The sequence below is a fragment of the Gadus chalcogrammus genome, chromosome 20, assembly GCF_026213295.1.
Source record: "Gadus chalcogrammus isolate NIFS_2021 chromosome 20, NIFS_Gcha_1.0, whole genome shotgun sequence".
Classification (NCBI taxonomy): Eukaryota; Metazoa; Chordata; class Actinopteri; order Gadiformes; family Gadidae; genus Gadus; species Gadus chalcogrammus.
In genome coordinates this window covers 19704479-19776322 of record NC_079431.1, presented here as the reverse complement: position 1 = coordinate 19776322, position 71844 = coordinate 19704479, and the positions used below count along the sequence as shown (strand labels likewise).

Genomic DNA, 71844 nt, shown 5'->3' with positions numbered 1-71844 from the left:
ACCATTTCGCGTGCATATGATACGCAAAACCCAGCATTAACTACTGTGGAGGGCGGATACGTCCATTTCGCGTGCATATGATACGCAAAACCCAGCATTAACTGAATGGGAAATTCAATATTTTAGGACAGATTCACCATTAAACGTGTTTCTAATGACATTTCTAGCGAGAAATGTACTTTTCCCTTGAATAATCTTCAGTCAGTGAATGTGTATGATCTTTATTAATCTTTATTATCTGAATGGGAAATGCAATATTTTAGGACCGATTCACCGTTAAACGTGTTTCTAATAACATTTCTAGCGAGAAATATACTTTTTACTTGCATAATCTTCAGTCAGTGATTGTGTCTGATCTTTAGTTTTATAGTTATTAAGAAGATTTTATCGGCTCGCTCGCATGTTTCAACAACGCCAGGTTGTTAGGGACGCTGCTTTCGCTAAACTAGCAACTCACGTGTTTCCGGCTGCGTTTGTGTTATTAAACCGTTACGTAACTTTTAATGATATCATCTTGTTAGAAACACGTATATCTGAGAGCCAACCCAGTCGCAAAAAGCATACGTTGACAGTGTACGTTTTCGTGAACACTGGATTACGTCGCATTTCAACATAAAATAGCGTGTTATACACACACACACACACGCACACACACACACACACACACACACACACACACACACACACACACACACACACACACACACACACACACACACACACACACACACACACACACACACACACACACACACACACACACACTCTCTCTCTCTCTCTCTCTCTCTCTCTCTCTCTCTCTCACACACACACACACACACACACACACACACACACACACACACACACACACACACACACACACACACACACACACACACACACACACACACACACACACACACACACAGCTAAATAAATAAATAAATACTAAGGCAGAATAAAGAATAAATTAATTCATTATCATTCAACTTCAACACGTGTTATTACAGTATAGTGGTGGAGGGATGACGTATGTTGGCCAACCCGGAAGTGAGCGTCGCCCTGGGTTCCCTTGACAAACAGCAAACGGGTTTTTCCATTTGATTTTGGATTATTGCAGAAAAATTAGCATCTTTGAAGCACCTCCTCAAAAACTGAAAATACATCTAGTGTACACTAGATGTACAACCCTACTGTCCACAAGCATCACCCCCCCCCCTCCCCATATGGATTTGGAGAATTGTTGCCACGTCCCAGTGGGGGAGGTATCATATATATGAAAGAGGGCATTCAATTACTACAATGATCAATTAGGAGGCCGAAGCCTTAAAGGAAGTGATGCAATAGGTGACTGGGTCGACAACATTTAAGTAAGCTTTACTTTGAGGTCTCTTACATATATCAAAGGGGGTCTCAAAGGACGCATACGCTTCAACCTGTGGCTCCAGCCCTACAGGAAATGACTCAGCAAGTGCTCCATCTCGTTGCACCTGCACCCAGCGGCTCGCTTGCAAGATTTTGGCCTGAAGTTCTTCCCAGACCTACACCCTAGCCATCCAACACGCATATCTGAGAATCAGGCTTCTCTTTAATAATGACAAAAAGTTATTAGAGAAATACACATTAACTTTTTGTTATCTCATAAGCGGCGTGGTGCCGGCTCCTTTTGACCTTTTGACCCCAGACTTCAAAAACGTGGCCACAGGCCAGCTGTGTCTACACACCTTAAGCCACAAATGTACACCTCCATCCCACAAAAAATGGGGACTAGAAACTAGCCTCTGTCTTATGTACATTTACTGTACTGTTGGAGGTCACGCCCCTTTTCCGGCCTTTTCGAGATAGCTAGGGATGCTAAAATGTTTACACACATTTCCCGGGGCCCTGAGAACGACATATCCGAGATTTGGAGTTCTAGCCCTTAGAGAAAAAAAGTTTCCCCAAATGGACTGTCATTTGGACAAAGCCCCTCAGAAGTGTTACCTGCAAGACCTAATGGTTCAGAATGTGGTGGAAAAACTGTTTTTGAGATAGGAAGGTCCTACCGCCCTGACATTTGAATACCTTATTCTAAGGCCTAACTGGGACCCCCGCACCGAAACTTGGCCCGGTCGGACCCCGAGGGCAGGAAGGGGTGGCCCTTCCTGCCCGAAACTTGGCCCAGTCGGACCCCGAGTGCAGGAAGGGGGGGCATGGACTTTCATAATCCTCGCTCGACTGTAAAGGATGTTTGGTCGGATGTTATGACGAAGAATCATAATGTGAATGGGAATATTCTATAAATGTCTTGATATCATCTTTCGTCTCAACACTTCTGCTGCAGCCGCTTAAAGTCTCACTCCGAGAACCTTAAAATATGAATCAATCCATTACAAGTATAAAAATATCTTCCCGGTAGCGTAACGGTGCAAACAAGGTGTCCTTTGACATCTACGTTTCGAGGCGATTGCAACAGTGCCACACATGATCATATTTGAATATGTTTCGGGGTAGTAATTAGCTGTCGATTTTGGAGGCCTTTATCAATAATGACCAGCTATAGATTTGCTTCCCGATGGCTATTTTTGACAAATTACATGTTATTTAGCATCTACACGTTAAGCTGAGTCCAATGAGATCAAGCTCGCCCTCTTGCTACACCGAGATCATGTCCTAGACCTAAGTGTACCATGTAAAATACATGTTACCATTTTCTAGAGTGTCATGCTTGGTGTCATTGGACTCAGCTCAACGTGTAGATGCTAAATAACATGTCATTTGTCACAAATTTCTATCGGGAAGCAAATCAATAGCTGCTCATTATTGATTAAGGCCTCCAATTTCGACAGGTAATTACTACCATTAAACATGTTCGAATATGCTCATGTGTGGCACCGTTGCAACCGCCTGGAAGCGTAGATGTTGAAGGACACCTTGTTCGCTCTCTTACGCCACCGGGAAGATATTTAAATGCTTCTGATTGACTAATGAATTGATTCAGCTATTCCCCCAGAAGTCTGGGGTCAAAAGGTCAAAAGGAGCCGGCACCACGCCGCTTATGAGACAAAAGTTCATGTGTATTTCTCTCATTCATTTTTGTCATTATTAAAGAGAGGCCTGATTCTCAGATATGCAGGTTGGATGGCTACGGTGTAGGTCTGGGAATAACTTCAGCCCAAAATCTTGCAAGCGAGCCGCTGGGTGCAGGTGCAACGAGATGGAGCACTTGCTGAGTCATTTCCTGTAGGGCTGGAGCCACAGGTTGAAGCGTATGCGTCCTTTGAGACACCCTTTGATATATAAGAGACATCAAAGTAAAGCTTACTTAAATGTTGTCGACCCAGTCACCTATTGCATCACTTCCTTTAGGGCTTCGGCCTCCTAATTGATCATTGTAGTATAATTGAATGCCCTCTTTCATATATATGATACCTCCACCACTGGGACGTGGAAACAATTCTCCAAATCCATATGGGGAGGGGGGGGTGATGCTTGTGGACAGTAGGGTTGTACACTAGACATAAATAGGAAGAAAACTCAGAAGGAATGACCTCTCATAAATATTTATTTGATAAATTGTTTCAAATAACCCTGCCTCGTTAAATCAATGAGCTTGGTGTTTTGCTTTCAAAAATAGGTTATAGAAGAAGTCTAAACTGCAGAAAATAAAAACATCCAAGCTGCCTTTTAAGGATACCTTGGAATATCTGTCTATTTTTTAACCATCTGACCCTAGTTTACGACAAAAACAACACAATTTACGGCAGCTCATTTGCTGCGTGGTTTTTAGAGCCATGTAAGGATTAGAGGGGCTGGTCGATAACAACCACCATAGCAACCATGACGGTCAAGTGAATGGATGCAGCCCCGTTGAAAAAAATAGAATACCACCCTCAGGAGATTAATGATATTTAAATGATTATGACCATGAAGTCTTTATTTGCATGGGTTTACATTTCGTTCTGTGTAGCATGGAAAAATCGGAGAAACACTCCCATTCGGAATGCATTGGTTTACATTTCTTTCTTTGGAGCACAGTCATTTTTATTTATTTTCAGTTTTTGAGGAGGTGCTTCAAAGATGCTAATTTTTCTGCAATAATCCAAAATCAAATGGAAAAACCCGTTGGCTTTTTGTCAAGGGAACCCAGGGCGACGCTCACTTCCGGGTTGGCCAACATACGTCATCCCTCCACCACTATACTGTAATAACACATGTTGAAGTTGAATGATAATGAATTAATTTATTCTTTATTCTGCCTTAGTATTTATTTATTTATTTATTTAGCAGTTTGTGTGTGTGTGTGTGTGTGTGTGTGTGTGTGTGTGTGTGTGTGTGTGTGTGTGTGTGTGTGTGTGTGTGTGTGTGTGTGTGTGTGTGTGTGTGTGTGTGTGTGTGTGTGTGTGTGTATAACACGCTATTTTATGTTGAAATGCGACGTAATCCAATGTTCACGAAAACGTACACTGTCAACGTATGCTTTTTGCGACTGGGTTGGCTCTCAGATATGCGTGTTTCTAACAAGATGATATCATTAAAAGTTACGTAACGGTTTAATAACACAAACGCAGCCGGAAACACGTGAGTTGCTAGTTTAGCGAAAGCAGCGTCCCTAACAACCTGACGTTGTTGAAACATGCGAGCGAGCCGATAAAATCTTCCTAATAACTATAAAACTAAAGATCAGACACAATCACTGACTGAAGATTATGCAAGTAAAAAGTATATTTCTCGCTAGAAATGTTATTAGAAACACGTTTAACGGTGAATCGGTCCTAAAATATTGCATTTCCCATTCAGATAATAAAGATTAATAAAGATCATACACATTCACTGACTGAAGATTATTCAAGGAAAAAGTACATTTCTCGCTAGAAATGTCATTAGAAACACGTTTAATGGTGAATCTGTCCTAAAATATTGCATTTCCCATTCAGTTAATGCTGGGTTTTGCGTATCATATGCACGCGAAATGGACGTATCCGCCCTCCACAGTAGTTAATGCTGGGTTTTGCGTATCATATGCACGCGAAATGGTCATTTGGCGTATGTACTGCAAGCATTTTGAAAGTGTCAAACCGTGCGATCTGTACGCATATTGGTGAGACTGGGTTGGCTATAGCTAGGACAACGCATAATGCATCCTGGAATGAGTGAAGCTTGCCTGCTGACACGTTAAAATGACTGTCACAACTGCCATGAGCAAAACCATTTGTACATAGTGTAGGCTACAGTATAGGCCTATTCGATATTGAATGAAGTAGGTTACTTTACACTCCCTGTCACTGTACAGAGTAGACAATATGATTTGCTTGTACAGCACCTTAAAAAACTCGTTTTTTAATGTTTTTCACTATTCATAGGCACACCCAGCCTCGCTTTCAATATAACACGCACTCGCATTCTGTAAACACCATCAGTAAATAATAATATGAAAACAATATAAAATATCTTTCAACAAGAAAAAAATATTTGTTTACTTTAAATGGATAAAGGTCAACAAATGCGCAATTTTCAGCTGTCAGAAATGTGTTGTGATCACTTGTATTCCTCATAGCTCTCAGGCTGTGAGGAAATCAGCAGCCAGCGATCTCAGGTCAGCTCTGCATGTATTAACTGTGGCTAAACATCAACTGCACTGAAGTCATCATAACTTCATAACTTCTCATTTTCAAATGATTATGAATACTATTATTGTTATTTGAAGCCGTGTCAGTCTTGACTGTGGGTGGTCTTGTCCTCTGTGTCTGCTAGTGTCTATAATACAGTAATATTTTTGTCGACATTATCAAATGGAAGAACTTTTATTATGAAGAGCACAGGGCAATGAAGCGCGCTAGCCAATAAGAGGACCCGCCCACCGGCGGAAACCAGATATTGAGTGGTATATTCGTTTCGCTCAGTAAGAACCAAAAAACGAATAAACGAACTGAAATTTACATTTTCGTTTTCTTGTCAAAACGAAAAAACGAAAAAACGGCCTGTTTTCTGGTTTCTGCTTGCGTCAATTATTCCCAGAAAACAGAGTAACAAGACGTACCTTGCTCTTAAACAAAGGATGTGGCTGTTTTTCAAGATGTTTTTTTGTCATATTCACAAGAATAAAAGCAATGCGATGCTTGAGTCTCAGGCTCCCTTCAACAATGCAATAATACAAAACAATACAATTTATAAGAGAAAAATAAGAAAAGTAACCTGGGACCTAAATAAACACACAAAGAGTGCAAAGACAGTGCATTTACAGTGCTTCATTGTATATTATGAAGGTTGCAACAAAGGCTAATTGTATGAATTGAATAGGTTTCCACTTTCAGAACAATTCACAAATGTTTCCCTTTTCTCCACTAAAAATGAGTATACGGAGTCTATGTGTTGGAGGAAGTAACATGACTCGTATAGCCTACGATATCAAATAGGCCTATTACATCATTTTTATATAGGCTATATATTTTTTATTTATTTTCTGGAAACTTTTCAAGCCCCTGTTCCCCGGTGCCCGGAGTCGGACCCTCTCCGGTCCGGCTACGGTCCAGACTCCAGTCCAAGGACTGGGGGTTGGGGATCGCTGTTCTAGAGTTTGAAGGCCTATCTGGGTTTTATTTATCTCATGGCCACAGCTGGTGGGCGTGGCTTCAGGATATATAACAACTTTCAAACCCTTGTCTAGTCAATGCAACATGGTCCGGACGCATGACATGTGAAACACCACTACTTCAAAGATATCAGAACGCAATTTTAACATCGCATAAGGTAGGCCTACGGTTTCTTCTTGTTCTATGCAATGTGGATTTCTAACGATAGGCCTATGTTATGGAAGAGGGTGTTTTGTTGTGTCGGCTTGGACCTTCCCCCGAGCAGAGGACAAGCAGGCTTTAGGTTCCGATTTATGGGGAAACCTTTTGGTTCCTGTTCTGATCCAAGCCTACTCCGCGTTTTTGGAGTGTGCTGATATAGCGAATTAGAGATTTTAGGTTTTTATTATATTTGTGCAACAAATGTAATGGTTTTGTTTACCGATCTAATGGGTGCAATTTTAATGGTGGGCTTGTCAATGTGAACGTCTCTGTTCGTTTAGATGTCTATAAATGTTGTAAAATAATGCTTTTAACTACAGTTAATGTGGAATTATTTGAATTGCTATTATTTCATAGAAACAGTACAATTTATTTTATGCCTACTGTCTCACATTTTATTACATTTTTTACTTCACCTAGAACAGTTGTTCCCAATGACCCCTTTGGTAAAAATGCTGTGTTTGTATACAGTCTGCGGTTTTGCTTTACCATTCACTACAATACACACGATTCTCTCTTCCGTCCCATATCTTTACCCTGCAGTAACCTGCACTGACCTCGACCGTGTCTTCGTGGAGACGCTCTGTCCATCATGTCTGTGGGGGGGATGAGAGCCCCCCTGGTTGTGGAGTCCGGATCCGAGGAGGAGGAGGTGGAGGTGGAGGTCCTCCACAGCGAGGAGGAGCTCAGGCTCAGTGTCCACCCTGCGGTGGGCGTCCTGGGCTCCGGAGATTTCTCCCGCTCTCTCTGCACCAGGCTGCTGGCCTCCGGTCACCGTGCGCTGGTGGGCAGCCGGGACCCCTCCCGTCTCCCCAGGGGCCTCTTCCCCGAGGGGACGGAGCTGGGGTCGCAGATGGAGGCGGCGCTGGGTGCGGAGAGGGTGGTCTTCGTGGCTCTGTTTCCTGAGCACTACCCCAGCCTGGTGGGCCTGAGGGAGGCTCTGGCCGGGAAGGTGCTGGTGGACGTCAGCAACGCGGACAGGCTGGGCCGCGGTGCGGGGGGGTCCAACGCCCACAGGCTGGCCCGGCTGTTCCCCCAGAGCCACGTGGTGAAGGGCTTCAACGGGGTCTCCGCCTGGAGTCTCCAGACCGGGGCCCATGATGGCAGCAGGCAGGTAGGGGCCACACAATACTTAATACTATTCAATGTGTGGATATCATTGGGATTTGATACATTTTTTATCAATCAATTGGAAATCTTTTTATAATTTCTTGAATATTGTTTTATAATAACTTGTCTCAATACTAATGGATGATCTACAAAAACTGCAATGGTTTTAGTTCAAATCAGTCAGCAGCACACAAGGGAATAATTAGTTAATTATTGTGATGCTATTGAATCATGTCTGCAAAAAGGAATCATTTGAGGGTGTTATAATGATAGGATATGATATAAGTTGTTGGTACAATGTAAGTGTAAAATGAGCATGCTCAGGTATGTAGGGAATATGTGATTGTTTAATGATTTGGATAATTATACCATGCATCAATATTTGCTTAGTTTCTACTTTCATTGGTAATTAGTATTTATTGAAATACTTTGAACCGTTCATAGACATCATAAAGTACGTGTCAGGAGGACGTCAGCTGATTTCAGGTGATCTTTGACCAGAAGAGCATAGTAGTACTGCTCAACTGGTGAGAAGGAAATACTAAGGTAAAAGCTGTTGGGTACGATTCTAGAGATGGAAAGACAGATGGCACAAAAGAGAAGTTCAGACGTGATTTTGAAGCTAAACCAAACCTCTCTCTCTGCAATTGGGAAATGCTTCATTTCAAGCCCCTGTGATAGGCAGGCACGATGGATTGACCCAAACAGGGAAGAGATGCCCTGATGGGTCGGAAATTAGCCAAGAGCGGTCCTAAATGTAAATTGGCTCATTAAGGGCAGGCACCTCCAGACATCACAGCCCATTTAAGCTTACTGATGGTTGTGCCATATCTAACCAATTTCGCTCAGAAATGGCTGCTTCTTATTTTTTTCACGTGAAATGTGTCAAATTATTTGTTTAGAAACTTTAAAATTGGACTACAAGTTCATTGCGAGGAATGTTTCAGATATAGCCTAGGTAGCACCTGCAACTAGCGTTTCGTAATACCAATTTGTACCTCAAGAGGTCAGGGTCAATGCAGTGTCTGGCCTGCCATCAAGGGGGTTGAAGTAGCACTGCCCAGGGAACATATTCTAACCTCAGAGAAAAGATATTATAGAAATAGAAGCAAAATAAACTTGACAATGGCTTTGTTTTCCACTGCTGGAGAATGCTCTTGGCCAGTGAAGGGACCCTCAATAACCCTAACACACATTGCTTCCTTTAGACTGGTAATTAAACAGCTTTTAATGCTAACATTGTATACGTTGTGATGGCTAATACAGGTAGTTACTTATATTACGGTGGTCATATTTTTTGCTTAGCGTTTGTTGGTTCAGACAACTTAGAATGCAATAGGGATGGACACCAAAACCTTCTGGTTATATGCTGCCCCCTATTTGTTTGTCCCACATTGACCCTTTTTAACATTTAAAAATAAATAAACTACACCCACTTTATACTTCATTCATTTTAGTATAAGATAATATAAACAGATGGGTTGACAATAATGTGTTGCACCTTGATTAAGGTTACTAGGATTTATTTCTACTTATTTAGGTTAGGGGTTGGCTGCGTTCCAAAGTCTGATGGACTCGAGCCGCTTGTAAAACACGCCTAGTCCTGACTGCTCTCAAACCCTGACCCTCTCTCCCCCCTCCTCACCGCACTGCTCTGAGACCCAGACCCTCTCTCTCCCCTCCTCACCGCACTGCTATGAGACCCTGACCCTCCCCCCCTCCTTATGCCCCGCCCCCTGCCAGGTGCTGATCTGCGGTGACGGCCCTGACTCCAAGGCGGGGGTGGTGCAGCTGGCCCACCGCATGGGCTTCAGCCCCCTGGACATGGGCTGCCTGGGGGCCGCGGGGGCGCTCGAGGAGGCCCCCCTGCGCGCCTTCCCCTCGTGGCGGGGGCCGGTCCTCACCACCCTCCTCCTCTTCCTCTTCCTGTACGGCTACGGCTCTATGAAGTACGTGCTCTTCCCGTACCTGGCGTCTGGCCAGAACCACTTCTATCAGCTGCCCCTGGAGACCGTCAACCAGACGCTGCCGGCCGTCGCCATGGTGACCCTGGCGCTGGTCTACCTGCCAGGTAGATCCCCCACTGCTGTCCCCTGCTGTGTTATTCCCTCGGGGAGGAAGGACCTGTCAGGTGTTGATTCCCATGATGCATTGTTGTCCGATCCTGCCTCAGACTTTATCTACATCAAAACCCTTACATTAACTTAGGTTATACCTAGACATTCACATGAAAGTGTGACAACCTCACGGTCTCGTTTGACTTACATCAACACAACATGGAAAGGACTTAAATTAGCCGTGAAGTGGAGACATGCAGGTTTCCGGGAGGGGGGGGTGGGGGGGAGTACACAAGTGGCACATTCTGAAAGCCAGGTTGTCTCAGTTGCTCAACCCACTGCACTAATGATGTGGGCTCCTAAAAAGACCTCCGACCTCAGAACCTTGGAAGACACTTGGACGACTTGAGTTCAGGGCTCCCTTCTGTAACATCATTCAATGAAGTGAAATTACCTTCTCAAAGATCTGACGCTCTTGTCCCCAGGTTTGCTGGCTGCAGGCCTTCAGCTGAGGAGGGGAACCAAGTATAGGAGGTTTCCCAGCTGGCTGGACTGCTGGCTGGGCAGCCGCAAGCAGCTGGGCCTGCTAAGCTTTCTGTGTGCGGGGCTGCATGGTATCTACAGTATGTGTCTCTCCATACGCAGGGCTGCCCAGTACAACCTCCTCAACGCAGCCTACAGACAGGTGTGTGTTGGTGTGTGTGTGCACACATGTCCTCCATAGGGCTTTTGTATATCTTCAGTGTGACACCTATCTCTGACGTCCTCTCTGGACAGCGCTGCATTATTCACAAGTAACACTAGAGATCCTCACATTATGTAATACTCAGATTATCAGGAGAGGACTGCTTGTTCATGTTGTAAATGCTCAATGAATAAATAAAGAAACTAATAATGTCCTTACAGGTATCAGTATTGGCTGCAATCCACTATGCATCTTACAATACTTTTTGTATTTACCTTAACTCTTTGTACTTCCCTCGTTGGTTGGTTTGTTAACTGGTGGGTTTGTGGTTCTGCTTCTTTAGGTGAGGGCAGAGATTCCTAACTCCTGGGTGGAGGAGAAAGTGTGGCGGTCAGACCTTTACTTGTCAAGTGGAATTCTGGGATTTGGAGTTCTCTGTGTGTTGGCCCTTACCTCTCTTCCCTCAGTGGGAAACACCTTAAACTGGAGGGAGTTCACGTTTGTCCAGGTCAGAACAAAGCCTGATTATATAAACCATATATAAACTAATACATTATGTGTAACGTAAGAAAAGGATTGTGACGAGGCCAGCTAAACAATATAATGTGATTTGGGAACATAGGTAATTTCAATAAATGTTCACAGTGGCGGGCATGTATGCAGCTTAGACCATTCATTTAAACATTCCCTCATAGGTCGATTTTTTTATGAGGGAATTTGACTTCTCTACTTAATTCAGCGTGTGTGTGTGTGTGTGTGTGTGTGTGTGTGTGTGTGTGTGTGTGTGTGTGTGTGTGTGTGTGTGTGTGTGTGTGTGTGTGTGTGTGTGTGTGTGTGTGTGTGTGTGTGTGTGTGTGTGTGTAGTCGGGCATGGGCTACGCAGCGCTGACGCTGACCGTGATGCACACGCTCTTCTTCGGCTGGGACATGGCCTTCTCCCCGGGCTCGTACTCCTTCTACCTCCCCCCCATGTTTGTCCTGGCCCTGGTGCTGCCCTGCGTGGTGCTAGTGGGCAGGCTGCTGCTCGCCCTGCCCTGCCTCGCCTGCAGGCTGACAATGATCCGCCGCGGCTGGGAGACCAAGAGGCCCCGGACAGACCAGGAAGTAGGGATAACCAATGGGGTTGTGGCAGACGGCTGAGGAACCAGGATGTGAGAAAATGTGTGATGCCACAGGACTGTGGATGGATTCAGCTGATGATGAACATGGATGTCTCTTTTTAGTTGTCTTTCTGACGGTACGACTGCTGACTGAAAGATGCATTTTAGACCACATTTTGTTTCATTCTGTGAAAAACTTTTTAGATATTCAACTTTGAGTTGGAAAGACTTGTAATATGAATGACAATATTAATAGCCTTCGTCGGTCAAAGAGACCATTCAATGGTGTACAGTCCAGAGGTGTGGACTTTTTAATATTTGGATATAAATACATTAGAATCATTAAAGAAGATGGTTCATTGGTGGTGCCTTCGATCTATCTAAATAATTGTGGGTCGTCAGTCACACACAATACATGCAATAGGTACATTATATTTTATTTGGAGTTGATTACAGAAGACTACAGGGATAACTTGTGACATAAAACTAGAAACATGGCCAAGTTATTGTATGCTGCATTGAAGATATGTCAAATGGCCTTCAGATTCACTTACATCTGTGAATAAAAAATATAAATATGTCATAAATATATGGCCTGTTAATCTTTGAGTCTGTACAGGGGATTAAGGGCTATATAAATCAAATGTAATTGAACTCATTGGCACTGGATGAATCCTTAGGATGGCATTTGGTCCTTCAGGTTTGATGAAATAGTGCAATACTAATAAAGCCACATGCTTTATAGGACAGGGATAGTTTAAAATGTTAAGGTCCCAATGTGTGGGATGAATGTCTTTTAGTATTCAAATAAGTCAATAACGGTGTTCTGTGCACTCCTAACTGGCTGTGTTTGTGTCTCACACACAAGGGGCTGTGTGTGTAGCGTGAGTGGGAGGGGATTTGGAGGGTCGTTAGTAAGATTCTCATCAACAAAGGGCTAGCCAGCATTTTTTGTTGTAGGATAAGTTATAGGTGATTTCCTCCTTTTCCTTTTCATAACATTTTTGAAATCACTATCGATCAGCATTGACTACAAATATGAACAGGTCATTTTAAGCTCCATACCTTGATGAACAGGTGATTTCCATTTCCGCTGCCAGGTCTGAAATGTGTATTTTAAATATGTGATCTCAGGACCAAACAATCTCTTAAAGAACCCTAATAATGTTGGTTGCAAAAATGTACTTGTCTACTTAAAAGTCCTCTTCAAGAGTGTTGTTCTTGATTCAGATGTGGCTGTTAGAAGTTACTGTCACAACGGGAGAGTACAAAAAATGAGATGTCTTCTCCATTTTTCAAGGAAGTGGTTTATCACCACTGTCACATGCCAGCCTCCTGCTATGGTGAGTGATGAGGGGGACTAATGGAACCACCAGTGGTGAGGCATATTTTACTGCATGGTCTAAGAGGTCTCCTTGATGAGATGCTACACCACCATCAGGACGACGCTGGGTTCACCCCGTTCTCTATCAGGTCCTCATGGACCAGACCTGATGGATACACAGGCGAATGTTTAACACTACACCACACACTTGCTGCCTTTACCTGTATAATACTTACATGATGCTATTTTTCAACAATATATGCCAAAATAATGGCATAGACAGCCATCCCTGCCCTGTTGGGGTCTCATCCACTGCTCCCCGCTGTCAATCATGAACTATCGCATTTTATCCTGTTTCGTCACAATATATTTTGTTTACACATGCAAAATGCTTTACAATTAGTTTCAGGTTGCCTTCAGCGCCATTGGACAAGCAACAGGAATGTTTGAGACAATTACAATTGTCTATTTACCATTCATACTGTAATGTTTATCCTTATACACATGTTTATACTAATGGAGTGACTGCACTGTTTATCCTGTGAAATAGCAAATATATATCACTGAAGCAACACATTTGTACCCTGACTACTTATTTCAGGATTGCTATAATCATCCCAATTTTGGTTGGGGCAGAAACCTACTCAGTCACTGAAATAAGACTCCAATCTGGCCCATCAGCTTTATTCATCTTTAGATAATGTCAACGCATAACAGAAGAATATGAAATTGTAATCAAAAAAGTAATGCAGCAATCATAGTATACTACTTATTGAAAAGCTGTGATATTTAGGAGCCTTCTGCTGCATTTCCTGACTACGAAAGCATCGATCAAACTTAATACTCAACACAGGTGAACCTTTATTTTAAACAAATAAACCGTCCACACATCTTCAAAACACTAAATGGTGCCCAAAATGAAACCTTTCTGGTCTCTATTTGAAGGTTTATCTCGAAAGCTGCAGCATCAGTCCGTGTAGCGTGTTCCATTGAGCTTGTTGGTACGTTTCACACATTTTTCAGTGCAGCACGCTGTACGTTTCCCTGTTTGGCATGTGCTGTCATCACCACACAGTCTCAGGATTGGCCTTAAAAAGGCCATAGTCTTTTCCACTGAAGAAAGCCATCTCCGTTTCATTAGCTGTAACAACACAACGGTATAAACTTACAACTGAAATCAACTCCATAGGTACAACGGAAAAATATCGTAATGTATGATATTTATATATGAATGAAAATAATGTGACATATGAAACATTTACTATCAATGGATGCTGGCTGCACTACCGTTATATCACTGACTATAACAACAGGTGTCTGCACATCCTGATGTTATCTCGCTTCGACCGACTTCACACTCGGCGGGTGATTGAAGTGCAGCGAGAACTTGTTTGGATGAGTGGTTCTCGAGGAAACGGCAACAACTGGCCCATACCGAAGAGGTATTGCACCCAGGAAAGTGCTGTATCGTTGAATGCTGCGAGCAGCAGTGAAAGGCTAAGCCGTCGGCTGGTTCCCAAAAGGAGGGTTTTGAACGGGCTGCACTATTAGTAATAAATTTGTGAATTGTTATACATGAGGTGGTGATAAATAAAGACAACGTTGAGGTATTGGCCAGTATGTCCTCCTCACCTACTCCAGCAGCTGCCAGAGTCAGTCCTGGACGAAGGATGAGTGTATCGTCGTCCTCCAAGCTCATCACCAACTCGTTGGTCTGGAAGTACAATATTCCTTTATTCCTTTTGCATTGGTTTGTTTCTTTCAAATTGTGGAGTCTCATTTTTCACGTAGGAATTATTATATTCTTGTATAGCAGATTTATTTTGCTTAAAAATGAGATAATTTTGCTACAAAAGAAAAGTGCTGACTAATTATAAATTATTTAATTTGTTCTTTCACTGGCATTTGGTTGGTATTTACGCCACAGTATGGGTCTCTGTTCCCGAATCCCTCCAGGGCAACACCCCCTTTAGCCCCTCTACTATGGCCCCTGGTACACCCTCTCCCTGGCCCCTCTACCGTGGCCCCTGGTACACCCTGGCCCTGGCCCCCCCTCTCCCTGGCCCACCCTCTCCCTGGCCCCTCTACTGTGGCCTAGGGGTGGAGAAAATAATCGATTCTTCGATGCATCGCGATTCTCTCTAGAACGATTCCGTCTCGAAGCAGATAAATTAATAATCTGATAAAAAAAACAAAAACTTTTAATTTGCTGTTCGCCAGAGGGATAATTTTAGTAATTTTAAAATTATTTAATTAATCTTCAGTGTGTATTGGCCAATCTGATTTGTCTTGACACGATTGCGATTCAGCCTACGCATAGCATGCGTGCAAACTCACAGCCAGACACAAGAACTCCTTCTAATTCAAGAGCAGCTTTTTCTTTAATGACATAGAAAATAAAGATTAAAAAGAAAAGAAAACTGAAGCCTATTTTTTACATGCATCCATATTGTGTTGTAATGCAACCTGCATTGATTATTGCATTGTTCATAGATAGTCATATTTGTGAAAAAAGGTTTTTCTCTAATAAAATATTAGATAAGTTAATTAATACATCTGTTGATGTCTTTAATGATCATCACAAAATTAGGAAGTGATTAGCAAACTCAGATGTATATATATCTTTTTGAAAATCACGCATGGAAATGTAGTACATTTCCATTCGTGATTTAAAAAAATAAAATAAAATAAATATATATGCAACCATTTTTTATGTACATTGTACATTAAATCGTTTTAGAATCGAATCGTTTACCTCATAATCGGAATCGAATCATTAGGTGCCAAGCGATTCCCACCCCTACTGTTGCCCCTGGTACACCCTCTCCCTAGCCCCTCTACTGTGGCACCTGGTACACCCTCTCCCTGGTCCCTGGTTTACCCTCTCCCTGGTCCCTGGTACACCCTCTCCCTGGTCCCTCGTACACCCTATCCCTGGTCCCTGGTACACCCTCTCCCTGGTACACCCTCTCCCTTGCCCCTAGAACACCCTCTCCTGCAGAGCCCTATACCTTGGCTCCATGCGCTTGGTGAATGATCTTCAGTGTGTCTAGAAATGCAGCAAGAAAGGAACAAAGGTGTGTTAGGTCCAAAACATAAGATACAAGAAATGTTTCCACCGTCATTATATTTATATATGATGTTTTTGATATAGCATTTTCAAAAACATTTATTTTTGAAGTAGCTTTTGTGCAGCTGAAATTGAATGGCCAATAATTGAACATGATACTTAATAGACCAATTTCACAGAGGTGATCATAGGACAAACACAGGTGTCGCTCATAACACTAATTATGGTTCCCTGCATAAAGTAGCAGGATGTGGAATACGTTGTCCCATCTGCTATGACTTGTAGAACGCCCTCACCAAGCCGGCAAACTTTGACAGAATCAAACATGCATTCATTCATATTCCAAGTGCAATGTTAACTCTAGAGACTGACCTCAGGTTCACTCAGTTATTTCACTCTGTTACAGTATTGTTTTACCAGAATAATCTGTTATATAGACGGTTAGATGTCTCTAACTATTCAACCGTGAAGAACGACTTTTCCAAGACCAACACAAAGTGTCCTGTCCACCAGAAGAACCAACACTCAATAATAATGAACTGTCCACGAGAAGGACCAACACTCAATAATAACGGTGTCCTGTCCACTGGCTGTGGAACTGTGACAGTACAGAGTCCCCTAGCTCAGTTGGCTTGGGAATTGGTGAAGGTACGGGCTGGTTGGTGTTTTGCCAAACTATGCTCCCTAGTCCCCATCAAATCGTGACGGTGCTACCTAGTGTTCAGCGCATGCCGACAATATTGATCTGTGGTGTAATATTGGTGTAAATTACACATAGTGTACCCCTGAAATCTCCAATAAAAACGTTATAATACAATATCAAAATATGCTCCCCATATTCTTACAGTGTACATGAAGTGAGTATTGGTGTAAAATAATGTGAAAGATTCTGTAGTGGCAGGTAGGTAGGTATGATTCGATAGGCTCTGTTCTGCCAATGAATGCTCCCTTGTCTATTGAATCAAGCTACCCTATCAAGAAATGCTGCCTTATGTGTTTGGTAGCGTTTTTGATCTGTAGACCAATTGCCTCTATCAAATGATGCTCCCACTACAGAATCACATTATTTTATACAACTACCCACCCAATGTACACTGCAAGAATATGGGGAGTATATTTTGATGCTGTATTATAATGTCTTCATTGAAGATTTCAGGGGTACAGTGTGTGCATTTTACACCACGGATTAGTAGATGGCAGAACACGGGTGATAGATGGCAGAACACAGATGTTCTCCATTTGTAGAATATATCAGTTATAAGATGTGATTTATTGACATCACCATTGATCAGCATTGACTACAGATATATCGCAGAGTTACGTATGTAACTCCGGTTCTATGAATCCTGGATGACTGCCAGAGGCGGTGCATTAAGCACTGGATTTATCCGTCTTGCGCATGCGCAGTTCGAGTACCTATACCAACAAGATCACATGTGACCCTCATGACACCGGATGGGCTATGTAGCCCGGTGTCGACAGAGGATCTGTTCCCAGAATCTTCTCACGAACCACGAGACCTCTGAGTGACCTGTAACTCTGGCGGTCATCCAGGATTCATAGAACCGGAGTTACATACGTAACTCTACGTTCTATTTCGTCCTTACTGACCGCCAGAGGCGGTGCATTAAGCACTGGATGGCCAATACCAACAACGTCACGAAGAATCAAAGCGCTCACCCTACTGACCAGAGACAGCAGAGCTTGGCCTCAGAACCATGCCCATTGGATGGGGAGTGGCAACGTTGACCCGGTAGAACCTGGAGAATGTGCTAGGCGACGCTCATGACGCCGCGGCACAGATGGTCCCCAGGGGCACCTCTCTCAGGGCAGCCCATGATGTTGAGACGCTCCTGGTTGAGTGACACCTCACCCTGGATGGCGGGGGGCGGCCACTGGCCCCGTAGGCGTGCGTTATGGTCTCCACAATCCAGTGGGACAGCCTCTGCTTAGTTAAAGCACGACCCCTGTTAGGGCCACCATGGCAAACAAAAAGCTGCTCCGACTGGCGAATACCGACGGTAGCAGAAATATAAGCCGTAAGGGCCCACACCGGGCACAGCAGCTCAGACCCACCCACCCCAGATGGGGGGTTAAAGTGTGCTAACTGGATGGGCTGGTTAAGGTGATTGCGAGGAAGCACCTTTGGCAGGAACGCAACATTCGGCCATAGAGTGACACCCGAGCCATCAGAGTTCCACCTCAGGCATGTATCACTCACTGATAGGGCATGCAACTCCCCGACCCGCTTGGCAGAAGTTATGGCGAGTAAAAAGGCAGCCTTCATGGACAGCCACTTCAACCCCCCTTGACCCAAAGCCTCGAAGGGAGGCGATGACAAGGCTTCCAGCACCAGCGGCAGGTCCCATGCTGGAGACTAGGGCTGAACGATTTCAGGAAAAGATTGCATTGAGATTTTTCTGGCAGATATTGCGATTTCAAGCTTCAGTGCAATATTCATTATGTACAGTAATAGTTACAAACATGACATCATACCATTAAAACATTACATGCCATTACTCTAATGTAAGAATGAAAACTAAAGTTAAGAATTTATTTTTATTTATTTATTAAGAAACATAAATGTAAACTGAAGTCCTTGACCAATTGCAGTTGTTACAAATGAACTAAAAGAGCCATCTTTGACTGTCTTAACTTAGAAAAGTACTACTACTTTTTAAGACAGTCAAAGATGGCTCTTTTAGTTAATTCGTGCATTAGAGTATAACAACAAAGGGAGAGACGTCGGAGAACCCAACGCAGTCTATTCATAATATTGTAATGACCACGGAAGAGGCAGTGAATGAAGTATTGAATAGACAGATTTATTAGATTGGCCTACCTAATAAACCGTTGGAACACACAAGACCGGAAACGTAGCAACTCCGGTAAACAAACCCCGAGAAGACCAATCCCTATGAGAGCTCCCCGCGCTACGGCCGTCCGGCGGTGCACAGAGCTTTTGGCCGTGATATTATATATACAAATATTATATTACGATTATATAGAGCTCCGGGAGTCGCAAACGGCAACATTCACTTTCTCCTCCATGCTGCAGTTCACCCCGGACTGAACTGCACTGAGTTTGACGGTTGAACGCTGATTGGCTGTTACGTTACACATGTGACTCAGTGGCCACGCTGTTGAACGCATGTTAACCATTGCAACGCCGGTAAACAAACCCCTCGAAGAGAGCTCCCAGCCCTACGGCCATCCGGAGGCTCACTCAGCTTTTGGCCATGATATTATATATAAAATTATTATTCGCATCTCTACGTTGACGCGTGAATGCACAGTAAAACCGAAAAAAACGTGTGTTTGGCGATCCCGAGATCGCGTTGTCTGAAATTGTGATTTCGATCAGAAAACGATAAATCGTTCAGCCCTACTGGAGACCTCATGGCTGTAGGGGAACGCAGCCTCAAAGCCCCTCTAAGAAAGAGGGACACTAACCTGTGGCATCCTACCGTGGCGCTGTCAACCCTATCGTGTAGGGAGGAGATAGCAGCGACATAGACCCTCAAGGTAGAGTGCGACCGGCCACTATCCAGGAGGAACGGCAGAAATTCCAGCACGGTGGTCACAGCGCAGTGCACTGGATCCACGGCCCTAGCTGCACTCCATTTGTTTCTGTACTGCAACCTGGTCCACGGTGCCCTGGCACTCATGACAGTACCCCTGACAGCCGCAGTGCACTCCCTCAGCAGTGGGTTGGGCCCTGCATTGGCCAAGCCCAGAGCTGTAGGCGAGAGGGGTCGGGATGCCAGACCCCCTGACCCCCCAGCTGGGACAGGAGATCCCTCCTGTCGGGGAGGCGCCATGGCGAGCTGCAGCAGAGCCTGAGCAGCAGTGGATACCAGAGCTTCCCCGGCCAAAAGGGGGCCACCAGAAGGAGCCGGTGGCCCTGCAAAAGGACCCTCTGGAGTGTCGGTAGAACCAGAGGCAATGGTTGGGTACGCATAGAGAGGCCTGTCCGGCCAATCGTGCGCCAGCGCGTCCTGCCCTAAAGGGCTGGACGCTTCTGCCCAGGAGAACCAGAGGGGGCAATGCGCCGACTCCTCCGAGGCAAAGAGGTCCACCTCTGCCCTGCCGAAGAGGCCCCACATTGACTCCACCACCTCGGGGTGAAGCTGCCATTCCCCCGGTGGAGGCTTCCGTCGGGAGAGGAAGTCTGCCGCCCGATTCTGGGCCCCCGGCAAATAGACTGCCCGCAGGCTGGCCAGACGGGGAGAAGCCCAAGTCAACAGGCTTTGGGATACCCGGAGAAGCCGTGCCGACCTGGTGCCCCCCTGGTGGTTCACCTGGGAAACCGTGGCCATGTTGTCCGACCAGACCAGGACATGCCGGCCTGTCAAATGGGGCAGAAAGCTGGCCAGTGCCAGCTGCACAGCCCGGAGTTCCAGCACATTGATGTGTTGTGCAACATCCCGGCCAGACCACCGTCCCTGCGCAGTCCTGCCCTGCCACACTGCGCCCCATCCCGAGAGGCGTCGGTTGTCACCAATTCCCGGCGTCCCGGAATTGCGCCCATGGGCACGCCTGCCTCCAGATACGCTCTCTCTCTCTCTCTCTCGATGGAGCCAGAGAGACGAAACACTGCAGGGTGACCTTGACCCTCCTCTGCCTGTGCCACTTGGCTGCAGGCAGAGGAGGCTGTTCAGCCACATTTGGAGTGGAGGATGTCGTTCACTTGTCGAGGTAAAAGGTAGGCCTTCATGGCGCCCGAGTCCAGGACCAACCCCAGATAGGTAACCGTTGGGAAGGGTCCAGGCAACTCTTCGATCGGTTCACGAAAGTTATCAGCGGGCTGCTGGGCGGGCCGCCGAGACCTACGGAGGCCCTCATCTCGCACTGGGTAAGAGCGTGGCTGGGAGCGGCCCAGGGGGGCAGCCGGGGGGGCTCTAGGCCTGCCAGGAGCGGACACACTCCGACAGCTGCAGGTTGGTTTGCCTAGCTTGGGCAGCTCGCTCCAGCGTCTCCAGGGCAGCTGATCCAAACAGCTCCCCCGGTACCACTGGCACGGCTCTGAGGGCCTTCCTGCATGCCTCCGTCAGGGGCGACTGAGCCAACCAAACCTGGCGGCGAGTCTGGACCAGGGTGGACATAACACGCCCCAATTCCCTGGACATGAGGGCAAAGGCCTGTAGGGACACATCGCTCAGGTCCTGCGTAGACGGCTCAATTGCAGCTTGTTGCAGCGAAGTCGAGAGCGCCAGCATTAGGTGGGAGAGGGAGTTGCCAATCCGCCCCATACGCGCTGCTGCGTCGTAGGCCTTCGAGAGCAGGTCGTCTGTGACCCTGCACTAGGGCCGAGGACACCTGGCATCCAGCCGCAAAGCCTGATCTGGGGTTAAAATGAGGGAGGCAATGGCGGGCTTAACGGGTGGCATGCGACCCAGCCCATACTGCGCTGGATGAGGGACAGGGGAGAGCCTTGGCATCCTTCCAGCAGACGTGTAGCTCCTTTAAGTACTCCTCCGAAGGAGGGACAGAGAAAGGGGCTGTGGCAGGGCTGCACCCGAAAAAGGCGCTAGGCTGAGCCAAGTCTGCCTGAGGAGCATCGAACCCCAGGCGAGCCAGGGCCATACGGATGACGCCCCCCATGGGGTTACCCTCTGTGCTGTGCCCAGAGCTCTGAGCAGAGGAGAGGGAGGCCTCCCCAAAAGTGTTCGAGGCTTCCGCCCCCGTGACACCCTCACTGAAGAGATTAGCTGATGCCGCCAGCGACAGGACATCGTCCGTGCTCGGCACATCCCCCAAGGAAGGGTCAGGCTGGATGCCAGCCACCGCGCCACCCGCCCCAGGTTGCAGGGTCAGGAGGAGTTCCTGTATCCTCACCATGTCGGACGACAAGCGATTCACCTTGGATGCTAGCTCGTCCCTAGCGCTTTTCCTGGGGGGGGGGCACTGCTCTACCCCGACGCCAAGAACAGCCGGGCTGAGCCGAAGGAAGTGGCGCCATTGATGGAAGGTCGACGGCTGTCGGATGTTCCACCGCTGCGAGCCTAACCAGCCTGAGTGCCAAGGGCATGAAGCCGCAGTTCATACAGGCCCTCTCGGTAAGGCCCTCCCTCAAATGCTCGAAGCCGAGGCAAGAGGGGCAGCGATCATGGCCATCGTCAGGCTCAAGGAGGGCCACACAGGCGCCACACACCTGAGCCATCAGCAGAACACTGGGAGAGGGAGCACTGCTTTCACCAGTAAGCTACTAACTCGAAAAGAGAACAACACAGTGTTACTGGGAGAGGACGCGAGAGCGCAGTCTTCGCCAGCAAGTGACTGAAAAGAAATACACAAGTGTTACAGGGAGAGGGCGCGAGGGCGCTTCCTTCACCGGTAAGTGACTGAAAATAAATACACAGTGTTACAGGGAGAGGACGCGAGGGCGCTTCCTTCACCGGTAAGTGACTGAAAATAAATACACAGTGTTACAGGGAGAGGACGCGAGAATGCTGCATTCACCGGTAAGTGACTGAAAAGAAATCCCCAACAGTGTTCGAGGGAGAGGGCGCGAGAGCGCTGCCTTCACCGGTAAGTGACCGAAAGAAATCCCCAACAGTTTTACAGGGAGAGGACGCGAGAACGCTGCCTTCACCGGTAAGTGACCGAAAGAAATACGCAAAAGTGTTACAGGGAGAGGACGCGAGAACGCTGCCTTCACCGGTAAGTGACTGAACGAAATATATATATTTTTTTAACAAAAGTGTTACTAAACAAAACTTGGAAGCTTCTACTCAAGGGAAGCCCTTTCCGCGCTGGACAGACAAACAGCCCCTGGAGGACTTTTTTTTCAAGAAAGTGTTACCAAACAAATGTGAACTGGTAACCCAGAACACAGCCGAGCTGTTTCTATCAGGGAAGCTATCAAGTAGCAGCTACAAACGCTGGAAGGGAGCGGACACGCTGCCTCACCCACAAGGTAGGTTAGCGCTGTACAGTGTAGCCAGTAGTGAAAATAATCACAGCAGTGTTGCCGGGAGAGGACGCGAGAGCGCTGCCTTCACCGGTGAGTGACTGAACGAAATATATATATTTTTTTAACAAAAGTGTTACTAAACAAAACTTGGACGCTTCTACTCAAGGGAAGCCCTTTCCGCGCTGGACAGACAAACAGCCCCTGGAGGTCGAGTTCACCCGTTGCTCCGACCCTTGGTCGCGAGGCTGCACAGTCTGGAGCACGATCCTTACAAAAAAGCGAATACGCTATCCGCAAGTGGTACTACTACATGCGTCTTTGCGAGAAGATGAAAGGAACAGATCCTCTGTCGACACCGGGCTATATAGCCCATCCGGTGTCACGAGACCTTGTTGGTATAGGTACTCCAACTGCGCATGCGCGAGAAGGATAAATCCAGTGCTTAATGCACCGCCTCTGGTGGTCAGTAAGGATGAAATAGAACCAGATAGTTACATGACACATTGCACATATTACTATTCATTCTAATATTGAATTTACTTGCAGTAACATGAGTGACTGCATGTTATTCAAGATAAACTCACCATATCCAAACTTCTTAAAGGGAGGTGGGAGACCTGCTCTGGTGGCCACATCTGGGGGAAGACACAGTTAGTGACATTTATGGATTTGATATTCGATACTTCAGACTTATATTTGAGCGTACATTCACTCTGTGCAGGAGCCAATTCCATTGTTTTCATTCTTGCCACTTCAGGGTAAGTTGTCCTTAAAAGTAAAGGATTTGAGGCCTTAGGGGTGGTTTGGGCTGGAAAAGCAGTCTTTAGACCTTGCTTGTCTTGCATATCTTGCACGTCTTGACCCGTCTTATGTTTTAATTTAACAATAATCTTTACTTTGAATACGTGTTTGAATGAGGATCGAATCGGACTCATACATAAATTAAGACACATTCTCTTGAATCTCATCTGGACATTCTGTTTTTTTGCAAGACATCGCGTCTACTAAAGTATAAACCCGCCCAAGATGGATCTACACAAGAAGAACAATGGACATCGTAGTCACGTATATACAATGGAGCACACACTCACCTGTTCGGACATAGTTGATGAAGTCCTCTACGTTCTGCTCTAGATCGACTCCACGGAACACCACAGGTTTGAAGTTCCTGTGCTCAAAGGACCTCACCAACCGCACGGTCACCACCACTTCACCGGCCATAATGTTTGAACTCAAATGTAGACTTTTTCCTTATGATAAATTGCCTGCCTAACTGTATAATGTTCAGACCAGGCTTTTTCATATCACATTCGCTAAATGTTTGACGGTGTCGGTGTGACGTCGCTGCATGTTTTCTTCTTCCTCTTCTTCTTGGGGTTTTACGGCGGTTGACATCCACAACTTGGTGCATTACCGCCCTCTTCTGATCCAGTTAATGAATCAAAACAAAAATATCCAAACACTCACTCATTCACACCTTCTTTCTACTCTATATCCTATCATATAACCCTGTTTCTCTCAAAAAGCCAAACAATACTTTTATACAATTCCTCTTCATTAATCTTAAAATATTTTCCAAAGTATACTCCTGCATACCCAATTCTCTCAATTGATTTTTCATACTTTCCCTCTCCATCCCATAACCACTACAGTTCATTAAAACATGTTCCACTGTCTCCTCTACCTGGCACCCCTCACATAATCCAGTGGGGTGTTTTCCTATCAAATTCATTGTTTTATTTAGTGCACTGTGCCCCAACCCAGAGCCCCTTATCAAAGCTGCATGTTTTCGTTCAGCTTCCGGTGTTTTAACAGACCAGAGCAGTCGACCACAGTGTTGCCAGATTGGGCTAGATTTCCCTCCACATCTGGCAACCTGGCAACACGGGTCGCCCTCCGAGTCAGACCTGACGTGTAGAGCACCGAGACACACGTCTCTGTAGTGTAGACATGCCTTAAACTAAATATAAACTAGGCTACGCATTGGATATTTTAGCAAAATGTATTTCAAAAAATATATTCTAATCAAATATAAAATGATCTAAATTCCATTATTATGATTAATTGTATTTATTTGAGTTTAGTTTAGATATTTATTTCATATTGGGCCTTGCAAAAAAAAACGATGCAAATTAGCCATGGGATGTAACAAGCTCTCTGATCCGCTGCGTGGACCATAATAAAGTCTGCCGCCGGTCAGTGTTTTAACTCTGACCGCACGGCATAGCCGTGCGTGTGCGCGTGTCGGCTCATTAGCATATTTACCGTAGCGGCCCGTACCGTAGCAGCAACCCTCTCCCAAGTGGCCAAATTGGCCTGGCCTGGCCAGACTTGCCACACTCACACTGGCAGATTTGAGCACGGTTAGGTGTGAAAACGGCCACGGCAATGGCCAGATGGCCTAGTATGAGTGCACCACCAAGAAGATAAGTTATATGCCAGCCGCATTTAAACAGTGTTTAGGCAGGTGCGGCTCTCTAGCCAATCAGAGAGCTTGTTACATCCCATGGCTAATTTGGGGTCCAAGCCAACAGGTTGATCCCTATTGTTTTTGTAAGGATTATTAGGGGTCCAAGCCAACAGGTTGGATCCCTATTGTTTTTGTAGTGTTTTTTTTTTATACTTCCCGCCTTGAAAGTGGGACCACAGCCCAAACCGTAAATGATGCACACACGCCAATTGCATGACTAGATCCAGGTCCGACACCGCTACTCAGATAACAAAATCCAGACACGCCGGTCCCTAGGTGGCGCTATACCAAGGAATACGCGTTTGGGGCTATAACTCCCACACCGAATAAGTGTATAAGTCCAAAACGTTATACACACAGATTCACTGGAGTCTGCTGCATCTTTTGGCATAGGCCACGCCCATTTGCGTCTATAATTATTATTTTTTATTATACTTCCTTCCCTAAAACTGCATGGGCCCACAGCCCAAACCGTAAATGGTGCGGACACGCCAATTGCATGACTAGATTCAGGTCCGTGAGGTCTACGCAGACGACAAAATCCAGACTCGCCGGTCACTAGGTGGCGCTATACCAAGGAAAATCTTCGCCAGAAGGGGGCGCCATAAACGAGGGAATATGTTCTGAAAACGCGTTTGTGAAACAAGTTATTTATTTATCTTTTTAAACTGCATTTTCAAATATATTTTTCAATTGCATCATTTATTTATGAATTCATTAATGAATTTTTAAATAATGTACTCATTGACTGTTTTAAGTTGTTTTTGTAAATCCCATTTTAATTTTAGCTACTTATTGATGGATTAATATTTCATTTGTAAATAATTTTTGTTATTCCTCTTTTTATTGCCCATTAAAATATCAAATAATGATTTTCTATTTCTTTATAACTATTTCCGTGACACTTGTGGTCCTCCATAGGTATGGACTTATATGTCTGAATAAAGATAGATGGATAAAAACGTTATTAATTCATTTAATTTTTTTAATAATATAACATACAAAGAATATATAAGAGATATTCCCATGGCGGTTGGCCCACTACCCCTTGCCCCAGTACCCCTTGCCCCCATCCCAGTTTCCAAACCAAGGGATTTGATTGGTTTCTGCTCTCACTTATCCGCCAATGGGCCGCGTGAGCCTTCAAGGAAACATCATTGTCAGCCAATTTCCGCGTTCCCATTCCCAGGTTCTTCAAACCGAGCTGATAAAGGTTGCAGAAAGTAGTGCGTTATTTCACAACAGTGGTCTGCCTTTGTAGTAGAAAGTGATCTTCCTCATTTCAAACGGTTCTGCAATGGCTGATATCAAGGTGTGTATCATTTTAATATTACGAATATTAATAGAAACTGTTAGTATTTATTTCCAGCACACTGCTTACGTTATGTAGTCCGGCGTTGATCCGAACCAGGCCGTGACGGCCTGTCCGCCGCGTCCTCTCCGCCACCTCAGGCAGTCACGGTCCGGAGCGATCAGGTTTCCCGGGTGTCCCTGTCTCTCCACTCGTAGGGGTTGATTAGTAACGTTCAACTTTGGATCAGCCTGGTGTCATCCCGGAATGAGTTGACTTAATCATTTCAAGAGGCTGGCACATTTCAGTGCGGGGTTTCCTTCTGACATCAGGCATCGTTTGGTGTGGAGGACTTTGTACCCTGGTGTAAGGGTCCTCCTTTTGTATTCCTTAGTGTTATTACGGGCCAACTGCACAGTGTGCGGGCCCACTATTGTAATGTCAGTGCATTTATTAATATTCCTCCAAAAAACACATACCCAGCCAAAACCTCTCCGTCGATTTGTATGCAACGGTCCACTCCTGGGTAACTTCCGACTGCAATAGAATAGTTACACTGATCGGCCCAATGGTGACGTTATAATCTTCTGAACTGCTAACTTTGAACATGCTTATCTCCTGACCCACTAAACCTCCATTCGAGGAAACTTTGCACACACATGTATCCCCTCATGATGAACCTATTACTTCCGCCTGGAAAGCGGTTGTAAAAATCACTAAACAGTAAAAACCACAAGGATTCTAGGTTGTTTTACTCAATAAAAATCATTTCTAAGATACCATCTATGGACCAATGTTTTCCATCTATCTCGTAAGTCCGCCCCTTCCGGGAGACCCCCATGGGACCTCTGGGCTAGGAAAATTAGAATGGTTTCAATGGAGAGAAAGTAATTATTTTCTGGTCCCAGTCTTTATATGCCCTGGATTACACAAATGTTGTTTGTGGATTTAAGTTATAATTTTTCATGCAAAGAAAACAAAAAAAACTCCCACAGTCCAAAACGTTATACACACATATTCACTGGAGTCTGCTGCATCTTTTGGCATAGGCCACGCCCATTTGCGTCTTTAATTATTATTTTTATTATACTTCCTTCCCTAAAACTGGGCCCTTAGCCCAAACCATAAATGGTGCGGACACGCCAATTGCATGACTAGATTCAGGTGCGTGAGGTCTACGCAGACGACAAAATCCAGACACGCCGGATTTTCAAGTTGAAATAGCCTACGTCTATTTGAATGAGGCCGTGGTAATCAAATGGGTGTGGCTAGTGACTTAAGGAATAGAGCTCGTAAGTCCGCCCCTTCCGGGAGACCCCCATGGGACCTCTGGGCTAGGAAAATTAGAATGGTTTCAGGAGAGAAAGTAATTATTTTCTGGTCCCAGTCTTTATATGCCCTGGATTACACATATGTTGTTTGTGGATTTAAGTTATAATTTTTCATGCAAAGAAAACAAAAAAAACTCCCACAGTCCAAAACGTTATACACACAGATTCACTGGAGTCTGCTGCATCTTTTGGCATAGGCCACGCCCATTTGCATCTATAATTATTATTTTTTATTATACTTCCTTCCCTAAAACTGGGCCCACAGCCCAAACCGTAAATGGTGCGGACACACCAATTGCATGACTAGATTCAGGTCTGTGAGGTCTACGCAGACGACAAAATCCAGACACGCCGGATTTTCAAGTTGAAATAGCCTACGTTTATTTGAATGAGGCCGTGGTAATCAAATGGGTGTGGCTAGTGACTTAAGGAATAGAGCTCGTAAGTCCGCCCCTTCCGGGAGACCCCCATGGGACCTCTGGGCTAGGAAAATTAGAATGGTTTCAATGGAGAGAAAGTAATTATTTTCTGGTCCCAGTCTTTATATGCCCTGGATTGCACATATGTTGTTTGTGGATTTAAGTTATATTTTTTCATGCAAAGAAAACAAAAAAACTTTGCGAAGAAGTTTGATAATGTTAGGTTTTGTGTGAGGCCGTTTTGTGAACTACAGCCTCTCGCTGCTTTCGACGCAAATGATATACGTCACCACCACTCTATTACAGACATGGTGACCTCTCTGCTCCACTTCACCGCTTTTTTCCAAGGGGAGGATAACAGCATCGAAAGAGGTGAAAACCATTGTAAGTCAGGGCATGTGTAGATTTTCAGTTAAATGCCGATGCGGAGATTGTAGTCTTTCTCATTGTGTTTTTTTTCTACAGCCTTTAACTGCACAATAAATTATCAAACTCTACGTGAAAAATTATTATTTGGACCCACACAAAACATATGTGTATTCCGAGGCATTTAATGACTGGTATCAGAAAATAATACATTTCTTTCCCATTCTAATTTTCCTCGACCAGAGGTCCGATGAGGGGTCTACCAGAAGGGGCGTATTTACGAGCTCTATAGTACCTAGACAGTGTTAAATTTGGAGCGGGACTAATTAGGGACTGTTGGGATGAAACTTTGTAGACAATCTTTTTTCCTCATGATGAACAGATGTTCCTAAGGAGCCAATAACTTGTAACCACATGGCCCAGGATGGCCAACTGTACCTACCTTTAGGTGGCTGTTCTTTAGGCGGGGCAATGATCACCAAACCTGATGTACTTAAAGAAATATAGGGCAAGATAACCTAAAGGTACCTAAAGCCACACAGTTAATAGGTAGGCCCATAGGGAAGAAGCATTGCTCATGCATGTCCATGTGGTGCGGTGGTAGAGGGGGGATACATGACCCTAGGGTTGGGACATTTCAGACATCTGAAATGCATGTTTCCACTGTTTGTCTTAAAGACAAGTTTGATGATGATTTTGAGATGTTTACGTCCAGTAAACCTGCCTAAATGGCATACCTATAAAATTTTACTATATTTACCAAGCTTCTTCGTATTGCCTACAAGTATGGAAGACTCCTCCTTCAAATATAGCCTGATCTTTGAGGGGGTTTAGTGATGGTTAACCTGTGTGCATGGATGGTTCACTGCACAACATGTGTGCTGCAACTATATCTATGTTGGATGTTTGAGATTTGCAACGTCCTTTAGCTCAGTTAAGTGTAAAAATGAAAATCTTTATCAAAGACATCTTACGTATTATTCAGTCATGGTACAGTCGACGGAGAAACATAAGTATGTTTGACACTTTGACACATTAATAGTGACCTATTAATGACGAGATTTCAATAAAGAAGGAAAGTTATACAATGTAGGCAAAGATAGTTCTTCCTCTTCTTGATACTTGATTGCCACCGTTTAATTTGAATTCTGCTCCTTTGTCTTTTCACTTCCTCTCTGCCCTAGTTGGCACGTGGTGGTACCGACCAACCACAAGCTGAGGGGCTTCTGGTTTGCCAAAGACTCTGAGCTAATCACTAGCCTCTTTGTGCGGTTGTGAAATCCGTCAGAGGTACTCTATTGCAGCTTTTCTGCACCAAGTACTGGAAACACATAGGGACATTCCGGCCACCTCAGGTGGCCTTGTCGCGATGGAATTAACTAGCTTGTAGTCCAAGACCAAATGGGTCTTACTATAACCAATGTAACACACACACACACACCTCCTAACCCGATGTCTGCAGCCTTATCTGTAGGTTTCCCTAAGATGCTGAACCCCTACCTGCTCCATGATGACATCTGAGTTCACTGTACGCTGCTCTGGAGGATCTGTAAATATTAGTACATTAATAAAGTTGGTCTGTTTTCCTCACTGTTGCTTCAGGCTCAGTTTGATGCCGCTGCCGCCGAGGTGAAGCAGCTGAAGAGCAAACCAGAAGATGCAGAGATGCTGAAGATCTACGCCCTCTTCAAGCAGGCCTCCATGGGGGACAACAGCACGGGTATAAACATGCACGCACGCAAACAGTACAATGTTTGTTTGTAGTGGTCCGTAACCAACTATTTGTTTTTTTGAATATTCAGGATTCAAGATAATTTATTGTCATTTCAGCCATATACACATTATACAGTGAAATGAAATAGCGTTTCCCAAGAACATAAGGTGCAACATAGAGCGACAATAATAACATCATCAACAACAACAACCACATGCTACATACAACTGCAAACCAGTAAAGTGACTGTGTGGAATTTGTAGTGCGGGAATATACATATAAATATGACTGTGTCTGAGTAGTGCGGGAATATAAATATGAATATAATAAATATGAATATAAAACAATAGTGCAATAGTGCATAAACCAAGGATATGCAGCAATAGTTTAGTCTAGAGATGCACCGATTGCAAAATTCTTGGCCGATACCGATTTCCGGTTTTTAAGGAGGTCTGACCTGCCAAAACCGTTTTTTCCGATACCGATTTTCTAAGAAATAATTATAATCATATAATATGTTGATAGGTTTTCAATGTAGTGAGTCCCCGGGACCCACAGGTGGCGAGTTGGGTGGGTCCCTGAGAAATTCAATGGGTCCCGACTCCCCAGTTTAAAAAATGTGTTTCTTTTTTATTATTATTCTATTTCTTAAATGAAATTAATAGTGTTAAACTCAATACATGAAATTGTCATCTGAAAAGCGCAGCCATTTGTATGTGGTGAGCCACTGCTTCAGAAAAGTTCGCTTTTTTTGGGAGGAACATGTAGAAGGTTGAGGCACTTCTTCTGCAGTGGGCTCATCAGGCTCAGTAGAGGGGGAGGCAGAAGTAGGGCAATGTTGAGGTACTCTCTCGAGGCTGATCAGAGTCAGGGAGGAGTGCAGAGGTAGTGGGGACAGAAAATGCAGCTGCAATAGTTTGCTGACCTGCAATAGGTTTAATCTTTTTCTTTGGTGGTATTTTTGCGTTCTCTCTTCTCTGCCTGTTTCTCGAGAAAAACGATCTCGTTGGAAGCGCGATGTACGCGCAGGCGCCGTTTGGGCATAACTATATGGCGGCTGCCGTTCAATATAGTTTTCATCACCACCACCGGATTATGTTTCATTTATTTCATTACAGCACGTCCCCTAAACGTTACAACATAATCGACACGAATGAGCACAGCATCGAGCAGTGGAAACGTGGGTTTATTTACTATGAAGTTCGTATTTTTAATTGTTGAAATGAAATCAGCGGTGACGAGCTAGTTGTTTTGGTAGCGGCTAAATTAGCATGTCGCGATACTTTGTACAGGGGATCACGTCTGCGCCGAGTAGATGCGCAGAGGGTTGAAACAGCGCTTGTCCGGACTGCTCACAAGAAGGTTTCTTTGGCCAGTTACTGTGATTAAACACGAGTTGTTTAATGTTCACAATGTATCGTTTTTCATGGGGAAAATTAGATGCGTCCCCGGGACGCATGGATAGTGAGTTTAGTGCGTCCTTTCAGATTTTAATGCGTCAGGGACGCAGGACGCGTACCTAGCAACATGATCCCCCACGGCTTATTTTTGACTTGCAAGCATTACAAACAGCGTGTTTTGGGTCGTCCTGGCACACAGTGAAATAAGTCCAAATCAGCGACATGTTTTCTTCCTGCGCTCTGGGCGCCTTGAGCTGTTACGCACCGCGCATGCGGGTGAGTTTGATCGGCCGAAAACCGGAAATTACGACAGTGACCGGCAGGTCACCGATTGTGGCCGATTGGATACAAAACCGGCTTTTTTAATCGGCGGCCGGTTGATCGGTGCATCTCTAGTTTAGTCCAATGGTATTAAAAGCCTAGTCCAGGGCTATTCAACCTCCTTAACAAGTGGGCCGAAAAGGAAAACCACTGGGTGTTCATGGGCCACACCGAGTAAAACTACGTGAATGAATCGCTACAAATAAATTGTACTTAAAGTAGTGTTAACTTAATATATATAGTGCTATTACATGGAATAAACTTGTCAGACGCATTCCTTCCTTCTTCACTTTTAATCGTATCATTATAAAAGATTTTGTTCTCACATATTTTGGACACGTATTTAGAATTCACCAAATTGTTTGAATCATCACAAAACAGAACTACTGTACATATGAGACATTTTGAGCCAGTGAGTCAGTGAGAAAGATTGCACTGCCTTGTTTGCCTAGTTGTTTGCCTAGTTTGGCTCATCCTGAGACACTCATGCAGCTTCTTATAGGTCATGGAGCACCGTGCCCTTGTTCTGATGGCATTCATATGAGAAAAGCTAGACTCACACGTATCGGTTGAGCTAAAAATGGTCAGAATAAGGAATGCCAGTTCCTGATTGTGGGGTACTGATACTGGCTAGTATCACCGGCTACACACAGAAACCTGTTTGCATGCAACTATGTTTCTCCTTTATTTTATTTATTTTTTGCATGCAACCACTTGCGGGCCAGAAAAAAATTAAGAGGTGCCGCATTTGGCCCACGGGCCGCTAGTTGAATAGGCCTGGCCTAGTATAACAGTAAGATATTTTGTTCTCAAATATATTTTTTATTATTTCCATTCATGTGATTATTTAGATAGATAGATAGTACAAAAACATTGTTTCATAATTCAACTTGGCATGCTTTTACATTTGGAGTGTTCAGTTGATCTCGATCTAATCTAGATTCAGATTACTATCAGCATAAGGCTTGAATGAATACAGCGGTCTTTGTGTATGCATTTCATGGTTTCCTGTTGGAAATGTTTTGGTGCTTCATGTCTGCTTTTGACACCTCGCTACGAAGAAAATAAATGAAGAAAAAATAAATTTCCAGGTGGTTCCCATGAAAATGTCTATATCCGGTCAATGCTGCATCTCTGGGTGCAGATTTCAGTCCAAGCAGCACAATGGAATAATCTCCAGGAACAAACCTTGTGTTGCTGGTTACCCCAAAACGGGGTGGTCTGTTCGCTGCCTGGACAGAACACAATTATTTTATCTGGTAAATGTATCCATACACATTTTGTCTCTCCAGCTTTCCCCGGCATGTTTGACTTCACTGGAAAAGCCAAGTGGAACGCGTGGGATGCAGAGAAAGGTAAACGTTTGGTCCATTTGTCAGCGTGTTTGTGTATTTGTTTGGTGTGTGAGTTTAACCTTGTTCAGATATGGTAGCTGCTTCCTTCGAATAAGTTTCTAATCAGAATTGATTGGCTAAGTCCCGCCCTCCTCATGCTCACTCCAGACCATCGAAACGGAAACAGTTGAATGGGAGTCAACTGAACTAGATTGAAAAATATTGGATATGATCTGATTCCCAATGAAATGGTCCTGGCAGGGTTTGTCTAATGGCATTTTAATCAATAAAAAATGTCATGGGTCAACTTTCTACGTACAGAAAATGTAAGGACTGAAAAGACTTAGGCTAGTTATATATATTTCTACAACAAATAACACATGTCTTGTTTTTCAAAAGTATATTTTATTAAGACCAATCTTGAAATTCTGATCTGAAATCAATTTCTTTATGTATTTATTTTAAATAATATATTTACCTGTGTGTGTGTCTGTGTGTGTGTGTGTGTATATGTATGTATGTATGTGTATATATATATATATATATATATATATAATTTTTATTTATTTTTTTTTATTTTTTTATTTTTTTAAGGAATACAAATTTAAGGTAAACATTGCAACAGATTCAAAATAATAATTAAAAAAAAAATCCCCCGAAAACAAACAAAAAAAGCCCAAGGCCATGACGCAACACATAAATTAAGGCAGAATAAAAAATATAATTGAAATTTGTGCAACATTAACGACTCCATTTCCTGTTTCAGGAAGTATATTCAACAGAAATACGAATTTTACAATTTTACCTTTGGACTATGTCTTGTCAAACGGCTGAGTAGTTAATTAATCCTGGTTGTTTTTAACAGGAAAGAGCCAGGATGACGCAATGACTGAATACATCGCTAAGGTGGAGGAACTGAAGACCAAGTATGGAATCAAAAGTGAAGCATGAGCACAGATCGACTGGACTAATCTAGCTAGGTGATCTACACTCCTCAAAATGCCTTAAACCCTGAAGGAGGAGGTCCCTCTGCCAGTGGACTACTGCACTGCATGTGAGTGCCAAAAGGACCAACAGAAGTCTTGTAGAGATTTTGAGGAGGTAGAGAGAATAACAGATTAGGCTACTAGACTGAATCAGTTCTGACATCAAGTAACTGCATATCGTATCGAAATGACTTTTGCTTCTTGATGAAGGACCACCTGTAATAATATAAAGGCAGACTTCTTAACCAAAAGTTTCACTTGTTTTTGTGTTTGTGTACTTTTATTCTAAACGGGAACTGCAAAACATACCAGGACTGTGTTTGTGTAGGGAATTGACAAATGTTTGTGTTTCTTTCTGCTCTGGGGATTTGCATATAGTCTACACGATTTCAGTTTCTTCAACGGTTTGGCAGGTGGCCACAGCCGTCACATAACACTCGGTAAAGGTTAAGCATCCAAAAAGTAAAGTGGTTTCAATCTAGTTTAAATTTTCTTTAGTTGATATAAAGAACATTGTAGGCCTCTTATTTATTCCAAACTGTTCCATTTCTTCAGGTTGTTAGTAGGAAACACTTTCTCATCAAGTGAATTATCATCAAAACATTAATACAATTTATTAGACAATCAAAAAGAAGGAAGTGACAAAACACATTTGTTGAGCAACATGGTTTAGGTGATTAAATTCACTGAGGTGGCCAAGTGAAGCAGTGATTTTAAGTGAAGGCGAAGAATGCTCACCAAGCTGAGATATACAATTCTACTCAAACAACATTATTTAATGAGTACCAATGTACAGGCCTATCTGTAAAATAGATGGCACAATATAAATTGGTCTAATACAATAAATAAGGCAAAACTTTAACATCTGATTAAAAAAATAATTGACATCGTGGTACTTTGAAGATGTAGTTATAAATATTTGACTTGATGACTTGATAACTCTATTAGACACCCAAGGGTGTTTATGTACACCAGTTTCAATGCTTGTATGTTTTACACTTCTGTTAATGCATATATACACTTGGTTGAGTATTATATCAGCGAATACAAACATCACCATCCTTTTATTTGTTCCTGAACTGGGAGTAGCCACACATTGATCATGTGTGAAATATGTTCCCCTTTTATATCATGTGTATTCCCTCCCTCAGTGGGTGTATTTGTCAACAGTTCTTAAACCACCTTAAAATGTTCTAGTTCACCTGGATTTATGGATGAATTCTCCATAGAGCACATTTGCGAAGATCCACATCAAGACTGAGACACAACACAGATCTCCACAGAGCTGCCTGCATTTATACTGTCCCCCGAGTTAACATGTGGGCTCCACAAGGGGGCAGTAGAGCGTTTCCAACTGAAACTAGGTTGATAAGGCAATACAGCATGTGAAAAACATTGAAACAAGGAAAAGAAAATCATAACCATCTGAGATACTAAAGGTCAGCAAGCATCAGAAGGTGTGTGCCCAGGTCTCATTTCTCCCACCTGTCTACCCGGCACTTCTAAGCTCACCCCACGTGTCACTTTCCCCACCCTTGTTAAAGATCATATCGTTGACCTATTTTTCTCTGTCAATCTACCAGTACTCAAATTCCCCTCCAGTTCCATCCCCAACTTCTCGTCCACAACTCCTCAGAGAAATAACCTACTGATCACCAAGCGGAACGACTCAACAAGTAGCCATCCTTCACTGCCACCATGAAGCCTGTGAACTCCACCTCTCCACTTCCAAAGATGCCCCTGGAAAAAAAGGCAGACTTGGTGGTGGTTACACCACCAAGTCTGCCTTTTTTTCCACCATCATCAATGACATCAAGCCCAGAGCCTCTTTGTGAACAACCTCCTAAAGCCAGTGCCCACGCCCTCTCCAACCTCAACCTTGCAACAGCTTCCTTCAATACTTTGGTGATCACCACTATTAACAAATCACTGTCGTCTGTGTTAGAGACATCAGCCCCTCCTGTCTCTGTCCTCTCAATCTGGCCCGACCTCCTACCATTCCCCCCCATCGCCGCCTCCATCATTTATATACTCATCAGCTCTTACAAACCAGCTACATGCTCCCTTGACCAACTCCCCACCGCCCTGCTGTAGTCTTGCCTTCCTGTGCCCCTACCTCTCAAAACTTTTCAAATCCTCACTGTCCCATGGAGGTTGTAACGAATAGAGAGCTGAGCCGCAAGGCAAAGCTCTCGATCTACCGGTCGATCTTCGTTCCTATCCTCACCTATGGTCATGAGGGTTGGGTGATGACCGAAAGGACGAGATCGCGGGTACAAGCGGCCGAGATGAGTTTTCTCAGAAGGGTGGCTGGCGTCTCCCTTAGGGATAGGGTGAGAAGCTCAGCCATCCGTGAGGAACTCAGATTAGAGCCGCTGCTCCTTTACTTAGAAAGGAGTCAGCTGAGGTGGTTCGGGCATCTGGTAACGATGCCCACTGGGCGCCTCCCTTGGGAGGTGTTTCAGGCACGTCCAGTGGGAAGGAGACCTCGGGGAAGACCCAGGACTAGGTGGAGAGATTACATCTCAACACTGGCCTGGGAACGCCTCGGGATCCCCCCGTCAGAGCTGGTCAATGTGGCCCGGGAAAGGGATGTCTGGGGCCCCCTGCTTGAGCTGCTCCCCCCGCGACCCGACCCCGGATAAGCGGACGAAGTTGAGATGATGAGAGATGAGACTGTCCCATGGAATTGATTCCTCCGCCTTTTGACCTCTGGGATAGATTCACCCGCCCACCCACCCCCCTGTGTGTTTGTGCTTTCTGCCTGTTTTCTGCTTGAAAACCACCGCCACTCAGGGTAAAGCATCTTTGTTTTTAATAAAAGCATTATAAAGATCTAATTTATTATTATTATTAATTTAATTAAACAGGCGGCTGGACTGTTGTTACATGTAGAACGTGTGTGTGTGTGTGTGTGTGTGTGTGTGTGTGTGTGTGTGTGTGTGTGTGTGTGTGTGTGTGTGTGTGTGTGTGTGTGTGTGTGTGTGTGTGTGTGTGTGTGTGTGTGTGTGTGTGTGTGCGTGCGTGTGTGAGAGAGCGATAGAGAGCATGTCAGCGTGTGTGTGTGTGTTGGTCCATCACTTCTCCAGGCTTGGCGGGGGCGTGGTGGGTCCCCGTTGCAGCAGGGAGACGTTGGTGGTGGCCCCCCCACTCTGACTCATGGACCCCCGCTGCCTCTGCCCCTGGAGGCCCTGCATCAGCCTCCACCTTCCCCACCTCCGCCTCATCTCACTCTTCACCTGGGGGGGTGAGGGGCAATGGAAGAGGAGAAAAGGGGGAGGGAGAGGAAAGGATGGAAGAGAGGAGACAGGACAAGGGAGGATTAATGCGGTGGGGGGGAAAAGGGGGGAGGGTATGGGGGCAAAGAGGTTAGAGGGGGGCGATGGAGGATGGAATAGGAGAGAGATGGGGGGGGTGGAAGAGGAGAGCGGGGTGAGAAGAAGAAGGGGGAGGACAGAAGTAAGGAACGAGAGAAGTGACAGGATGGGTGAGGAGGAAAGTGTTAAAGTTTAGTGTGTACAATATACGGTGTGTATATAAATAATATATATATGTTTATTTGTTATAGATATGTTTTTTTATGTACCGTTTTTTGTATCTGGTACAACTGGAAACCATTTTTTGTGAAGATAAATATCTTACCTCCCCATTTAGGAAACAGTACAAAATGGCAACCACGAACCCCTGCAACATCAAACACAGAATCATGACGCACACTCATCTGTGGAACACATATTTCCAGGGAAACAATTTACTGTTTGGTATCTATTTGTGATGGTTGTGGAAAAATAATGTGAAGCCCTGCACTCGGAGGGCCGGGGGGGGGGGGGGGGGGGGGCTGTACCTGAGTTGAAGCGAAGGCTAACTCAATAAAGTTCCATATTTCCACCGACGTGTTGTTGACTTTATCCGGCACAAAGGCGAAGAGTATGTAGTGAAGACCAAACAGGGACACCAGCAGGAATGAGGACTTGGCAAGCTTCCTGTGGCCATAAAGAAAAGACAAGAGAACATGAGTTGCGAAGAATAGAATTTAATATACGGTAAAATGATGATACCACTTCAAGCCACTTAAGTTACTCATTAAGCTACATGCCATATTATCTCTTGTACAGTATAGTTGTTAAGGTGTTTCACTCCCCGCCCAAAGGCTCTGGGTTCGATGCCCAATATCCGCAAGCAACCTGTCTCAACTCCCTGAATATGAATATTATTTGAATAACCAGGCATGGTTAATCTTGCCCGATGAACTCACCTGTAATGGTTGAACTCATTGCCGGGCATGTCTTGTGTTCTCAGCTTGGCCACCAGTATTCTCATGATGCAGAGGAAGAACGACAAGTTCACCTGCAGAACACACAGAGTTGTTTTGGTTGATTGCATGGTTCCCAGGGTCTTAAACACGTCGCCGACCAGGCCATGAGTTCAATGGTTTTACGTCAGTGGGGTCAAAGGTCAAAGAGGTACTGACGATGATGAACAGCAGAACGGGAGCTCTGAGGATCCACCAGATCCACTCCACCCGCCGCGTCTCCCAGCACCTGCAGGGTCATCACACACACACACACACAAACACAACGGATGCACGCACACACACCCAGGTACACACACACATGGGGTGCTCTTAGACCATAAACTGCGGCAGACACAAGTCACAGGTACTTGATGGGGGGGGGTGGTGATGTGGGTTTGATTTGCTGAACACTGGGCACACGGCACAATGCAGCATGCGTCTGGACTTTCTTTTAGGAGATTGTTTTGAATATTTGTTGTTTTAAACCGGTTAACATCATAGCCCTTACTCTAAGATAATAAGCAAACACATTTAGAACTCAATCTCAACAGAGCATTTTCGCTTGCATTTTATAGCGACCACACTGTTTTCCTTGTTCAAGAGATTGATCCAAGAAATCACTGATTTCCAGACGGGAAACGACTCTGTGATCCCCAAAACGACCAAGGATTTATAAAAAAAGATATTGATGAAGTTCTATTGAAAGAAGAAGGTCTGTGTATTTCATGTCCTTTAACATCACTTGCTAGCAGACACACACATAGACCCTCATATGGACACTGATATCCCTCTGACTGTGCAGATGCGTTTCTGTTAACACTGACATTACATTGCTTCAACTTTAATCAGGGTGAAATGAAATGACCAAAAACACTAAGGCAGAGCAGAACTTCTTATTACTATTTGAATATAATCCGTACCCTTCGTCCTCAAAGTAACACCGGGAGCCACACCAGGCCACCAGCACCACCGCCGGAGCGCCTGCACAAACAAAATAACTTAGCACCGAAGCAGTAGAGTATCACTACAGCATAGTATCGTTAATGCAAACAGCACAACACAAGCAGTTATCAGTGAAGCACTAGAGTATCACTACAGTATAGTATGGTTAATACAAACAGCACAACACAAGCACTTATCACTGAAGCACTAGAATATCACTAAAGTATAGTTAGAATACAAACAGTACAGTATACAGAAGTATAATATCATATCTCAATAGTATAGTATATATTAGTGTCAAAATATAGCATAGCACAGTGTTGTGATGGTAAGAATAACAGGTATTGATGATTGCGCTATAACATTTGTTGATTATGGGCTCGGACTGTGTTTTCCCTGGGAGATGATAGCTGTAAATTCAGTTATAAAGCCCACGGATGCACTTGATTAAGTTTTATGATTAAACAATGGAATTAAGATACCTCAGTTCCGTAGAGATAGTGATGCATGGACGTATGCTCACTTCCCTAAAATATGCTGTAAATAAATAACCAGTAAAGCCTTCCGAGATAACATTGGTGGCTGTTAGTGTTTCTAACTGAAAGTTAAAATAATTTAGAAGTGACATGAATCAAATGCTACATCTATAGCTTTGCTTTACTGTTACAACATGAAGATATTAGGACGAGATGAAGGGATTTACAAATGAAGGATATCAGGACGATCAAAAGCAGAAATTGCAGGGAGAAGCAACTCTTTTGGCCCTCACTTCCCTTGAAGTGTTCCCCATTCCCAGGCGTTCTCATCTCATGAAGTAACAACTCGGATGGGCTGATTCAAAGAGAGAGAGACCGGGACTTTCGAGCATGGTTCGCAGGTAGCCATATTGGTTTCAGATACATGGGTTTAGCGGGATTAAGAGGTCCGAGAGATGTAAGGACTTCAGATAGACTGAGATCCATTTCCATTTCATGATTTGGATATTGCTTTGTCGTATTCTTCATCAGAAAACGTCGTATTTAATCTCTTCTTTGTTGTTCTTGTCATTTTCTTATTCCTCTCTGAACGGGTCGCTGTAGCCCAGCATAACGGTACAGTACATTAACCTCTCTCAGCCTAATAAAATGTAACATTTAGCTCTTGAAGTTCAAAGCTTTAGGTTTAGGTTTGATTATATCATAGATGAATGAGTTCTGATCAGGTTGACCCTTTGTTAGAAATGGAAATTCTACATTTAGGTCTGGGGTGCTTTATGTCAAAGTAAGGATCTGGGGGGAAAAGCAATGCATCATGGGAACACACACCGGTACCGCCCATCTAGTTGTCACACTACAGGAGAAAACTAGCTGGTGTTAGTGAGGGATCCTACCCCAGCCGAGGGCGATGTACCAGCCCAGGTGTCTGCGGCGGGAGAAGAGCGAGACGCTGACCAGGCTGTACAGGTAGTGTCCCTCGGCCAGCAGCCAGCTGTAGTTGGCCATGATGCTGTAGTTGGAGAGGGCTGTGGCAATCTTACAGCTCATCTGAGGGGGGCAACAGAGGAAACTAGAACCAGAGTAACACTAGGAACAGAATTGCTGTGCAATGAAATATACAAATAACTTGAATATAGGCACTGTTTTGCTACAAATATTCAGGAGGCAGGTAGAGTAGTCCAAAACTGTACATAAGTAAAAGTGTTGTTACTTTAATAAGTCAAGTAGATATTAAAGTAATCTTCCAAATAATGACTTGAGTAAGAGTATGAATATATCTAGTATCTTTAGTACTCAGTTTCTTCATACAATCTGATTTAGTGTTGAAATAAGAAGAGCAAGATGATTATAAAAATCGGAATGAATTAATAGTAATTTACATATTGTTCATCTTACTCAAGCAGTAAAAGGGGTTATATCATGCTTTTTTGACTTCCTCTTTGCTTTAGACTGTTATAGAACATATGTATAGAAGTCCCAGCGAGGAGGAGTATTCGTGCCCATGAGTACGCCCCTCAATAAGTGCCTGAAACAGCTCTTTTGCACTCAAACTTTACTTCCCTATCAGTGTGACGTCAGACTGCAGTGCAGTGGGCGCTGCTGAAGTGCAGAAGTCGCGTCTGTGAATTTGCAGACATGCGTGCTAGCGTTCGACCATCGCAACAGAGTGGGCGTGCTGACCAATCACAGCAGACTGGGCTACTCGGTAGGAGGCCTTAAAGCAACATGATACATATCCAAATTTTGCAGATATGAACGGTGTGTCAATAATAAGGGTCATTTTTCACATACAGGCATGTAACCCTTTTTCTGGTAGTAATTTTCGAATGTAATTAAGCTTGATATGGGATATTTTAGGGATATGAGATTGTTGGTGTTACCGGGTAAACGCCGCAGTGGAAGTGGTCCTGGGAGGTAAAGAGCAGCAGGTCTCTGACGAAGATAAGGGTGGAACGCAGGATGAAGGAGAGGAAGAGCTGGATGTGGACCAGGTTACGAGTGCAGTGAAGTCTCCTTTAGGGGAACGGGGACATATCACCACACATGACAATACTGGACACACCGATATCCTTACAAACAAGCACAATATACAAACATACATATGTTACGTTTAGGAAAGAGATAAGGAATGCTTGAGTTGAGTATAATGTTTGAAATTTTGAAGTTTAGGTACGGATTAGTTTTGCAGCAGAACTCTAATTTCTACATATTTATAATTGAATAGTTCATTTTTATTTATTTGAATTGTTCGTTTAAAATGACTCCTCACATATTGTTTAGGCTTCATTCTTAAATATCCCAAATGTTGTTCAAACTGACCTGAAGAGACAGAGAATCGTCACGGCAACGACCAGGGAGACGAGGGAAGCGGCATAGCCCACGGAGTACATGATCCTGACATACAGGAAGTACCGCGGCGACACCGCCGTCTGAGAGGACGACAGGAGAGCCAATCACAGCCTTAAGAACCTCTCATTCAGAGCAGGGACACACACAGCATCGGTTAACACACAACTGCATCGTCAGCCCAGTGCCTCTACAGTACACATGTCTGTACAATGTCTGTTTCCCTTGGGTCCTAATGCCTTCAGATGGATGGACATGAATCCACAACCTTCTGGTCAAACACCCCCCACTGTCAGCCGACCCTGTCTCAAGTGTGTGTCTGTATGTGTGTGTGTGTGTGTGTGTGTGTGTGTGTGTGTGTGTGTGTGTGTGTGTGTGTGTGTGTGTGTGTGTGTGTGTGTGTGTGTGTGTGTGTGTGTGTGTGTGTGTCTTGGACGCCACAAGGGTAAATGCCGAGAGGGGAGAGACTAGCAGCGGAGCTCGTTTTTACGTTTGCACTTGATAAAAAATATTGTGCATGGTGTGGGAAGGACACAGTGTTGGTCTGTGTTTATCTGTAGCATCAGGGCCTGCCAGGGAGACTGAGTGTTTTAATTGTGTTAGTGTGACTATGACCCGAGGGACAACAATATAAGAAGTAGCGCAAGAGAGACGAATGGACCCAGCGATGCATCAGAGAGGCAGAGGAAGGTTTCCTCATTGGAGAGAGAACAAGAGAGAGCCCAAGATGGAGAGTGGTATCGAGACAAACAGAGAATGAAAGGAAGGACGAAAGCACAACCCTGTTTAGGCATCCTCTAAATCTAGCGTACACTCCTCAGAGCAGGAAGCCACTCAACAGGGGCCTCTGTTGAAAAACAGACTGAGAATAACCAGAGGTCCTCCATCTTAAGATGTACACTTCTCCCCCTACCCCCCCCCCCTTCTCCTCCCTTACTCCTAACCCAACGCTTCTCCTCCTCATTCCTAAGCCGACCCCTTTTCTCCTAACTCCTAACCCATACCCATCTCCCCCTAACGCCTAGTGTCACAAATCAGACAACGGATGAATTGACTCTAAAGTCTGATAGAAGACTCAAATCTGGGTGAACGAGGTGTTTCACTCGCAATCACTTCAACAACCAATAATTTTGCTGGAGGTCTCGATCTTTAAGCTTGTGATTGGCTGAGCCTGACAGCGGACACAAACTCTGCTAGTCAGCTTTTCCCGGTGGGTAGACAATTTGAAACATCCTCTAGAGGATGCAGATGCTCTTCAAAAAAGTGTCAAGTTTCAAATCAACAATGTGTAGACAACCACTTTATAAATACACCCATAAAGTCCTCAACTGAACGTCTCATCCGCTTGGCAAATTACTTTCAGTGCAATAGAAAACCTTTGTAACAAAACCAGAAACTAGTCCAGGCTCTCGACAGTCCCTCCAAATAAGTCAGGATGGCATAATGAGAGAGCCGGGCATAAATACTGACGGTATGTTGTGCTCTCTCTCACACAGTTCGGGTCCTGACCTGTACGATGTCTTGTGATCGGTGATTTTGAGAAGGGCTGCTCGATTATGGAGAAAACCATAATCACGATTATTTTGGTCAATATTGAAATCACAATTATTCAAACAATTATTTTTGAGTTTGAAAACATGATGTTCTTATTCAGCATGTCTCTCCCAAAAAACACTTTGTAACAGAGAACAAATAATACAGAAAATGGTCAAAAAGAAAAATTTCAAATCTGAAATAATGTACAGATACGTATCCAGCTGTTCTGCTGCACTTTCTATGAAACATTTAATGAAAAAAAAAAACGAAAATTCGAGTATATTAGTTTTCTGATCATTTGACGCTAAAATCGAAATCGCGATCAAAATTTGATTAATCGCTCAGCCCTACCACAACCTCAAACCGTCCTCCATCTAACTGTTCCTAACTGTACCCTCCTCGTCAACTTCAACATGGACCCGACACAGCCCCGGACAGGTGAAGGCCCCAGGTGGTGCTTAGCATGGTAAGCTGGATTGTTCTCCCCGCTTACATCAATCTAATGCTGCGCGCAGCTGCTGTAAGCGACGTCACAGCCAGTGGGCTAGGCTGGGCAGAGTAGAGCACTCAGAGCTTCCCCCAAATTCATTCTCAACCTTGGCTGAGATAACCCCCATTAGTCTCGTTGTAGAAATACCAGAGACGAGAGTCCGACGTGTTATGCGCCATAACACCAAAAGCAGAACGGCTATCCAAGTAACAAGGAAGTGTACAACACTTGCGTTACAGTCCTGGAGCTCTATGTCTAAATAATATCATATAATGCATAGATATCTATATCATATAATACATATTATCACGGCCAAAAGCAGTGTGCGCCTCCAGACGATATTATGAATCACAAACGACTTTGTCGGGTTCTGCAACGTCTCTGGTTCTTCCACTTTCACATCAATCTGAAGTAGACTGAACCGCGCGCTGCCTGCTGCCGGCTGCCCGCTGCCGGGCGGTGGTGCTTCGCGGCGATGGTGCCTCGCGGCAACAGGCGGATTGTCGCAGTTCATGTACTTCAGCGAGTCAAAGCCAAAGTTCCTTTCCCCCAATTCCTTCTCAACCATGGCTCAGATAACCCCCACTACAATCTTGTTGTGGAAATACAAGAGACGTCAAAGAACCGACAAGAAACACAAGTTACAGTGTGTGTATTCACACACACACATGTGGCGCTCGCACGATCGTGTCTCATTGGCGGGCGGGCCAGGCAGAGTAAGGGGAGGAGCTTAGATGCTTAGTGACGACATACCTAAAGACATTCCAAATCAGCGCGCTTGAGCCTCAGTTTTTTCAAAGGCGAGCAGAACAGCTAGTGCTTGTTTTACACCAAACGCAAGTTTTAGCCACTGGGGGACCATAGGCAGGCTAAGGGGAACTCATATTTATGTTAGAAAACCTTATAAAGTGAGATTTTCATGTCATGGGACCTTTAAGGAATTGATTTGTCACTTGAGCTAGTTGTAAGATACCTAAATTTCTACCTTTAAAACTGTTTCCATGTCATCTCTGTAAAGGTTTGAGCACTAGTAGTACTATGTTTAGTAGTTGTGCTGTTCTGATGTTTATTTGGTGAAAGGGAGACCCCTAGTGGTCAGACTAGCAGTCTTGCCGTAGTTCGACGATGCATGGTGAAGCATCAGTCACGTATTTTTCTCTTTTGTATTGGTTGGCCAGAAAACACGTTTGCCTTTAAGTACATGTCATACAGTTATCTTGACATGGAATTAAGTTTGTTCAGAATGTATATTTTGATCCTTTATGCAAATCGCGAGCATCTTAATGTAATTTCCAATAGACGTTAGCCCTAAGCTAACGCATGTGTTAATGTTTGTTATGAAACGTTTTAAACAGACAATATATGAATATTGTTCTTGAACAACGTCTGTATGAGATACTGAAAAATGTATTTTGTATCTGTCCAGTTTTACAGTGCTTCCTAAGTAAAGTTTGGAAAGGAAACAAGCTGCTTCATTCTTTATGAGGGAAAACTGTTAGCTATCTGCCGAGCTGATGTACCAGGCTAGTTCGCGCCACACACACAAAGAAGCGGGGGCAGAATAGTAAAAAGGCAGCTCTTCCAACGGCCAGCGTTCGTCCGATCTGCAGGTAAAATACCATCTAACACAATCACCATGTCACTAAGAAGAAAAGAAGAGGATTGTGATGAACTAGAAACAAGATCACTCGTATCCAACTGCTCCAGAACCAGCAGAAAATCTGTAGCTAATTCTATGGCAGTGCAAGCACGGGCTAAAGCAGAAGCCGCACGTGCCGAGTTCGCATATGCTCGACAGGAGGCAGAGCTACTAAAACAGCAAGCCATTCTAAACGCCAGTCTGCATGAACTGAAATTAGAAAAGGCAGCGGCGGCTGCAAACGCTGAAGCTTTAATCTTAGAAGCAGCCGCTGAAGAATATGATTATGAACTGTCAAGCCCAATTAAAATGAGAGCAAATGAAAACACAGAACCTCTAACCCAAGTCGAAATGCACAATACAAATGCTGAAATGCAGACTCCTGTTACAAATCCAGGTCACCAGTCCTATCAGGGTGAAAAAGCAGCCTGCATGGTAAATACAGTCACAGTCTCACCATCGGATGCAAAGCCACAGAAAACTTCACATTCACCAGAGCGCCAGCCTACCATGGACAGCGGTGAAGCAAACAAATGTGAAATCCAGGGCCATGCACATCTGAGTGAAAGCAGTGACCATGAATTTATTGAGCTGCCTCAACCCCACACACTCACAGGAGAAGACACCTGGATCCCAAATCAGGCAACCAGCACTGCACAGAAAAAATCATACAGCTACAGAGGGCTCTCCTACAACCTGAAACCAACCAGTGATGATTTCCAACCTTCCCAGCCTTACCACACACAGTCATTCCCTATGTCCAACACAAGCTCATCCAGCGCTGTGGCTGCAACAGACCTAGGGAGGTACCTGTTGCGACGTGAGCTGGTGAGTTCGGGCCTGCTGAAGTTTGAGGACAAGCCAGAGAACTACTGGGCCTGTAAGGCATCTTTCAACAGCTCTACCGACGACCTAAAACTCTCTCCCAGAGAGGAGCTTGATCTGCTGTGCAAATGGCTGGGGCCTTCGTCGTCTGAGCAAGCTAAAAGAATCAGAGCGGTGCACATTCACAATCCACCTTCAGGCCTCAGGATGTTATGGCAAAGACTGGAAGATGTTTATGGCTCACCAGAGGTGATTGAAAACGCTCTTCTAGGAAAAGTTGAAGAATTTCCTAAAATCTCAGTCAAAGAAAACCACAAGCTAAGAGAACTGGGAGATATTCTCATGGAACTTGAAGCAGCCAGGGCAGATGGATACCTACCTGGTCTCGCATACCTCAACACCTCCCGTGGAGTAAACCCAATAGTCCAGAAACTCCCGTCCAACCTGCAAGAGAGGTGGATTACTGTAGGATCACGTTACAAGGATCAGCACAGAGTACCATATCCTCCTTTTTCAGTCTTTGTCAACTTTGTCTGTGAACAAGCAAAAACACGCAACGATCCTAGCTTTGCTAGCATAACAGAAGCATGGCGTGCAACAAAGTCAGAAAAGAGTGTTTTTCAGACGTCCAGTCATCACACGAGAACATCAGTTGCTGTGAGTAGGACTGAAATCTCAACAAGTGGCGACGATAACAACACAGCAGTCAGGAAACATGATGACCCAGACAAACAGTGTCCACTACATAACAAGCCTCATCCATTGAGAAAATGTCATAGCTTCAGAAACAAAACTGTGGAAGAAAGAAAAGCGTATCTGAAGGAGAAACACATCTGTTTCAAATGTTGCGCGTCGTCCACTCATGTTGCTAAGGACTGTGGGAAGCCTGTGCTGTGCCAGGAGTGCAACAGCGACAGACACCCAGCAGCGCTACATCCAGGTCCCGCTCCATGGAAAACCGAGGCCCATGTGAGTACCGTGGATCACAGCGGGGAGCGGCAGACGCTGGAAGCCATTCCGTCTGTGACGTCGAAATGCACGGAAATCTGTGGAAGTGTGAACACTTCAAAATCATGCTCCAAAATCTGTCTTGCATTAGTGTATCCTGCAGGTCAAAGACACCTAGCCATGAAGACCTACATTGTTCTTGATGAGCAGAGCAACAAGTCGCTAGGCAGAACAGAATTCTTTGAACACTTTGGAATACAAGGCACAGGAAAACAATACACTTTGAAGACGTGCTCAGGAGTGGTGGATACGGCCGGATGGCGAGCAAGCAACTTCATGGTGGAGTCATTAGACGGCAACATCCACATTCCCTTGCCTACGCTGATTGAGTGTGACATGCTGCCAGACGACAGGTCTGAAATACCGTCACCAGACGCAGCCAGACATTATTCTCACCTCAAACACTTGGCAGACAAAATCCCAGTCCTGGACCCAGAAGCGTCCATCCTCCTTCTCCTCGGAAGAGACCTAATTCAGGTGCACAAAGTGCGAGAACAATGTAACGGGCCACAAAAAGCACCGTTTGCCCAACGACTCGACCTGGGATGGGTGATAATCGGAGATGTGTGTCTGGGAAGAGCACACAAACCCACCACTGTCAGCATCTTCAGAACCAGTGTGCTGATAAGCGGGCGCCACTCCCTCCTCAGCCCATGCAACAGCAGCTTAACAGTCAGAGAGAAGATTGACAGTGCTGTGCCACCTCAGACCTCTCCATGCGTGTCTCCTGCAACCAAAGAAATAGACAGCCTGGGCAGAAACGTGTTTCAAAGAACACAGCGTGACGACCAAGTTGGCCTGTCCATCGAAGATGAGTTGTTTCTTGACCTCATGGATAAGGAAGTCTACATGAACAACGCAAACTGCTGGGTAGCACTGCTGCCATTCAGGCCAAATAGGCCGCGTCTGCCCACGTCTGCTGTCAACCGTCTTGCCTCCCTCCGTCGCATGCTGGAGAATAAAAGTGCCATGAAAGAACACTTCTTCAACTTCATGCAAGCCATGTTTGACACAGACCAAGCAGAGCCTGCTCCAGAGCTGAGGCCTCAACAAGGGTGCTGGTACCTACCAATATTCGGTGTTTATCACCCACAGAAAAAGGACCAGATACGGGTAGTGTTTGATTCCAGTGCGAAGCACGAAGGTACCTCCCTCAATGACGTCCTTCTCAGTGGGCCTGACATGAACAACACCTTACTGGGGGTCCTGATGCGCTTCCGCAGAGAGCCTGTAGCAGTAACAACCGATGTGCAACAGATGTTCTACTGCTTCATTGTCCAGAAAGAGCATCGAGATTTTCTGAGATTTTTGTGGTTTGAAGATAACAACCCAACCACACACATCACTGAGTACCGGATGAAGGTACATGTTTTCGGCAACTCTCCTTCCCCTGCGGTAGCCATCTACAGCCCGAGAAAAGCATCCCTGCATGGAGAAAAGGAACACGGCAGCGAAGCCAGACAGTTTGTCATGAGAAACTTCTATGTTGATGATGGGCTATCCTCATTCCCCACTGACGAAAAGGCCATTGCCGTCCTGCAAAGTACAAAAGAAATGTTAGCAGAGTCAAGCATTAAGCTACACAAAATAGCCTCTAACAGCCGCACTGTGATGGATGGAGAAGAAGACATTTACTAGAAGGGGAATCCTGTCTACTGCAAATGGGCTTTATGACCCCCTGGGCTACGTGGCACCTGTCACAATTCAAGGAAAGGCCTTAGTCAGGGAGCTGTCTGCCGAACAAGCTGAATGGGATGCTCCCCTGCCAGCGCTAAAAGAGGAACAGTGGAAAATGTGGACCGACTCACTCCGTGAGCTTGAGCAGCTTCAGATTGAAAGAACCTATGTGCCTGTTTCTTTGTGCTCCACCAAACATAGAGAACTCTGTGTCTTCTCTGATGCTTCCACTATGGCCATATCAGCAGTGGCCTATCTTAAAGCAACAGATGGAAATGGACAAACTCACATTGGATTCGTCATGGGCAAGTCAAAGCTGGCACCTCATCCTCCACACACTGTACCACGGCTCGAACTTTGTGGTGCTGTCTTGGCTGTTGAAATGGCGGAGTTAATCACAGAAGAACTCGACACAGACATCCACAAGGTCACATTCTACACAGACAGCCGAATCGTATTGGGCTACATCAACAACGATAACAGACGATTTTATGTATATGTAACCAACAGAGTCACTCGCATCAGGAAGTCCACAAGCCCTGAACAGTGGCACTTTGTCAGCACTGAACACAACCCTGCAGACCATGGAACTCGTTCAGTGCCAGCAGCCATGTTGAAAGACACCAACTGGCTCAAAGGTCCAGCTTTCTTAGCCAAAGACACCCCACAGCCAGAGGCATTAGAGCTAATTGACCCTGAAGCGGACATAGACATACGTCCACAGGTCCAAGCCTTCATAACCAAGGCCTTTGAATGTCAGCTGGGGTCAAACCGATTTGAACGCTTCTCCAGCTGGAAGTCACTCAGTCGAGCCGTTACCAAGCTCATACACAAGGCCAGGTCCTACACAAAGGACTCAATCAACAATATGAATGAGATGACACAAGCAAAACTAATAATCATCAGAAATGCTCAACACGATGTGTTTGCTGAGGAGATGAAATGCCTTTCCAGAGGTGAAGTTGTCCCAAAGTCCAGTCTTCTGAGGAAACTGAATCCAATTGTGGACGCAGACGGCCTGCTAAGAGTTGCAGGACGGATTCCTTTGGCCGACTTACCCGGCTTGACCCAGGCCCCCCGTTCACAAATGTAGGTGTTGATGTGTTCGGTCCATGGACCATAAGCACAAGGCGCACGCGAGGTGGCATAGCAGAAAATAAACGCTGGGCTGTCATCTTTACTTGCATGGTCACAAGAGCAGTACATATTGAAGTGCTAGAGTCTCTGTCCTCCTCAAGCTTTGTTAATGCACTAAGGAGATTCACAGCTGTCCGTGGTCCTGTCCGCCCGTTCCGTTCTGACAGAGGAACAAACTTCATAGGCGCATGCAAGGAACTGCAGATCAAATCTGGTGACCATGAACTGACTACTTACCTTAAAGACCAAAGCAGCACCTGGACCTTTAACCCGCCACACTCTTCCCATATGGGTGGAGTGTGGGAACGGATGATAGGCATTGCCCGCAGAATACTGGATGCACTGCTTTTAAAGACAAACACTGCCCGTCTGTCTCATGAAGTTTTGGTCACACTCATGTCTGAAGTCATGGCCATTATAAACGGCAGACCCCTTGTTCCAGTGTCATCTGATCCAGACATGCCTACAGTCCTTACACCTGCCATGCTGCTAACACAGAAAGTCAACCCAGTGCTGCCACCCACTGGAGAGTACGACCTTAAAGACTTATACATCAAGCAGTGGAAGCAGGTACAGGCGTTGGCCGACGCATTCTGGAAACGCTGGCGTCAAGAGTACTTGGTGTCACTCCAGCCAAGGAGAAAGTGGCACATAGACAAGCCAAACCTGAGCGAAGGAGATGTTGTGCTGCTCAACGATGCACAGGGCAAGTGGAATGAATGGCCTGTCGGAGTGGTGTTGAATGCCATTCCCAGCAAAGACTCTAAAGTTTGCAAAGTAGATGTGAGGGTGGTCAGACAGGGTACTCAACGGGTATATTCTAGACCAGTCTCTGAAGTTGTTCAACTTGTAAAAGGGGAATAGTGTCATAACGCATTATAACAAGCGGGGAGTGTGCTGTTCTGATGTTTATTTGGTGAAAGGGAGACACCTAGTGGTCAACTTTTAACGCAATGTTTTTGTACTAGCAGTCTTGCCGTAGTTCGACGATGCATGGTGAAGCAACAGTCACGTATTTTTCTCTTTTGTATTGGTTGGCCAGAAAACACGTTTGCCTGTAAGTACATGTCATACAGTTATCTTGACATGTAATTAAGTTCGCTCAGAATGTATATTTTGATCCTTTATGCGAATCTCGAGCATCTTAATGTAATTTCCAATAGACGTTAGCCCTAAGCTAAAGCCCTAAACGCATGTGTTAATGTTTGTTATGAAACGTTTTAAACAGACAATATATGAATATTGTTCTTGAACAACGTCTGTATGAGATACTGAAAGATGTATTTTGTATCTGTCCAGTTTTACAGTGCTTCCTAAGTAAAGTTTGGAAAGGAAACAAGCTGCTTCATTCTTTATGAGGGAAAACTGTTAGCTATCTGCCGAGCTGATGTACCAGGCTAGTTCGCGCCACACACACAAAGAAGCGGGGGCAGAATAGTAGTATTAGTAGAAACAGTAGTAGTTAAAGCGGTTGTAGGAGTAGAATGCGGCTCACCTCGATAGAGAAGCTTCCATTGAAGCCGTAGTCACACGCTATCTCGTGGGGGGGGTAGGATTCACTCCAGCCGGACTCCGTACAGTTCTTATAAACTCTCCCTGAGAGAGAGACACGGAGAGAGAGCCAAAGAGAGACAGCAAGACACAAACATACACACTCATACACACACACACACACACACACACACACACACACACACACACACACACACACACACACACACACACACACACACACGCACACACACACACGCACACAGACATGCTTTCAGTAAACAAACCACCAACATGCCGTGTATCCCGGATAAAGATACTACTAATGGAGCATGAATCTACAGCTACACCAATGGCAGAGATTAGGTTGACTTTAACTAAAGCCAGGCATTACTAGTTGAGCATAGGAATAACAGTTGGTCTGTAACACTCGAGTAGGCATTGCTCATCAATCACAGTATTCAAGTGGTACTGAGCCATAGGCATCGACTGTCAAACAGAGAAATACCGATATTACAGTGGGACTGAGCCTGTATAAACGAAAAAAGCCAGTATAAACAAAGTATTACAGTGAGATTGATACGCTAGAGCTAGACAATACTAAGTGATCAGAGTAATAGTGATATACAACGGGACTGAGTCAGGCATTAGTAATCAAACACAGTTAAAGGGGTAGTTCAGAATTTTGGACATAGGGCCTGATTCCCAATTTAGCAATGGTGTTCTTATCATTGGAGACCGTTTTCAACACATTTCATTCAGTCCTTCTAGTTGCAGAGTTCGCTCATGCTAGGCTAGCGCACAGCAACGGGCAATACTAGCCTGCTAATAAAACAATAGTCTTACCCACTACCCACTCCACAGTACACCCGAGGTAAATCAATTATAACGCCAGACCATAGATGTAAATGTCTGTGTTGACAGAATAATGTTAGAAATAAAACTAACCTTGCATCGCATGAATCATCGCATTTTGAGGGACTACTTTCTCAGCAGCAGCGGAATTTAATCTAAGTAGCCTATCAGTCAGCCGCTGCGGTAGCCTACTACTAGGCTATTTTTTTCACAAAAATCTGATTTCCGATTTAAATTTAAATTTCCTTTTATTATTTTGATTTCCCCCCTTGGGGTTTAAGTGCAATCAAGAACAACTAGCCAAAAAGGCGTTATGGCAGGCCCTGCCGTTGTAAACAGTGTAACATGTAACATAACATAAAATGTAAAAAATATGAAATATAAAATAAAATATTTCTGTAAACCTAAAATATTAATAATGATCAGAGGTAGTTCTGATAAAGTACCAACATAACATTCAAATTAAATCAGTGCATGAGAGCATAAGTAGATTTTTTAAGTTTGAACATGCGCTTCTTTAAACATTTTTAGCCAGGAGGACAAGCCTGTCTACGACCTCTGGCTTTAGAAAATGCCCGGTGGCATGTAACAATGCACCCCATACACTGAAAACCCTCTTTGAGGGTGCACTTGTTGCTGGGATTGAGAGGTATTCTTTTGCCAGGCCACTTAGCCTAGGAAAATTCGGTTGGTGGCCCCTCAAGAGGATTGGTGTCTGGGTCTACGTCAGGGGTCAATAAGTAGGATTTCAGCTCAGTCTCTATCTTTTCTTCCTCTGACTGGTTGGGAGATGACACTGCATTCTTTTTGAAGAAGGCTGCTAAAGTCATCTTCTTCTTGGGTGGAGGCTGTGCATCTTCTTGGCGCACCTGTACAGCCGTGCAAGGCTGCTGTGGTGTACAGTTGTTGGCAGGAGACATCAGCTCAGCAACAGCTCTTTTTTTGACCTGTTCCACATTGTCTGGGTCAATGTAGGTTGTGCGGAACCTTGGGTCAACCAGTGAGCCAAGATTTACCCTTTTGCAGGGTCGCTGTATTTGTCGTCACGGTACTGCATGATATTTCCTTTTATTGTTTTCGTGAGCTCTGTGTCTTCCTCTGGCTGTAGGAGACAAGTTTGGAACAGATGGACCACTGGTTTAATGTAGGAAACACTGGCATAAGACTCCCCGGAGAGTGCATCAGTGAATTCTTAGAGGGATTTAACTGTTTTATTTATCGACTCCAACACATCCAGATCTTGCAAAGTGGGCACAAGATGGCGACTTTTCTTGTCCGAACCCAGGACACGGACTAGAGCCTTCTCTTGTTCGAGAAATCTCTCTATCATTCTTTGGCGTGAACCCCATCTGGTCGGGGACTCTTATCAGCTGATGAGTGGGTAGACCAAGCTCTGCCTGTACTTCAGTCGTGTCTCTTCTTTTTTTCCAGCTGTAAGAAAAGGCAGAGACAGCCTTTTTGCATACCACGATGGCACGAACTAACCACTACATTCACAAACTTGTTGTCTTGCTACAATTTCTGAAAAGTATGAATGTACTTGCACAAAGGGCACAGACACACACACACACACACACACACACACACACACACACACACACACACACACACACACACACACACACACACACACACACACACACACACACACACACACACACAGCATGTACAACATTTTGTCAAAATATTGGCTTGATATAATGTATTAATTACATGATGCATTAATTGTCTTGAGAATGGAAAAAATATCACTGGATTCGTAGCCATTACTTAAACGTACCGATAGCATTGTGCAATCTGTGTCCAAAGCACTGGAGGTTGGGCCACGCATTGTCCTTCAGAGCTTTGATCATGTTGCTGCCGCTATCAGTAGTCATGCAAATGAGTCGGTTTTCAGCAAGGTACCATGAGTTTAGGGCATCTCTTTGCCCCTGGGCTATTTATCTCACCTGTGTGGTCCTCTGGAAAGTATGCCGTTTGAAGGCAGACGCTTCGCAGAGTCCAATTGTTATTGATATAGTGCACAGTAGCATCGTCCGACTTCCCCATAAATCTGTGGTGTCAGAATAAAAGGACACCTCTTCCTATATACGTAGCGATCGCATCAGTTATGGCTTTTCAGCGGGGAAAATTAAATTCCTATGGGATGCAATTGGCAAAGGTTTGTGTGACGGTGGTCTGTATTTTAGTGGCTGTGCGTGTGGTGCTTGTGGTGCCGCGGTCTCTCTAATTCCGCTGCGCGCAACATTTCTCACCTACGGCGGGATGTTTTTGCCTGAGGTGCTGCAGTAAATTCGTCATACTGCTGCCTTTGCTAGCAATAGACTTCGAACAGACTTTGCAGCAGGTTGCTGGCTGGTCTAAATCTGACCTCGCGAACGCAAACCAATTTCAAATAACGGATGACACCGTGCCTTTCTTAGGAACATATTCTTCCCGGCTCGCTGCCATGTTTGTGTATCACTTTGGTAAATGCGCACTCTGTGCGGGGGGAGGGCTGAGCCCATTCCGAACTACGGGAGAGGGAAGCGCTGGCGGATGTTGAAGAGAAAACCAATTTTCATTTAAACAAGTCGAGGTGAGCTACACACTCAAGTTAATCGATAAAATCTGTTTATCGCCCAGCCCTACCAACTACCAGGAATATATAACACTGCTGCTGAGACACAGCAAGTCCTTCAAAATGTAATGCAATGCAAGGTTGGTTTTATTTCTAACATTATTCTATCAACACAGACATTTACATTATAGTCTGGCGTTATTATTGATTTGCCTTGGGTGTACTGTGGAGTGGGTAAGACAGTTTTATTATCAGGCTAGTATTGCCCGTTGCCGTGCGTTAGCCTAGCACGAGCGAACTCTGCAACTAGAATGACTGAATGAAATGTGTTAAACTGTCTCCAATGATAAAGAACACCAAGGCTTGGGAATCAGGACCTATGTCCAAAATTCCAAATTTTGCCCTACCGCTCAGCTGTCCCCGTGTTGAAACTTTCGGCGGTAGCCGCCGCTTTGAAAACGCGTGGCCCTTCACACTAGTGAAGGGCCAGGCGCAGAACCCTCCGGCAGCGAGGCAGTTATAAGGGCTGTTGCCGCTTGGTGATGTGCAAGCAGCTTTACAGTGGGACTGAAACACTAGCCACCAGACATTATGTAGAGCTTGTATAAAGGTGTGACAGCTCCTTGACTGACCTGTGGTTTGCAGGAAGGTTGGGCAGGGGACAGACACCACCTCCCCCTCCACCGCATGGGGCCAGCAGCTCACATCGTCCCAGAGGCCCCTGCACTCTGGGGAGACAAACAACTCCATCAGAACAGCAACACACACACCCTCACTTAGACTTCAGTTACACTCATAGACAATTTATTGTATTTTGTAACCGCTACGCCCATTAAAAACCGCTGATACTTTAAATGGTTAGTTCAGGATTTGGGATTTTCTGCCTTTTGTGATGTCCCCGGAGTTAGACAAGAGCAGTAAGACCGCCCGTCTGTTGATTGGTTTGAGGGATCCCCCTGGACGTATCCACTACCAGTTAGCATTAGCATTGTCAGGGCATTAACTCCAAAAATCAATAAAGCCTCACGATTATTCAAACAATAATCTATTAATGTGTGCCAATCTAGAACAAAAAACATTAAAAAGGCAATTTCGAAAACTGAATACAGTTATTTAAAAAAATTACTACAGCATCATCTGGTCCCTGTGTCCCTGAGTGCTTGAGTTGTGTTGTTTCGTGGTGCCGGTTTCTCTATGCACAGCCAAGCAGAAGACCAAAGGGTGACTCGGAATGTAATACTGCTGCATTAGTTGCTTAACTGCTTCAGCTAGATCCTTGTTTTTGGAATTTGCCTTTTAACGTAGTTGAATACAGATATACATACAGCACATAGGTTTATTAAGGTTAGGGTTAGTTTGTTTACAGGCAAGTCTTGGCCTGTAAACAAAGGAGAATAAAATATATAGTGGTGAAGTTTACGCTGCACAGCTATAAGCCTTAAACATGATGCTGTGATGTGTCCATTTATGGCTGGAAATCCTCTCATTATTAATCCTCCACTCCTCTGTCTCCTCCACGTTTTAGACGGACATCTCCCTTTGGCCTCAGAACGGGCCTAGGGCTTGGTGGCCAAACTAGAAACCCAAGATTACTGGGGCCAGGTCGAGGTCGCCCTCCTGATGGTAGGATCACAGATAGGCCCAAAGAATAAACAGACTATCCATTGCCTGAACTGCAGCGCTGACAGGAGCACAGCTAGCCACCTTGCTCATGCTTACTCACACTCAACATCCACCAAGTCACCTTGTGGGAAAGACTCTGTTCCCACTCTGGCCAGTTGAAGGTGTTTTTGGGCACAAGGTTGGTGGAGATCCAGGAACTGATAGACACATTGAAAAACTAAAAACTGGCATTATGTGGATTTGCTAGAAACTCAGTTGAAGACATCGCGCCGGGTAAGAAGTTGTCTGACCTTTGTCTGCAGAGCCGCTGGTATCAAGACGCCGACTCCTCAACGGCAGAGGAGCCTAGTGCCCAGATACTCCATCAGCCTTTCACCTTAACAGTGAAGAGTTGATAAAAGCAACACTCTTACTGCTTACTCATGACTACAGACGCCAAACCAACAGCCATCAATTCTAGATCCCACACATCACAGGTACGTTGTAGAAAAAGCAGGCTGCACGCCAGTAGGCCACCACCAACGGCTAACTATCAGGAAGCCGAGACGAGCACCTACAGCAGTATGGAAGGACTGATTTGTCCCGAAGATCACCTGAATGACATCAAGCAATTTGAGTTTAGCAGTCTCCTACTGACTGTGGCATACGAGTTTGACAGAGCCACACGGCTTATCCGCATAAGAGGACGGCAACGTCGCAGTTACTAGCTAGAGCTTGAGTAAATACATCCTGTGCTGTTGGATCCACAGCACCCTATCACTCAGCGGATAAGTTGAGTGATAACCAATTCTAGCAACAAATCAAGTCCTGAAGGATATTTGCTCCTCCCCCCTTGATCCATCCTACGTTTAATCCTCCTATCATATGTTCAATTCAACATCTTTACATTTCCGGTTATCCTGAAACTGAAGCAGTAAATCAGTGGCTGCTTTACAACCGTGTGACCTTTGCTGTGACCAGACAAGAGACTTTATCACTTCAGTTCAGTTCAGCTCTTTTAGGTAGCGCCTGTGCTGCTGCCGTCACTTACAGAAGCTGCGCGCAAACATTAGATTGATGTGAGCGGTGAGGAAAAGGAAGCTAGCTATGCTTTCCACCACTTGGGGCCTCACTGTTCCAAACTGCAGGAAGTAGTTACAGAACCCAGGACCCCAGCGGGTAGTCGCAGAAGCCTGCAGAAAATACTGGATCCTGCATGGTAGGGAAGCAGTTTGCTGGGCCAAAGGGAGTGCATTAACTGCTGTAAATGGTTCCAAAAATGGCAGTCCTGGCCAAGCCAGAGTCTGCCTCCACAAAGAAAACCTTATACTCAGGTAGACTGCTTCAGCCCAGGTGACGATGGGTCATCGTAGACAGCCAAGGTGGGGCATAATATTCAAATGCATGATCCGGCAGGTGCATATCGACCTCCTGCCTTTGACAGACATGGACTCCTTCCTAATAGCACAAATTTGTTGCATGGAGGAAGAAACTCTTGGAACAGCTGTCAGATCAGTGCACTCATTTCCGCGGCAGGGAACTCAAGTTGAGAAAAGCCGTCCCTGCCCTACAGCCCGAGCTTATGGATCAACTGTAGAGGCAGGGGGAAGGCGGAACGCGTTACCTGACGCAAGGTCCCCAAGCAAACCTTGGACCCAAAACAGTCACAGAAGAAGTACTACTGATGGTTCTAGTTGAAATCCAGGGGATACTGAACACTAGTTTTGTTTTGACACCGAGTTCTGCATTTAGAAGATGTATCTATGTTTCAAGTCACAAAGGCATATTAGTTAGGATCCGAAATATAAGTTACTAAATGTAGGCTATGGGTAATCCTATTAAGCTAATTAATATACACCAAGTTGAGTAGATATTACTGCACAGACAGGACAGCTGTAGTGTTGGTTTGAGTGGTTTCACAAGGAAAGGTCTACATTGTTTAGTCTGAGATAAGGTACGGTAAAATAACTTTGAACCCCCATGTCATAAACCTTTTTAAACATGGAATTCCTCTTTGGCGTACAAATTTAAAAAAAGAATAATCAAAAAGTTGACAGTTAGTCTTATAGGCTATATTGTAACATTTGAGACACATGTTTCAGGTACAAGACATAAATTGTATTATAATTGAAAAAACCAACAATAACAGATTAATTAAGCAGAGAACTTCCATGTGTGTTTGACACAACAACACACGCACCTATTGTATTTTGTTTTGTATTAAAGCTTCTTGTCAAATTTCATTGATTGGTTTAAAAAACATTTGATATATTTGGTTAGTTTCAGACAGACGGATCTGTCTGAACTACAGCCGCAATGAGGAACAAATTTAGCTCAATGAGGGACAACTTCGTAAGTTGTTTAGTTTTTTTGCTATTGTTCTATATCATATATATTGTAGGCTATATAATATATACAGACAGAGTATGGGTATATTTCCCATTGAGTTTATCATGACTTATCTCGTATCAAGGGACACAGTCTGACTGTGTGTTTGATCTTTTGCAAAAGGGGCTCGCATCCCACGGTTCGAGGCCTGCGTCCCACGGTTTGGGGCTCGCATCCCACGGTTTGGGGCTCACGTCCCACGGTTTGCCTGGATGTTTCCCTACTGTCTTGCATAGTATTGATCTTTTGTAAGAAGTAAGATTTATTTATTTTTCAAAAGTTTACCATCTTCTCACAAAATAAATGATCAACAAGGAATAGAGGCATAAGTCACGCAAACCTCGACAACAACCACCAAAACTGTGTGCAAACATATGAAACCCCAAAACACACATTAAAATGAATACATTCAGAGGCCTTTGCTGCCAACACAGTCTCACTCCCTACTCGTCAAACGTGTGACGCATGGCCAAGGATCCCTGGCGTCAATTTCCGACGAAAAGGTGGTACCCTTTTCGTCGTTTTTCAACGCGGGGTCCGTCAGATAGACATTCATGTTAATCCCTCAGCGTCGGATATAGACGAAAGGAAATCGATGTTTATCAACGGTGATGCCGTAGCTATTGTCTATTGATTTGTTTGACAGATTCACCATTAAACGTGTTTCTAATGCCATTTCTAGCGAGAAATGTACCTTTTCCTTGAATAATCTTCAGTCAGTGAATGTGTATGATCTTTATTAATATTTATTATCTGAATGGGAAATGCAATATTTTAGGACCGATTCACCGTTAAACGTGTTTCTAATAACATTTCTAGCGAGAAATATGCTTTTTACTTGCATAATCTTCAGTCAGTGATTGTGTCTGATCTTTAGTTTTATAGTTATCAGGAACACTTTATCGGCTCGCTCGCATGTTTCAACGACGTCAGGTTGCTAGGGACGCTGCTTTCGCTAAACTAGCAGCTCACGTGTTTCCTGCGTTTGTGTTATTAAACCGTTACTTTATGTAACTTTTAATGATATTGTAATAACCACAGGCGAGGTAGTGAGCGAAGTAAGCTTGATAGCAGGTTTATTGGATTCCACAATCGGACAGGCAGGCACAGCTCCACCGGAAAACTACAACAACCAAAACTCCCGCCCGGAAGGAAACCCCCGGAACCCCCTCTCAGAAGGCCCGCCCCTTCCCCCCAAACCCTGTGACGCTACAATACAGGCCCCCAGGACTGGTGCATATTTCCGGAATCCACCAGTGCTCAGAGGCCACGCCTGGTATTGCAGTCGGTTTAGTGGGCTGTGGACGGGTCCCGGAAGTAGATATCCTCGTTCACTCCAATACCAGTGGGGAGCAGGAATGTGTCTCCGCAGAAAATGTGTGGATATCAATCAAAGGTTCATAATTATCTTTATACCGTGTACTAAAAAAATGTACGTTTCTTCTTTTCAAAACGCCACCTCAAGCGTTTTATTAGCCGTTATCTCGCTGGGGAAGAGGGGTGTGCAGCTGAAAGGAGTCGTAGTGAAACAAATGGCATCCGAGAGGGCCTAGTTCAGTGCTCCGTTAACGTGTCCGATTTTTGGACTGGTTCATCTGCTGCTCAATAACTCTTACGGTACTCTGCTTGCAATCATTGTGATTCATCATGTATTGATCCATTTATTCAAACGATCCAAAGACAAAGAACAGGTGCATTACGGTATAATTTTATATTGTTGTTGGACCGGAGTGGGTGGATGGGCAGGGATCCCTGGCGTCGATTTCCGACGACGCCAGGGATGACACGGTCTCACTCACGTGCAGGCCCCCACCCTCGTGTTCTTCCAAGGCCCTCCCCCAGCTGACCTAATGATTCGCCCCCACACTGATTGACAAGAAGAACATTACAATAAAAGCACATAGAACAACTGGCATAACGGACAACGAAATACAATGCAACATATAACACACAAACTATTTAACTGTCCCAGGGTCGCTACAATATCGTAAATACGAATTCGTTCTCAGCCTATTTTTGCCATTTATTTACCGTGTTACTATGGCAGAATAAAGAATAAATTCATGCATCATCATTCAACTTGAACATGTGTTTTTACAGTATAGAGTGGTGGAGAGGGACGACGTATGTTGGCAAACCCGGAAGTGAGCGTCGCCCTCGGTTCCCTTGACAAAAAGCCAACGGGTTTTCCATTGGATTTTGGATTAGTGCAGAAAAATGTGCATCTTTGAAGCAACTCCTCAAAAATGGAAAATAAAAAAAAAAAAAAAAATAACCGTGCTCCAAAGAACGAAGTGTAAACCAATGCATTCTGAATGGGAGTGTTTCTCCAATTTTTCCATGCTACACAGAACGAAATGTAAACCCATGCAAATAAAGACTTCATGTTCATAATAATTTAAATATCATTAATCTACAGAGTGTGTAGGGAGGTATTATATTTTTTTCAACGGGGCTGAATCCAGTCACTTGACCGTCATGGTTGCTATGGTGGTTGCTATCGACCGCCCCCTCTAATACTCGTGGCTCTAAAAACCACGCGGCAAAGGAGCTGCCGTAAATTGTGTTGTTTTTGTCGTAAACTAGGGTCCGATGGTTGAAAAATAGACAGATATTCCAAGGTATCCTTAAAAGGCAGCTTGGATGTGTTTATTTTCTGCAGTTTAGACTTCTATAACTCATTTTTGAAAGCAGAACACCAAGCTCATTGATTTAACAAGGGAGGGTTATTTGAAACAATTTATTAAATAAATATTTGTGAGAGGTCATTCCTTCTCCTGATTTTACTTCCTATTTATGTCTAGGGTAAACCCCTACTGTCCACAAGCATCCCCCCCCTCCCCATATGGATTTGGAGAATTGTTGCCACGTCCCAGTGGTGGAGGTATCATATATATATGAAAGAGGGCATTCAATTATAGCCTACTACAATGATCAATTAGGAGGCCGAAACCCTAAAGGAAGTGATCCAATAGGTGACTGAGTCGACAACATTTAAGTAAGCTGTATAGGGTCTCTTATATATCAAAGGGGGTCTCAAAGGACGCATACGCTTCAACCTGTGGCTCCAGCACTACAGGAAATGACTCTGCAAGTGCTCCATCTCGTTGCAACTCACCCAGCGGCTCACTTGCAAGATTTTGGCCTGAAGTTCTTCCCAGACCTACACCCTAGCCATCCAACATGCATATCTGAGAATCAGGCCTCTCTTTAATAATGACAAAAAGTTATGAGAGAAACACACATTAACTTTTTGTTATCTCATAAGCGGCGTGGTGCCGGCTCCTTTTGACCTTTTGACCCCAGACTTCAAAAACGTGGCCACAGGCCAGCTGTGTCTACACACCTTTAGCCACAAATGTACACCTCCATCCCACAAAAAATGGGGACTAGAAACTAACCTCTGTCTTATGTACATTTACTGTACTGTTGGAGGTCACGCCCCTTTGCCGACCTTTTCGAGATAGCTAGGGATGCTAAAATGTTTACACACATTTCCCGGGGCCCCGTGAACGACATATCCGAGATTTGGAGTTCTAGCCCTTAGAGAAAAAAAGTTTTCCCAAATGGAGTGTCATTTGGACAAAGCCCCTCAGAAGTGTAGCCTGCAAGACCTAATGGTTCAGAATGTGGTGGAAAAACAGTTTTTGAGATAGGAAGGTCCTACCGCCCTGAAATTTTAATACCTTATTCTAGGGCCTAACTGGGACCTCCGCACCGAAACTTGGCCCGGTCGGACCCCGAGGGCCGGAAGGGTGGGGCCTGCCCTCGGGGTCTGACCGGGCCAAGTTTCGGGCAGGAAGGGCCCCCCCTCCCTGCCCTCGGGGTCCGACCGGGCCAAGTTTCGGTGCGGAGGTCCCAGTTAGGCCCTAGAATAAGGTATTAAAATTTCAGGGCGGTAGGACCTTCCTATCTCAAAAACTGTTTTTCCACCACATTCTGAACCATTAGGTCTTGCAGGCTACACTTCTGAGGGGCTTTGTCCAAATGACACTCCATTTGGGAAAACTTTTTTTCTCTAAGGGCTAGAACTCCAAATCTCGGATATGTCGTTCACGGGGCCCCGGGAAATGTGTGTAAACATTTTAGCATCCCTAGCTATCTCGAAAAGGTCGGCAAAGGGGCGTGACCTCCAACAGTACAGTAAATGTACATAAGACAGAGGTTAGTTTCTAGTCCCCATTTTTTGTGGGATGGAGGTGTACATTTGTGGCTAAAGGTGTGTAGACACAGCTGGCCTGTGGCCACGTTTTTGAAGTCTGGGGTCAAAAGGTCAAAAGGAGCCGGCACCACGCCGCTTATGAGATAACAAAAAGTTAATGTGTGTTTCTCTCATAACTTTTTGTCATTATTAAAGAGAGGCCTGATTCTCAGATATGCATGTTGGATGGCTAGGGTGTAGGTCTGGGAAGAACTTCAGGCCAAAATCTTGCAAGTGAGCCGCTGGGTGAGTTGCAACGAGATGGAGCACTTGCAGAGTCATTTCCTGTAGTGCTGGAGCCACAGGTTGAAGCGTATGCGTCCTTTGAGACCCCCTTTGATATATAAGAGACCCTATACAGCTTACTTAAATGTTGTCGACTCAGTCACCTATTGGATCACTTCCTTTAGGGTTTCGGCCTCCTAATTGATCATTGTAGTAGGCTATAATTGAATGCCCTCTTTCATATATATATGATACCTCCACCACTGGGACGTGGCAACAATTCTCCAAATCCATATGGGGAGGGGGGGGATGCTTGTGGACAGTAGGGGTTTACCCTAGACATAAATAGGAAGTAAAATCAGGAGAAGGAATGACCTCTCACAAATATTTATTTAATAAATTGTTTCAAATAACCCTCCCTTGTTAAATCAATGAGCTTGGTGTTCTGCTTTCAAAAATGAGTTATAGAAGTCTAAACTGCAGAAAATAAACACATCCAAGCTGCCTTTTAAGGATACCTTGGAATATCTGTCTATTTTTCAACCATCGGACCCTAGTTTACGACAAAAACAACACAATTTACGGCAGCTCCTTTGCCGCGTGGTTTTTAGAGCCACGAGTATTAGAGGGGGCGGTCGATAGCAACCACCATAGCAACCATGACGGTCAAGTGACTGGATTCAGCCCCGTTGAAAAAAATATAATACCTCCCTACACACTCTGTAGATTAATGATATTTAAATTATTATGAACATGAAGTCTTTATTTGCATGGGTTTACATTTCGTTCTGTGTAGCATGGAAAAATTGGAGAAACACTCCCATTCAGAATGCATTGGTTTACACTTCGTTCTTTGGAGCACGGTTATTTTTATTTATTTATTTATTTTCCATTTTTGAGGAGTTGCTTCAAAGATGCACATTTTTCTGCACTAATCCAAAATCCAATGGAAAACCCGTTGGCTTTTTGTCAAGGGAACCGAGGGCGACGCTCACTTCCGGGTTTGCCAACATACGTCGTCCCTCTCCACCACTCTATACTGTAAAAACACATGTTCAAGTTGAATGATGATGCATGAATTTATTCTTTATTCTGCCATAGTAACACGGTAAATAAATGGCAAAAATAGGCTGAGAACGAATTCGTATTTACGATATTGTAGCGACCCTGGGACAGTTAAATAGTTTGTGTGTTATGTGTTGCATTGTATTTCGTTGTCCGTTATGCCAGTTGTTCTATGTGCTTTTATTGTAATGTTCTTCTTGTCAATCAGTGTGGGGGCGAATCATTAGGTCAGCTGGGGGAGGGCCTTGGAAGAACACGAGGGTGGGGGCCTGCACGTGAGTGAGACCGTGTCATCCCTGGCGTCGTCGGAAATCGACGCCAGGGATCCCTGCCCATCCACCCACTCCGGTCCAACAACAATATAAAATTATACCGTAATGCACCTGTTCTTTGTCTTTGGATCGTTTGAATAAATGGATCAATACATGATGAATCACAATGATTGCAAGCAGAGTACCGTAAGAGTTATTGAGCAGCAGATGAACCAGTCCAAAAATCGGACACGTTAACGGAGCACTGAACTAGGCCCTCTCGGATGCCATTTGTTTCACTACGACTCCTTTCAGCTGCACACCCCTCTTCCCCAGCGAGATAACGGCTAATAAAACGCTTGAGGTGGCGTTTTGAAAAGAAGAAACGTACATTTTTTTAGTACACGGTATAAAGATAATTATGAACCTTTGATTGATATCCACACATTTTCTGCGGAGACACATTCCTGCTCCCCACTGGTATTGGAGTGAACGAGGATATCTACTTCCGGGACCCGTCCACAGCCCACTAAACCGACTGCAATACCAGGCGTGGCCTCTGAGCACTGGTGGATTCCGGAAATATGCACCAGTCCTGGGGGCCTGTATTGTAGCGTCACAGGGTTTGGGGGGAAGGGGCGGGCCTTCTGAGAGGGGGTTCCGGGGGTTTCCTTCCGGGCGGGAGTTTTGGTTGTTGTAGTTTTCCGGTGGAGCTGTGCCTGCCTGTCCGATTGTGGAATCCAATAAACCTGCTATCAAGCTTACTTCGCTCACTACCTCGCCTGTGGTTATTACAATATCATTAAAAGTTACATAAAGTAACGGTTTAATAACACAAACGCAGGAAACACGTGAGCTGCTAGTTTAGCGAAAGCAGCGTCCCTAGCAACCTGACGTCGTTGAAACATGCGAGCGAGCCGATAAAGTGTTCCTGATAACTATAAAACTAAAGATCAGACACAATCACTGACTGAAGATTATGCAAGTAAAAAGCATATTTCTCGCTAGAAATGTTATTAGAAACACGTTTAACGGTGAATCGGTCCTAAAATATTGCATTTCCCATTCAGATAATAAATATTAATAAAGATCATACACATTCACTGACTGAAGATTATTCAAGGAAAAGGTACATTTCTCGCTAGAAATGGCATTAGAAACACGTTTAATGGTGAATCTGTCAAACAAATCAATAGACAATAGCTACGGCATCACCGTTGATAAACATCGATTTCCTTTCGTCTATATCCGACGCTGAGGGATTAACATGAATGTCTATCTGACGGACCCCGCGTTGAAAAACGACGAAAAGGGTACCACCTTTTCGTCGGAAATTGACGCCAGGGATCCTTGGCCATGCGTCACACGTTTGACGAGTAGGGAGTGAGACTGTGTTGTTGCTGCAGCCCTTAAGGCAAAAACACACTAACTCAGGCATAGGGGATGAGTAGGGCTGGGCAATAATTCGATTACGATTATTAATCGCGATAAAACTCATGTCGATTACGACGATAAGCATTAGACATAAATGCTCGATATTAAAAATAAATAAAAATAAAGTAAAAAAAAATATATATATTGAAATTATTTTCAATAGGTTACAAGGCAAGCTACCTTATATTGTTCTGTTGGAAGCAGATAAAACACGTTTTTGAAGTTAAATGTTTATATTTAAATGTGATTAAATGTTCCCTTATCACAAATATGGTTATAAACAAAAAAGTATGGTTTAACTAATGAACACTCTAGTTTCTTCAGGCTGCAGCAGTATCAAATCATATATCGTGATTAATATCGATATCGATCAATATCAAAAAAATAATCGTGATAATATTTTTTGCAATATCGCCCAGCCCTAGGGATGAGCGATATGACTTCTATCTATTACATCAGTCGGAAACCTCTTGTCCTGGAGCAAGTGTCTTTAGATTATGGTACGCATCAATCAGGCAGAGAGAGGAACCAAAGCTCACTGCTGATCTCCAATCTGTAGCGGGATCGGGAAGAGGAAGCGAGCGGCAACGTGTTGTGTGCTGCTGATGGGATTACACCGCAGCTCACACAATTACCGTCTCGGTAATAAGGAAAACAAGGTACTTCAGTTTCTCTTATAGGATATTATCAGGGTTTTCTTTCTCCCTCACACTCACAAACAGACACACACATAATCACACACACACACACACACACACACACACACACACACACACACACACACACACACACACACAAACAATCTCACACACGCACGCACACACACACACGCACAAACACCAACACCAACACATACACACACACACACACACACACACACACACACACACACACACACACACACACACACACACACACACACACACACACACACACACACACACACACACACACACACATGCAGGCCAACATGCACAGACAGGTCACCGCCACAGGTGAATCATTAGCTACCTGGGATAGACATCACATGGAGGATAGAAACAATGTTATGACCACCAGCAGCTCTTTGTTTTGTGGGAAGGTTCTCCTAAAATGTAACCTCAGTGTAGAACACAGGTACAATATTGTACTGCCACTAAATACCAGGTCGATTATTTGGAATTCTGTCTATTTCATTTAAATATTTTACCCTAATCAATTGTAGGCTATAGTTCGAAATATATCCAAAGAGTCTATCCATAAACATGTGCTCGAGCAGTGGCTCTTGGATTTACCTTCCTGCCCAACATTATGTGAACTCCTGTTGATCTTCAGCAGTTCCATACATTTGATTTCATCTTCAATAAGGACGTAGTTAGGGTCGCACTCAGCAGGGATGGCGTTCGCCTGCTGGGTCAAGAGAAAAGAAAGAGAGGGACAGAGCTTAGAAGTAACACTGGCGTACATTGGAAGTAAATCAGCGAGTTTATTCTGCTCTAATTCAATCGGTGACCTCTAACCCAAAGACATTGGTTAAAAAATATATGGTTAAGAAAATGTAAAAATAGTATGCTAATTCTGCAGAAACGATCCACATAACAGGCCAAAAATTGCGCATAATGATAACTCACGTGCAGATGGAGATCCAGAAGAACCGCAAAAAGCGCCAAACCGCGAGGAGTCCGCATCGAGTAATGAAATGGACCACTCCCCAAAATGTACATTAGTTCTTCATCAATTTGAAATATCTTCTCAAGATTTAAACACGTTTTCCCTACACGAGTTGACGTCTGCAGGCTTAAAGATACTTTTGATGACACGAACCTGGGCTGCAGTAAAGTTTAGAGCTGTTTTCAACAAACGTTCAAAGTGCAAGATGCACTTCATTAAATCATTGCTGAATTTGGTCTTATAACAGATACTTTTCAAAAACCCAAAAAGTATTTTGCTGTTGAATCCATCGACGGGCTGCTCGCTGTTCGGACACACATGTGCCTCCTCCGTTCATCCGATAGGCTATAGCTGCTCTAGGGGTCAGCTGCTCTGCTCTGAACAACGACGCATTTTAACTCAACATTTACAAGCAGTTCCTTCTTGTTTGTTTGCCGTATTTGGGACATGTTAATTGCCCTTTCTGATATACAGACGTTTTTTAATTTGCACTTTTATACTGGACTTTGCTTTGCTGCCATTTACGTATCACTCGTGTAGTCACTGTGTGTGTGTGTGTGTGTGTGTGTGTGTGTGTGTGTGTGTGTGTGTGTGTGTGTGTGTGTGTGTGTGTGTGTGTGTGTGTGTGTGTGTGTGTGTGCGCAAGGGTACCTTCAGATTGGTGGCTTCCTCTCTCTCTGTATCGTTTGAATTGTTATGTTTTATTGTTTGTACACTTTATTTGGCATTGGTTGAAAGGTAAATCATTGCTGGTTGTTTGGGATAGTCGGTGGGATCTGAAAATAGAACGTAAACAGACGTGTCTGGAGAATGAGGAAGTAGGCTGTCAGCATGAAGAGTCTTCTATCCCTCTTGATTAATGGATGTGTGTGTGTGTGTGTGTGTGTGTGTGTGTGTGTGTGTGTGTGTGTGTGTGTGTGTGTGTGTGTGTGTGTGTGTGTGTGTGTGTGTGTGTGTGTGTGTGTGTGTGGGGGGGGGGACAGAGAGAGAAATACACACAAACAGAGATAAACAAAGAGCGAGCTAGAGAGAAAACGTTATCATAGCTACCTTTTACAGAGAAACAATATGGCCACATGGAAGCGGATATCTTTTCTGCCCGACAACTTTCTCTGTCGTGGTGAAAGAAGTCTCCTCTGCTAGATCCAAACCCACTTCCTTCAGATGTGTGTGTGGGGGCCAGCCTCAGGGTGTTTAGTGTGTCAATGTCAACACAAGCTGGCTAACTACCATCTGGGCACATCCCATGCTATAAGGTTAGAATGAATGAATAAAACAATGTATTCATTCATCAGGCTTAAGCTTCTGTTTAAACATATTCTATACTCTAGATCTTGAAGATCAATGGAACCAAGGGTAGGCCTAATTTGCTTAAACAGAAGCTGTTACCCTGGCATTAAAGTTGTTATTTGGTAGTCCACTGGGTAGGCAGGTATACTGATATATCCAGCATACATCATTTTCTATGGTTGGACACTCCCACTTATGATGTCACTAAAACCAACACAGTCTCACTCTGAGAACATCAAATACCAACTGTTGGCAAGGGCACTATAGCGTCGGCCGTTGGCGGGAAAGGTACCTTTCGGCGTCGTCTGCAGACAAGGAGGGGGTTAAATTCCATAAAATGCAATGCCATCCCCGTCGATGTTTGACGTTCAGAGCCGGTGCTCCAGCAGTCCATTCACTCCTGTATTAACCCGACTACGGCTCTAATAGACGCTGTGAGCATCTTTCTTATTGTATAGATTTTACGATATTTTTCTGTGAAAATGACGGACTAATGGTGTATAGTTTTAATGGCGTATAGTTTTAGTGGCGTATAGTTTTAGTGGCGTATAGTTACGCCATTAAAAGTGTTTATGTTAACATTTTTAGCAAATATGTGCATTTAACTTTCATAATCTTCGCTCTGTGAATGTGAAGGATGTTTGGTTCGATAGTTATGACGAAGAATATTTCAGGTCTCGAGAGAAATATAATAACATGGTTGCTATGATGGTTGCTATGGACGCTGAAACCAGCAGCTCGCATGCCGTTTAAATCAATCCCTCCAGAAAAATGAGGCGTCTATTTGTGATTGTTGCGGCCAAAAATCCTTGATTATACGGCACGTTTTCTTAAAAAATTAAATGAAATACGCGGCATATTTATGCAATTTTATGCAACGAAATTGTGGGAACTTGCAAACATTTCGGGAACGTGCGAAAATACAGCTTCTCGTTGACGTTCACGTCGCGTAATTATGTCACTTCATAACATTCCCATGGCAACAGGGACCAATGGCTGCCCTTGTGTGAAGTAAACGCAACATTTTTCAACTTTCTGCTAAGATATTGTCCATCGTATATGTGACTTTTTTGCAACGAAAATGCGTGGATTATGAAATCATGCAAGCCCCGCATATTTTGCGCGAAAATCATAAATTGATGCGGTGAAAGTGTGGTATATTTTAAAAAAATGCATGAAAAATGCATTAATATGCAGACTTTGGCTGATTATGCGTTGAATTATGCGATCGCATAATCAAGTTTTTCTGGAGGGACTGTTAAATCATGGCTATAAAACCATTGTCTTTGCTGATTATGTTATTTTATGTAACCGTGAAATGATGTTATTTTATTTAGCAACTTTAAAGAAAACGTATAGCCCTGTAGGAAAAATAATTCACCGCCGGAAGTCGGGAAGGACCATGCATAGGCCATAAGGTGAACTAGGAAAAAGTGTCTAGAAGGTGATTTTCGTTCCCACGTCTGGGCACTACTTTTTTTTATACCGTTGTGGACATCCTCAAAATATCCTGCAAATGTATTCAAATAAGAATTACAAAAAAACGAAAATCTTATGCAGCAGGTTTGGCTTGTACATTTATTTACATTCATTTTTTAAAGAAAATCATTACTGTCCTTAAATTTCAATTTAGACCATGAAATAGACAAACAAAATGGAGATAACGCTTCAACTTAAGTGAATAGCAACCTGTACAATTGAACATATACATGTTACATTTTGCTAAACAATGATGTTTTATACATTGAAAATTCCAGTAGATTCTGTGTTATAAGAGGAAATAAATAATAAAATAAAATAAAGAACACTGGCC

General features: G+C 44.3%; 4 protein-coding genes across 4 annotated transcripts; 2 read left to right on the top strand and 2 right to left on the bottom strand.

Moving 5' to 3' along the window:
- The first annotated feature begins 6487 nt into the window (after positions 1 to 6487).
- Positions 6488 to 13750, top strand: steap3 (STEAP family member 3, metalloreductase). The gene is made up of 6 exons (XM_056579664.1): positions 6488 to 6711; positions 7299 to 7869; positions 9609 to 9936; positions 10408 to 10607; positions 10951 to 11115; positions 11472 to 13750. The coding sequence occupies exons 2-6, from the start codon at positions 7348 to 7350 to the stop codon at positions 11745 to 11747; spliced, it is 1491 nt and encodes a 496-aa protein (XP_056435639.1). The 5' UTR covers positions 6488 to 6711; positions 7299 to 7347; the 3' UTR covers positions 11748 to 13750.
- A 122-nt stretch (positions 13751 to 13872) lies between these two features.
- Positions 13873 to 24421, bottom strand: c20h2orf76 (chromosome 20 C2orf76 homolog). Its single transcript, XM_056579665.1, has 5 exons — positions 24109 to 24421; positions 23602 to 23652; positions 16043 to 16080; positions 14664 to 14745; positions 13873 to 14172 (listed from the first exon to the last, which is right to left on the bottom strand). The coding sequence occupies exons 1-5, from the start codon at positions 24236 to 24238 to the stop codon at positions 14096 to 14098; spliced, it is 378 nt and encodes a 125-aa protein (XP_056435640.1). The 5' UTR covers positions 24239 to 24421; the 3' UTR covers positions 13873 to 14095.
- Positions 24422 to 26637: 2216 nt separating this feature from the next.
- Positions 26638 to 34919, top strand: dbi (diazepam binding inhibitor (GABA receptor modulator, acyl-CoA binding protein)). The gene is made up of 4 exons (XM_056579889.1): positions 26638 to 26799; positions 30497 to 30614; positions 33622 to 33684; positions 34529 to 34919. The coding sequence occupies exons 1-4, from the start codon at positions 26785 to 26787 to the stop codon at positions 34612 to 34614; spliced, it is 282 nt and encodes a 93-aa protein (XP_056435864.1). The 5' UTR covers positions 26638 to 26784; the 3' UTR covers positions 34615 to 34919.
- A 2807-nt stretch (positions 34920 to 37726) lies between these two features.
- sctr (secretin receptor) lies at positions 37727 to 69223 on the bottom strand. The gene is made up of 13 exons (XM_056579289.1): positions 68702 to 69223; positions 68366 to 68480; positions 56558 to 56653; positions 52515 to 52615; positions 42681 to 42790; positions 42242 to 42374; positions 41255 to 41408; positions 39864 to 39924; positions 39121 to 39190; positions 38905 to 38996; positions 38494 to 38632; positions 38292 to 38333; positions 37727 to 37888 (listed from the first exon to the last, which is right to left on the bottom strand). Exons 1-13 carry the CDS (start codon positions 68792 to 68794, stop codon positions 37727 to 37729), a joined length of 1368 nt encoding a protein of 455 aa, XP_056435264.1. The 5' UTR covers positions 68795 to 69223.
- Between the last annotated feature and the right edge of the window lie 2621 nt (positions 69224 to 71844).

Bases quoted from the DNA above. Each gene is read 5' to 3' on its own strand.
- steap3 (XM_056579664.1), top strand. From the start codon at position 7,348: ATGTCTGTGGGGGGGATGAGAGCCCCCCTGGTTGTGGAGTCCGGATCC. The intron at 7,870-9,608 runs GTAGGGGCCACA...GCCCCCTGCCAG, and splicing joins CCCATGATGGCAGCAGGCAG to GTGCTGATCTGCGGTGACGG. The intron at 9,937-10,407 runs GTAGATCCCCCA...TCTTGTCCCCAG, and splicing joins GGCGCTGGTCTACCTGCCAG to GTTTGCTGGCTGCAGGCCTT.
- c20h2orf76 (XM_056579665.1), bottom strand. From the start codon at position 24,238: ATGGCCGGTGAAGTGGTGGTGACCGTGCGGTTGGTGAGGTCCTTTGAG. The intron at 16,081-23,601 runs GTGAGTTTATCT...CTGCATTTCTAG, and splicing joins CTTTAAGAAGTTTGGATATG to ACACACTGAAGATCATTCAC. The intron at 14,746-16,042 runs GTATAGGGCTCT...TTGTACTTCCAG, and splicing joins ACCAAGCGCATGGAGCCAAG to ACCAACGAGTTGGTGATGAG.
- dbi (XM_056579889.1), top strand. The intron at 30,615-33,621 runs GTATAAACATGC...TTGTCTCTCCAG, and splicing joins CATGGGGGACAACAGCACGG to CTTTCCCCGGCATGTTTGAC. The intron at 33,685-34,528 runs GTAAACGTTTGG...TGTTTTTAACAG, and splicing joins CGCGTGGGATGCAGAGAAAG to GAAAGAGCCAGGATGACGCA.
- sctr (XM_056579289.1), bottom strand. From the start codon at position 68,794: ATGTACATTTTGGGGAGTGGTCCATTTCATTACTCGATGCGGACTCCT. The intron at 68,481-68,701 runs GTGAGTTATCAT...CTCTTGACCCAG, and splicing joins TTCTGGATCTCCATCTGCAC to CAGGCGAACGCCATCCCTGC. The intron at 56,654-68,365 runs GTAAATCCAAGA...TTGTCTCCCCAG, and splicing joins ACATAATGTTGGGCAGGAAG to AGTGCAGGGGCCTCTGGGAC.